At 32.9% G+C, this 72,089-nt stretch overlaps 1 protein-coding gene and 4 pseudogenes across 1 annotated transcript; 2 read left to right on the top strand and 3 right to left on the bottom strand.

Moving 5' to 3' along the window:
- Positions 1-13,445: 13,445 nt before the first annotated feature.
- LOC120176979 lies at positions 13,446-14,286 on the bottom strand (annotated as a pseudogene).
- Positions 14,287-18,491: 4,205 nt separating this feature from the next.
- On the bottom strand, positions 18,492-29,080 carry LOC120176982 (annotated as a pseudogene).
- On the top strand, positions 23,236-39,319 carry LOC120176981 (annotated as a pseudogene).
- A 15,357-nt stretch (positions 39,320-54,676) lies between these two features.
- On the top strand, positions 54,677-56,441 carry LOC120176966 (annotated as a pseudogene).
- A 377-nt stretch (positions 56,442-56,818) lies between these two features.
- On the bottom strand, positions 56,819-57,993 carry LOC120176971 (putative clathrin assembly protein At1g25240). Its single transcript, XM_039183247.1, has one exon. It carries the CDS (start codon positions 57,939-57,941, stop codon positions 56,838-56,840), a length of 1,104 nt encoding a protein of 367 aa, XP_039039178.1. The 5' UTR covers positions 57,942-57,993; the 3' UTR covers positions 56,819-56,837.
- Positions 57,994-72,089: the final 14,096 nt, after the last annotated feature.

Here is a 72,089-nt window from a genome sequence, read left to right as displayed (position 1 = left end):
CGTGCACCTAGATGTCATGCCACTTCAATGGACAACAACTTTCATGAAAAGTCACAATGGTTGAAAGGTAACCCTTCATGATTGAGCTAGTTATAAGGTGAATGAGTTGGAGGTAAGCTGGTCATAGGTGAGTTGTATGATGAGTAGTGTTTTTGCAACTCCTTGTGAATAGTCATCTCCGGGAAAGGCACCTCTTCGCGAAAAGGTATGATTTATGAAAATTTGACTTGACTCATATTTTAAGTATTATGAATGGTGATGTTGATGGTGCAGCTCCTCGGTTGAAATGAATTCAGCTATGAGCTCACTTGTCACATGGCAAATTTTCATCAATTGTTCTTTATGCTCTCTTGAATGTTCCTATATGAATCTCCTTACTTTAGCCTTCATTATTTAGCTCAAATCAGCTCCCTTATGTGTGGCTGAAATTACCTTCATTCAAGGAAAAAGAATTTAAGTTAAGTATATGAAATATTATAAAATAACAATGTGTATAATATAAAGATGTAGACTATAGTTATAATAATAACTTCATTCATCACATAAAAATGAGAGAAATTATTATCAGCTATATATGTAGATAATATATAAGATATCAATGTATAACAAAAAAATATAAGTTATATATCATGATCATAATGTAAAGTAGAAATGAGTTATAGAAAATTCCCCTTTTAATCTTGTGAAAGGTTGGAGATGCAAGTATGAATATGGTGTTGAATTGGATCACATCACATAAGCTACCACCCTACCATCTTGCATCAACACGCACCTAAGACTGGTAGTAGACGTATCACTATACACCATAAAATATTTCCCTGACATCGGTTAAACCAATATTGGCGCCTCTGTCAGAGCTTACTTCAACCTTTCAAAGCTACTCTGCATTTCCTTTGTAACATCACATAACATCCTTTTGCAACAATTTGGTCAACAGAGTAGCTATGCAGGAGAAATCCTCGACAAACCGTCGATAATAACCAGCTAACCCAAGAAAACTACGAACCTCAGTAACACTTCTAGCCGGCTTCCATTCAACTATTGCTTTAATCTTATTCGGATCAACCTGAATACCTCAACAGAAAAGATGTGACTAAGAAACGCCACCTCGCTCAAAAAAACTCACACTTAGAAAACTCGCATACAACTTCTTCTCCCTCAACACTTGCAAAACAATCCTAAGATACGAATCATGATCGTCCTCCGAAGCTAAAAACACTAGAATATCATCGATGAACACTACCACAAAGTGATCAAGATACAAGTGAACCACACAGTTCATCATATCCATGAAAGTGGCAGGCGCATTCATTAAACCAAACGGCATCACCAGAAACTTGTAATGAACATAACACGTCTTAAAAGCTATCTTCAACGCATATGGCTCACTAACCTTTACTTGATAATATCTCGAATACAGGTCAATCTTTGAGAACACCTTAGCACCTTGGATCTGATCAAACAAGTTATTGATCCTCGTAATGGATATTGATTCTTGATCGTCAATTTGTTTAACTGACGTAATCGATGTACATACACATCGTATTTTCCTCTTCACAAAAAAATTAAAGCACCCTACTGAGATATACTTAGATGGATCCAACCTCGATCCAACAACTCTTGTAATTACACCTTCAACTCTTTTAACTCCTTAGGCACCATGCGATAAGCCACAATAGACACAGGTGGTGAATCGGTATAAGTCTCTATACGAAACTCAACCTCACGATCTAACGGTAAACCAGGAAGCTCTTTCGAAAAATGTTAGGAAAGTCTTGAACCATCCAGATATCCTACACTGACAACTCCCTACCACCCGGATTAAGAACATAAGCTAAGTACACCTCACATCCATGATCTATCATCTTACTCGCATCTAACGCTAACACAACATTAGAAAGAAAATCTAGCCTTTTACACCATCTGCTATCTTTATAATCTCTCGAGATAGCTCGAAATCCAAATGCACATAATGCTCACAAAGCCAATCCATACCCAGAATGATATTGAAACCATGGAATGGTAACTCCATCAGATCGGATGAAAACACCTCACCTCAAATAACCAAAGGACATCGATACACTCGATTCACAAGTACACTCTCTCTTAAAGCCTAGGTTACTACTAAACCCACATTGTTAGTATAACACGTAATTGACTCACCAAATGACTAAGGATATATGAATGCGTAGAACTAGAATCTATCAAGTCAAGCAAAAAAAGACTCTAGTAGAAATGTACATATGATCACATCCGTCGGGACATGATCTTGAGGCTCACGAACCACATACACTCTGCCAGGTCCATCAGTCTCAGTTGAACCAACACGGCCATGACCCCTACCACGAACCTGACCCATCATATCACCATTTCTAACTGCCTGTAACACTCATCTCCCATATACTTTTTCGTACACGAGATACATATGTCACATCACTTTTTAAAACATTTTGTCATTTAAAAAACCATAAAATTTTATTTCAATTTTAACAACCACGAAGTATAATATTCATAAAAGAAAAATACTAAAACTATCACTTTAAATACATTACAAAATATTTACTTAAGTTCAATTACATGCCAGCTAATTTTTCAAAATGAATAAGATTGTCCCAATGTTACTGACGAGTCAACCTTTAATTGATGAAAGTTGCTACTGTTGCACTCCTTGCTCGGCAAAACTTTGATTGTTCCCTACACATGAAATCAACAAACGTTAAGTATTTACTTAGTGAGACATAATATTGTAAAGATGCCACCATTTATACATAAGTATCTTATGAATATTTAATGACGAAATAAATCACATAATCCATAAGACCAAATAAGCCCTTCTTAGTTAAACCATAATTCTTTCATACGATCATCGAAATTATTCTTAGTAGGCTCAGCATACTTATCCTTCTTTATATTTTCCCCATTATTCTTTATTTTCCCTATGTACTTTAATTGAAAAAATAATATACATGTATTGCACCAAAGTGCCAATTGGTCATGTATCTTTTATAATTATCATGAGTGGCACCTTATATATTGTTAATACATTGTTTTGTATTTTCATTTGGGCATTCTTTAATACCAATTATGCACTGTTTAAATTTTCATTTATGGCATCCATTCATACCAATTATGCACCGTTTATATCAAAATGCATTATAAAGCCTTTAGTCTTTTACCCAAAGGCATTTAGCCTTTCATCTAACTTGCATGATTGACACATTTCTGCCAATTGCACGGCTAGGATATTAATCTTTTACTCAAAGATATTTAACCTTTCATCTAACTGGCATAATTGACACATTTATGTCAAATGCATAGCTAGGCTATTAATCTTTTACTCAAAGGTATTTATCCTTTCATCTAACTAGCATAATTGACACCTTTCTGTCAAATACACAGCTAGGCTATTAATATTTTACTCAAAGGTATTTAACCTTTCATCTAACAGGCATAATTGACACATTTATGTCAAATGCACAGCTAGGCTATTAATCTTTTACTCAAAGGTATTTAACCTTTCATCTAACTGGCATAATTGACACTTTTCTATCAAATGCACAGCTAGGCTATTAATCTCTTACTCAAAGGTATTTAACCTTTCATCTACCTAGCATAATTGTCACCTTTCTATCAAATGCACAGCTAAACTATTAATCTTTTACTTTAAAATAGTTTATACGCTAAAGATTATCCATAGTGTCAATTCCACACACATTATAAACATATATCATATAAAGTAAAACATACATTAATTCAAACATTTGAGATGAATTGATTGTGATTCTCCCTCAATTAATATAATTATCATATATGTACTCACCTGGTAATCCCCGCTAATAAGATGTAGAGATGTCTGTCTAATCAACAACTTTATCTTTCCCTTTTTTCTTGCTAGATTCAGGAGCTTGGTTATGATCTACACAGGAATCCATTAAAGAGATATATCATACCAAATGTTAGTATATTCCCTAACATTTATACTTTAATAATACTCAAACGTACCATTATTTTAATTTCTATAACAGTTTCAATCTATCTTATAGTTTCAGGCTTAATAGTATCAATACCCTTACCATGGTATCGATACTTCTATACTATGGTATCGATACCTTTCTCTCAGTCTCGATACCTTTCTCTTAGTATCGATACTACTACACTATGGTATTGATACTCCCTTTCAGTATCGATGCTCCATTTCGGTACCGATACCATATTGGCATTTTGTTATCCATGGTATCAATACTTTCCCTTTTAGTATTGATACCCTATCAGTATCAATATTGTTCGTCATTTTTTACCCATTTAAACCTATAGTATCGGTACTGTTCTATCAGTACCGATACCCTTACCCAGATTTATCATTTTTCAGCTCGATTCTTACCTAAATTTGGTCAAATTTCCATAGGTTTACACCCAACGATACTATTAAACTCTTCTTTACTTATCCTTACTAACTTTCCTTCATTTAGCTTCTTAAAACATCTAAAACCTCCCAAGAACATTTCAATTTAAGAATCACACCACTTTTTCTAACATGTTTTTACTAATATCTAAAACTTCTAATCTCTTATTTACTTCTTTTACAAGTCAAATATACTAATAAACATCAGTAAAAACTCATATTCCAACATATCCTTCAAAAACCCATTTTCTCAAATCTCTAATATTTCATCCATCTCTTAGTTTTGATCCTATTTAATCTTTCATTAAGCTTCTATTATACTCAACGCTTCAAAACCCAACCAAAAACGAAAGAAGAAACTAGCCAATTGAAATCTTACCTTTGGCTATGGAGGAGAGTTATTCCACGTGAAAGAGGAGGAAAAGATAAGGCTCTTAGTTAACTTACTTTTCCCCTGTTTCCTTGCTTTAATACCTTATTAAGAATGAATTTTAAATTCATTTTATTCCAAATGACCAAACTACCCCTTTTAATCATCTATTGTTACAATTTAGTCTAAACCACTATTCCAAATCATTTATTATCTTTTATCAAATAATCAAATAAATCCTCACATTTTAAATCTTTTCAATAAAGTCTCTAACCTGATATTTGGGGTATTACACTACCCACATCCTCTGGCATGAACATGTGCACCATCTCTCAACTCAGCCCTTCTCGGACAATCTCACAACTGATGACCCTTTTCATCACATTAGAAACAACCCCCAGAGGTATGCCAACACTCGTATGGATGTCTCTTACCACAAGATGAATAGAGTTGAGACTGTTGCCAACCACCAGATGAGGCAGTCACCCTACCAGACTGACCCTGATGAGAATCACACTGATCAAGTCCTCTACCTCTCTTTTTTGAACAACTCTAAGAACTAGCATATGTGTATCTCTTCCCAGAGAACTCTTAACATCCCTTTCCTAATCCACCAGAATATCGAACACCTCTGAAGATTCGATATCCAAATATACATGAATCTCTCTCCTCAAACCATCCTTAAACCTCTTGCACCTCTTAAGCTCTGTTGAAACAATCTCTCTAGCATACTTGCTCAACTGGACAAACTCAGCCTCATACTCAGATACTGACATGTACCCTGAACCAAGTCGAGAAACTCTTTTTCTTTACATCAGTGTACTATAAACCCAGAAACTTATGCTAAAACACCTCTAGAAAATATGGTCAATTCAATCTATCCTCAGTAACATTTCTCCAAATCGTAGTCCACCAACGACGTACAAGGACATGATACACCCTAACCTCTCAAAATCAGTGCAACCCATCTGATCCAAAATCTACACAACACTCTCAAGGCACTCCTCTACAACAGTTTGATCAGTTCGATGAACCTCATTAAATTCTTTGGCCCCCAAAACCCTCAAATGATCTAACGGTAAACCTCTACCTACCGATACTAGCACATGAGTGGGAGCCACGTTAGTAATGACTCAACGTAATGTACCCAGAATTGCCTCAGTCAAAACATCTACAAGAGGATTCGATTGTGGAGCTATTGGCAGAGGTCCAATAGCACTGCTTCCAATCTCAGTCATATTAGCCCCACTGGTAAGACAGCTAACCCAGGAACACCCAAAATAGAACGACACGGAATCATCCCAACTAGGCTAATCATTACAAAAATCAACAAAATAGGATTAGAAATGCACCAGTGATCAAGGCAAGACCTGCAAAAATATTTCGAAACAGTGTGGTAATGTGGTTCCTGTTTTCTACCCGACAAACAATCACATAACATCATCAATCTTTGCAAACCTGGCTCTGATACCAAAAAATATAACACCCTATACCCGATCTAGATGACCGACTCGATTACCTGAGTGTATTTTCGATTCTAATCATGTTGGACAAAATAAATCCCTAAATCATGCGAACTATATGAAAACGTACAAATTTAAAACAAATCAGCATATGACACAAGATAACGAAACATATTAAGTAGCATGAAGTCACATAATGAAAGATATGAAACATAAATATCTTAACAGACAATCAAGGGTAAAGTAGTCATTTTGTCACACAATGAAATTTTAGGGCAATCAATCAATTTGAATTATCCTTCCTTATTGTTAACCTTCGATTAACAACATGCAAATTTTCAATTCAATTGGATCACAAACGAGTACTTAATTAGGTATGCGGTCTAGGGACTAAAACGTAAACAATTTAGAAGTTACGTAAAGTCAGCAAGCATGCAATTTGAGTTTCCATTATGAAATTCAACATATTTAAAGAGTAATAAAACAAGTCCCAACAAATTTTGAATTATCGTCTAAAATTAATTAGCATTTCATTTTTTGGATCATTTTGAACTCACACAACATTCAAGGAACATATTAGCACTAAATAACACTTCAGTCTTTTAATGAATGCAATTCCACCTTTTTCTATCGGGCTCAACAGCGAAGGGATCGATCATTTTTCACGGGGGATCGATCCTATGTTGGACATTATGTTTGGAATCGATCTTTCAAGCCAAGGGATCGATCCTTTCCATAAGAGATCGATCTTTTTGCTGGAAAAGTGCAGAATTCTCAAGAACATGCATTCTCAAGTTGCTAAACATTCACATAAAAGTTACAAGAAGCTATGATCATGCTTGAATACTATCAAACCACCTCATATATGCCAAGATGTATGTGTAACATAGTTCACAACATGAGTCAACACATCATACAAGAATTTAGCATCAAAAGTCAAATGTTGCATAAATGTTCATCTTAAACACAAGTCACCTACTCAAATTCTGCATTATAAGTGGTTTCATGCTACCTAAGAGTCTAACTAGTTTAGTTTACTTAATTACACTTGTCTAAACACTTCAAACACTTATTTAAGGTTCAATTCAACATTCAAGCATTAACATGCAACATTTAACCAAGATTATGCATAACAATCTCCAAAACAAAATAAATCAAGTCATTAACAAATCTCCAAGCACAAAACCAACCACCACAACATAAGTGTAATTATTACAAATCAACATAATAGCAGATGTAAGTCCTGAAATGTCTCCATATTGCCACCATTTATTTCAAAACCACATATACTTCACTTAAGCCTTTGCCTTGCTTGATCACTTTCGGTGCTATCCCCTCTCCTTGACTCGATTCTAATCCTCTGAAAAATATTAAACAAAGAGTGTGAACTGAAAAACCCAGTAAATAACAATCATTCTGAGATAATTCACATAGCCAAGATGAAGCAAATCCCTATATGCACACACCTCACTTATTTTTACCTCAACATATGCGAAATCATAACATGCTCGATGATAATCTATCGTACACTAAATACACATAATTTCCATATTATTCAGATGACATTGATTCATATAATTAAACAGCAACAACTATCTGAAACCTCCAATATAATTTGCATCACTTATCCTCAACAAAATCTTATTAAAAACAACTAAAATCAACATCTAATCCAACTAAAACCGCACAATTGAACCTCTACAACTCTTAATTCCCGAAAAATGTTAAAATCAAGCTTGTTTTCAATAAATTGATATCCACATCAAAAGCAATTGAAAAACTATTTAAATGTGACAATAATAATATCAATTTCATTAACAAAACCTCATAAACACCTTAGGAAAATTAGATCAATAATTAACTTCGAAAATAAAATCTCAACTGATAAAATCATTTTCAATAGATTGATTAATCAAAAAAATCGTTAGCAACAACTCACTTGTCCTAGAAGCATGAAAGAAAACCAAGGAAATGAACATTATCTTGTTGTTTTTTATTGAAAAGACAAGAAAGAGATCAACAATGGCACTCCATCATGATCAAGAATAAAAATCGGCTAAGAGGAAAGAAGAGGAACTTTTGAGAATTGAAATCAAGCTTGAAGAAAAGAAAATTAGAAATCAAGTTTGAAGAAAAGAAAATTAGAAATCAAAGAGAAGAAAAGAGCTCAACAAAAAGAAAGAAGTTACAAAGTGGTTGAAGAAAAGAAAATGAAAGCCACGTGAAATGAAAATCAAGAGAAAATGAGTTTTAATTAAAAGATGAATCTAGATGGAATTTTAGTAAAAAGGGAAGATTAAAATTTAGTTAATTTAGGAGGGAAAACTCTAAATACAAGCTTTGGTAAAATAAGCTTCATAGACTTTGGATTTTTGATAATTTGCAAATTAGCCACTCAAATCATAATTTCCAATTAATTCAACTTAATCGATAAATCAAAACTCTAATTAAATTCCAACATAAAATTTATTAACCGAAAATTACTCAAAACCTTTCAAAAATATTTTCTAAATCAAAATAATAATTTTTAATATTATTTTCATTTATCTAAAATTCATAAACTAACCCAAACAACTGACCCATACTTTGGGATATTACATAACATGTTAGGGTTTTATGAATTGATGATGGATTTTGAGGTTATTGGTGTTGTCGAATCATTTCCAAGCTTGTTTGATGATTAGAACGACCTAGAAATGCATCATGTGTATTTGGCCTAAAGCCTAACTTTGCAAAATTTGTGATTCGATGAAATTAGGTTAGGGTTTAATTATAGAGGCTTTGAAATGATGATTAGATGTTGATTTCATGCTTGAATCAAATAGGAAACTAGAGAAACACTACTTCATGGTTTTTGACCTAAACATTTGAAGGTGTGCAAAATCATGGAAAAATACTTTTAGGGTTGGAAATGATGTAGGAAGGATTCTACAAGCCTTATAAAAAATTTGGACCATTTTTAATTTTGTAAAAGTTGGGGGACCTATTTAGAAATTATGAAAAGTTATGGGTTTATTGTGTAATTATCTAATAGTTGTTGTACTATACTGGAAATTAATGTTTGAGTGTTGAAATTGATGTTAGAATGTGAAATTGGATCATTTTGAAAGCTTGGTAGTTTGGTGGCTATTATGGAAAGTTTGGAAAGTTTGGAGGGTTTAAAGATAATTATGAAATTGTAAATGTATTATATTGATTATATTGTTTCAAGGATGGAAATTTTAGTATTGAATTTGAATTGAGTAAATTTTAAAAGACCAATTTGAATGAAATTGAAAAGTTGAGATAAATTCTAAAAGAATTCATAAATTTGTGGTTAAAATGCAAAGTTAAAAATGTTATGTGGAGTTTTGATGAAATTGAATAAAAAGGTGACTTGAGTGGTCAAATTGAAGTGTTAAGGTCAACAAATATGTTGTGACATGAAATTAGTATCGAATAAGCATCGAAAGATTTTTAGGAATTTATTTTCTATTACATGTCTATATTAGTAAGATTGTAACTTGTGGTTAAATTGTATATGTGTTATAAATGGTGTTCATTTAGATTATGATTGAAGTCAATATCAAGCAATATTAAAGTAAGGAGAAGCTTAAGGATGAATGTGAATTTCTAAGGAAAGTTTGCAAGCTAAGGACACTAGTGAGTGCATATTTAATTTGTACTTATGTTATCGAAAAAATATTGGCTCGCGATGAGCCAGTGACGGAGTTACTATAGTAAGAAGTGACTCCTAAATGTTATATGATTTTTTATTCATGCATATATGCTCATTTGGTAAGCTAATAGAATTATTGAATAAGCTAAGGATGCAAATTAGTGAAATATGCCTAATTTGTGATCTAAATAGTAAGTTTAGAAAATCAACATAAATTCTAAAAAAATGATTAGAGGATGATTTTTATACCGTCGAATTTGTATATCAGTATAGTTGTTTAAATCAAATGGCTACTGATTTTGAGGAGTATACAAAAGAGATATGAATTTTTAATCGAAAATAGGTCAGAAAACAGGACAGAAAATTTTGTTCAAAAATGGATTCTATAAGTCAGCTTTGAAAATTCATTATAAATTGTACAAGTTGAACTAGAAGAATTTCCTTATATGGTTAGATTCGTATTCGAGTCTAGTTTCCAGTGGTATAAACATAATAATTTTTAAGTGCGTATATTAACACATAATAATATTTATTTGAAGATAGTGCAAACTACCATAATATGAAAGTGTGATAATTTCATTATAGAAGCAAATCGAGATTAACGGATCAAGTTAGTGAGGTCTATATTTTGACTTGTACATAAAGTGTCAATGTGAGTGCAATGCATGCATGACATTATACATTGATGTTTTATACATCTTTAGGAAGACTTGTGGTGAGCCTACCTTGTTTATATTGGCATGATATTTATGTTATTTATCATTTATTTAAAATGTTTTAAATATGTTAAAAGTTGAATATAAAATGCATTGGTCACTAAGCTTATATATGATGTATTGGCATGGATGTTATTTCGGGTATGAACTGCCCAAATGCTAAATTTTATTGATATACATTGTCATGGATTGAATAAAAAAATAGACTATATGTCCAAGTAAGTCATTGAGGGACAGTGGTATAGTTGGCATGCCATAGAGTCCAGCATCAGGCTGCATATCTGGTTTAGCACAAGAGTGTAAATACAAGACACTTAGTGCAGGTGGTGGACACTACTTTATGTGTCATATTCGGTTTAGCACTAGACTGTATGTAAAACAAACTTAGTGTGTATGGTGGACACAACCTTATGTGTCATATTCGGTTTAGCACTTTGGTGCATATTTGACTCGTGTACCCAGGGTCCTCATAGGTCTATATTTGAGCTATGGTTTATTGGTTAATAAATGATAAAGAGGTGAATAAGCTTATGAGCTTTCGGAATGAATGGCAAGTATATCAGTAATAAATTTTATATGTAGTTTATATCATGTTAATATTTGGTAACATGGTTGAAATGCAGGTAAAGTGAACATAATGCATTGAATAATATTATTTATTTATATTTATGTGTTGTAATACATTGACTGCTACTAAAATTGACTCATTAAATGTATACTTAGTGTGTTATAATTTTCATGCGTAGGTAAAAAGCAAGTATCGGAGTAAGAAGTATTGAGCAACCCCAAGCATTAAGGAGTATATTTACAGTATCAGTAAGACATCATTCGATGTGATTTTGACTTAATTAGTGGCATGTACTTTATAAATGTCCTAGTTGCCCTGTTAGACTATTTATAGAACTGGATTTGTAATAGTTAAATTAAGATTGTTTTATTATGGTCAATATTATCTAGTATTGACAGCATAAATGAACGTTTTTATATTAAATTATGTATTAAATATTATGTTTTTATTTCCTTTGATTAATAATTTATATTAATAGTTATAATCTGCAAATGTTTGAAAGAAACAAATTTTTACCCATTTTGGGTTAACAAATGTTTTAAAAGATTAGTGAGACATCTTTAGCTCGTATTAGTACACGTATACGGGTTATGGGTGTTATAACAATTTTATGTTTCAAATTAATGAAGTATAAATTAAAATATACTAATTTCAAATTTTCAATGAACACTAACTAAAATTCTATCGATTTATGATGAAATTAAACAATAATTAGGAGTTAAACCCTAAATCAATAACATGATTCTCAGTTTTTACGCATGCAAAAGCAACGTAAAATAAAAATATATGGAGAAGAAGTATTTATCTTACAGAAAAGTGAGGCTTTGTAACTGTTGAGTCTTTAGTTTTGTTGTTGCCGAGGAAGAAAAATTGAAAACCAAAGAAGAAGGACCAAGATTCAAGATACTTGATAGATGAGGATATATCAAAACTGGGAAGAGTGAATTGTGGTTAATTAGTGCTCAACATTCCAGGTTTCCAGGAATCTTCATTCATGAATCCTGAGAATTGTGACTCATAAGTTTTAAAAGAGGAAGGACAGTAGAAAACTAAAAAGTAAAATTAGTTTATTTACTTTTAAGTGTCGGGTCGGGTTGGATAGGATTATTTTAACCTTAATCTGAATTCGATCCGACGAATCTTTTACACATATCACTCGACCTAATCTGACCCGAACCCAATTTTTAAAAAAAATCCGATCCTATCATGTTGAATCAGGTCATAACCCATCGAATCTGAGTCTCATGCTCATCCCTAGGGACGAACGTGACTAAGGAAATGTCCAAACTACTCTTCTTTAATGCAAGCATTAGGCTTGTAAACGAACCGAACGCACATGAACGGAGGTATGTTCATGTTCGTTCATTTAATAAATAAACGAACACGAACATAAACGAACAAAAATTTTTTTGTTCATGTTCGTTCATTTAAATAATAAACGAACATAAACGAACACGAACGAACGAACATAAACGAACACAATAAACAAACATAAACGAACAACACAAACACACAAAAAAACTTATTCGAACACAACAAACGAATGTAAAAAAAATTAAACAACAAAAATAATAACTTAAAATTCATTAATACAACCTACAACTTTAGAGTTAATTTGTTCGAATATGACAAAAACATACATAAATCATAAATAAATTATATGAACATAATAAAGTCTTAAAGTTAATTTGTTCAACAAAACAATCTTCTTGAAATCCAAACAACTTCAATAATCTTCGTCACATATTCAACTTGCCCTCTGTTCGAACATAAACGAACGAACATATAATCGAACGTTCACAAACGTAAATGAAGAAACTAGCCCTTTGTTCATGTTCGTTCATTTAATTAAACGAACGCAAAATTTTGTTCATGTTCGTTCATTTAATAAATAAACGAACATAAACAAACTTCCCGCTGCACGATTTATGAACGGTTCACTAAACGTTCAGTTCATTTACAGGTCTAACAAGCATAAAACCACGCGTGATGAACCGGCTCCAAGCCCGTGACTAGGTTAGTTTAATATGGGCAGTCTTAATGGTATTCTTGGAATTTCGAAAATTAATACGCCCATGGTAGTTTCAAATTTATGCACCACCAATTCTATCATCCATTGTTAATTAATTAATTCACTTTCGAATAAATTCATTTATAAATAGTTTTTTTTTTAAAGTAACCAACTATACTAAAAATAGTTTACTTTTACCAATTATGAAGTTAAATATTTGAATTTTACCGTGTGAATTAAGAAAATTAAGTTGGAATTTACAAATAATATATAGGTAATGGCAAATTCAAATGTGTTGGCCAACGCTTTTTAGCTTTCCTACGTCTAGACTGTGTCTTCTGCCATTTCTTTTTCGGAACCACCTTGCTCTTTTGTTTCAACTTCAACTCAACTTATAGTTTGGATCCCTCATTCGTGCTTGAATATCCTTGAAAAACTCCACGTTCAATTTCTTAGGTCCTCCTTTCCGAAGCTCCTCATATGCCGGCCCCGAAACTATGTTCTCGAATGCTCCTATTAATATGTCGATGTCGCTCATCACTTCCCAAACATTTGTATATCGCCCATCCGGTCCTTTCCTGAGCTTCTTCAACGCATTCTCTACTGCTAGCTTCCTTGCTTTCTTACCTGGCGATAGCTCCTCGGGTTCTTTTTCGGATTTCAGTAGCTCTGAGATCGTCCTGTACTTTGGTTTTTCCTCAAACTCGAAAAGTTTGTCTATGTACTTACGCTAGCTTCATTAGGGTAAGGTTCTGTAGGAATGTCATCGTCGTCATCGCCTTCACTACCAGTCCATAACGTCTTTTCCTCATCACTTCTGGACCATACACTTCTCAACTCATCACTGTCATCAGCATCAATTAGCTCCGAATGATCTTTGGCTGCTGTCTGGCTTTTCGTATCTCTCTTTCCATACGGTTTTGGTTGGTTTTGGAATCGTTTTCGGGATCACTTTCATCTTCACTGCCAGTCCATAGGGTCTCATCTTCATCCATCTCTTTCTGCCAGGCCTTCCTAAAATCTTCATCACCTGGCGTTTTGCTCCCAAAGAGATCATAATGTTTTCGCCCTTCACGATCATACCATCGCAACACTGCCAAACATTCAACAATGCAGTGATGAGCACTCAATCCGTTAGGTTTGTTTAATTTCAAAGTTTTGAACAATTATACCAGCTTAGGCGATCAATTTTGGGGAAAAAAAACGGTAACCAACTAATGGAATAAATCAATTTTCAAAACCAACTAAACCGAACCAAAATAACCACAACTTAAGTCGTTTTAAACAATGAATCCATGCAGAAGTTGTTGATTAAGCGTCAGAGACCATAATAAATATATCTAAAAATCAATTAAAAACCCAACAAAAACCATGTAATTCAAACCTATCATATTTCAACATCACAAGAGAAACACAATATGAACGTCTAAAACGGGTCAACTGAAAAAATCCTCAACCTTCTTTTTTCTGTAAGTACTTTTTACAAACACGTTGACTCCATTCCATATTCGCACCTAATTCAAAAAAAATAACCAACTAAACCAAAGACTAATGGCTTCTTCACATGCATTCAATATATAAATGCAAGAAATGGGTATCAGAAAAAAAATGATATTTTACACGCAAATGAATCGAAATACTTTCACTTAGTACTTTTGCAAACACATTGACTACATTCCATATCCGCACCTATTTCATCGTTCCATCATATATATTCTTCACATACATTCAATAGATAAAAATGAGTATCAGGAAAATGCATTTTAGACGTAAGAGAGCAGGAATCTTACCTTGAAATTCTGATAAAATCCGCCGTTAAAATGACTTCTACAGGAGCCTAGCAGCGGGATTAGAAGAGATTCTTCTGACCTGCAAATGAAATGGGTTTTTCCCTTTTTATTTTTCATTTAAATTTCAGAGAAAGATTGTATATAGAAAGAGGGCGTATTTACCGAAAATCATTGAATTTTTTTTATTTACGTATCGTACATTGTTTAAAAAAATATTACGGATTTAACATTTTTTTCCGAAAGAAGCGACGTTGACGTGGCGTCACGTGTAGGCCTGTAAATGAACTGAACATTCAGCGAATCGTTCATGAACCGTGCGGCGGGAAGTTCGTTTATGTGTGTTTATTTATTAAATGAACGAACATGAACAAGATTTTGTGTTTGTTTAATTAAATGAGCGAACACAAACATAGGTCTTGTTCGTTCATTTACGTTCGTGAACGTTCGGTTATGTTCGTTTATGTTCGTTCGATTATGTTCGTTTATGTTCATTTATTTATGTTTAACCTAATTTTCTTAAATCAATTTTGGTGATAAATTTGTAAATATCTTAAAAATATTAATTAATATAATATTCTGATGACCAACTCCATAATTAACCCAATTTTATTTGGAGATTAAATCCAATATGTTAACCTGTGAGACACCTCGCACCTATATTTATTTTCTCCTTTTTTCCCAAACCCTAATATTCAATGGAGAGTGGAGACGATCGGTGAAAGCTTCAAAATAAGTTATATTTTAGTGCAATCTGAAGTTTTATAGGTATGTTTTCATCTCTTTCTCTGTTTTATTTGGCTTAATAGTTGATATGTAAAGTTATTGTTGGTATCTTCACATCTAAAACTCAAGAAAACATCATACTTCTTTCTAGAAATAAATGGGAAGATAAAGGTAACAACTAGAATTATATGAGCATCAGTAAAGAGAAAAATATATAGAATTTGTCATAAAACAAAACAAATGTTTCTATGTAATTTCTGAAAAAGAGTATAATAGCAGAAGTAATGGGTTTTCTAGGAAGAACCCATTAATAAGTAGAAAATACACTTTGACAATGAACTTTTGTTTTCATAGTTCTTGTGTGACCTTTAGTTATAGAGTAGACTTTAGGTACGTTAAAATTTTGAATGGTAGTTTAGTAATAATATCAATTAGATATGCAGCATCGGAGGGATTTCGAATCTATGTTGTTGCCTTGTAGTCCAATTTGTACCGTTCAAAATCTTCATGCTGTTAAATTTTCTACTCTGCCAATGGAAAGGACCATTATTAACAAATCTCATTAAAGTCTAACATTGATGTCACAAAATTTTTAGTCGGCGAATTTATTATAATAACGTAGTGAAAAATGATTGTTCATATGTAATCATGACCATTAAGATAAATGTTATAGTGTTAAATTAAAGTCGTGTGAATCATTTAATATCTTTAAAAGATCGATCGAAATATCTGATATCTTCAAACTTTTCATCACTGCTACGTTATTTATCAATGTAGATTTGGTTGATTTGCATTGTGGACTATTTTTCATGAAAGAACAATGGAAGGTAGGGTCTCCAACGTTTATGTTCGTTTATGTTCGTGTTCATTTATGTTTGTTTTCGATTATGTTCGTGTTCGTTTATGTTCGTTTATTTATTAAATGAACGAACATGAACAAGTTATATTTCTTAATGAACAAACATGAACAAAAAAATTATTCGTTTATGTTCGTGTTCGTTTATGTTCGTTTATTTATTAAATGAACGAACATGAACATACCTCCATTCGTGTTCGTTCGATTCGTTTACAGGCCTAGTCACGTGGAATGGTCTTCGCCTTCTGGGATGGGTGTTAAATTCGTAAAATGTTTTGAAATATAACATGTAATTAATTTTTGTTAGGATAATGTGTAAAAACGTCAACTTCTTTATATTTTTTTTTGCAAAAAAACCTTCTGCATTAAAATCTTTAAATATTTTTTCAAATTATTTTATAACTCAATAAATTTGAGTTTTTCCATGAAATTACACAATACAGTTATGTCTACCAATTATCACTTAGCACTTTCTAATGTCTTTTTGACCATTTCAAAATCATATACGTATAATCTAGTATAGGAAAATTTTGAGGGTAAGAAATTTAAAATATGAATAATTTTATAAAAGTTTTATAACTAGTATTTTTTTCAAAATGATGATGATGATAATAAATATTTTATAAATTAAAAAATTATAAATTTCATATATTTTTGAAAAAAATTTAACTTTTAAAATTAATTATTTAAAAATATTAAAATAAAAATTTAATTACAATTGAGGGATCAAATGAATTATTATTCATTAATTATTATTTTTAACAACAGTTAACAATATGTATTGATTTTTAAAATTAAGTATTATGACCATAAATTATCAAAATTATTAAATGTTGTTAAAAATAATAACTAATGAATAATAATTTATTCGATCCCTTAATTGTAATTAAAATTTTATTTTAATATTTTTTTTATATTTTTAAACAATTAATTTTAAAAGTTAAAAAATTTCAAAAATATATGAGATTTATAATTTTTTAAATTATAAAATATTTCTTATTATTATTATTATTATTATCATCATTATCATTTTAAAAAAGAAATACTAATTATAATACTTTTATATAATTATTCATATTTTAAATTACTTACCCTCAAAATTTTCCTATATTAGATAATATGTATAGGATTTTGAAGGATACTATAAAGCATTAGAAAGTGTCAAGTGATAATTGGTAAACATAATTGTATTGTGTAATTTCATGCAAAAACCTAAAAATATCGAGTTATAAAATAATTTGCAAAAACATATCTAAAGATTTTAATACAGAAAGTTTTTTCACACAAAAAATATGAAAGAAAGTTGACATTTTTACATAAATATCACCTTAAAAAAATTAATTAAATATTAAACACCATTTCAAAAATATTTACAGATCTAGAAATAGATATCAATTTTGACCTTGAAAATGGATGTGGTGGCAGCCAACAGGGTTTCGGCGTTCTGAGTAACAAAAGGCGGGGACAAAGCCTGCCAGCCATTGTTCTCAATAAGGCGTACAGCTAAAGCCAACCAAGACATAATACAATAAATTGTGGTGTTAAAAAGTACAGTTCACTAAATTATGGTTAAATAATTATTTTAATCATTAAATATTTAAAAAATATATATATAAAATAATTACTGAAATGTTATTTTAAATAATAAAAAAATATTAAACTTAATGATTATTTTATAACATTTTAATAAAATTTAATAATAACTATATAGTAATGCAATTAACTTAATATCATTTTATAATCATTCAAAAACAATTAAGGACCATCTTGTAACTTTAAAAAATTCAATTATCAAAACAATAAAATCAACATAATTCAATGGACTCTGGTGAATAAACTTCAATGTCAGATTTCTTCCGTTGTTTTCTAAAATATCAAGTAAATAGATCAGTTGTAACGTAAGTTTAAGTCAAATAGTTTTGTAAATTATCTCACATTCCTAAAAAATTTAAACATACTCGTAGACGGATACATATATCTGATACTCGCACCCAAACCCACTTTGACAAAAGAACAACTTCAAGTCGTTTGTAAGGTAGCATCTTTCATGATTGAAATGATTTTCCATGCAAGTTTTTCATCAGCCACTGACCAAGAGCAACAAAAGAAAACCGATTACAAATCGTTCTGAAAACTACTGGATAATCTATGAAGGCAGCTGTCCGACGAACAAACAGATGCACGGAATGATTCTACTTGAAGTTGTTCCCCCAAATCTAGGATATTACCTTTGGAAAGTTCGTTTGAGAGTATCGTTGATAATCGAGTAATCAAAGTGCATTTGCCAAGATCGCAAAGCAAATCCGAAGCAGGTGGGATGTCTTCGGTTCCGGTCGCATGCATAGGGAAACAATAAGCAAACTGAATCTCAAGCTTTTTTTCTCCGAATGTATTCAGAAGCTCATCCTGGTGTATAACCTTTGCCTCTTGCCTTTTCCTACTACTAGGATACCTTCGGAAACTCTATCATCACTTATGGAAAGCCTTGAAACGACCTTCGATTCGTTTGAATCCAAATAAGATTTATCTACTGAGCTACATGTCGAGAACTTGAAGTTTGGATTCAAGCAACTCTGGATAAAGGTACTTGATGCATCTGCTTTAACATAAAGCGTTGAAGGAATGGTCACCGTTTCATTGTTTGACGGACAATAACACGGGATCGCCAATTCAGATTGAATCCTTTCTTTAAGAGTGGCCATTTTTGGTTTCTCACCATGTACAAGAATAGCGTGTTTCGGCGAGAGAAATTTGACAAGATCCATAATCCCTTTGGCATCGGTGTGAGGACTGAAAGATAGCTGATGAATCTGCAATACAAATTATAATATGAATTAAAATGCATATAAATGATGACCGTTTTCAATTGCAGAAATGGAAAAAAAATGAAAAAAGAAGAAAAGTTGGAGCGTGGGATAATTTTAAGTTTTAGGAAAGGGGCATCAACCTGGCATCGCACGTCGATTCGGGTGTCCTTGTCCAAATCAATTTTGGTTGGTTTACCGGACATTAACTTATGGCCTATCGTTCCGGCCACACAATTCCTACAAAAGGAGAAAAATTAGAGCAATAGAAATTCACACAACATAATTGACATGAGATTATTGTTCTCTATAAATGAGTTTCTGTGCTTGAATGTAATATCCAAACTTTTTATAATGGAGATAAGATAGTTTTTTCGCCTTTTTTCCCTTATGTTTCATGTTATGGAAGTACCAGGCAATGCCACGAGATTGTTTTCCAAAGGCACCCATTGCATAAAAACCTCGAGTGAATACCCGCCAACAATCATACCAGTTGTAGCAAAGAGAACGCAAGGTCCAGGAGCATTTATCAAAGAACGGTCAAAATTCCGAACCGCGACAAAAGAATAGTAGATGAAATACTGTTATAAAAAAGATTTTTTTTTCCTTCCTAAATGTTAACCCTATTATATTCCTGCAACTCGTTGTACCACTTCATTTTTCGTGATAATTTATAACCTTAAAACAACAGCGAAATGAAAAATGTGTTGCAAAGATAGCTCATGCAACTTTTGATTTCCCTGCTTTATGCAATTCTTCTATACCAAAGGGAACTAATTTTTAACACCTCCTCACATTCTGCCTCTTCAATTCAAGAGCTTATATACATGCATGAACACATACATACATGTATATAAGAAATTTTAGGTTTTTTTAGTTTTAGGACATTAAAACGCATATAAAGCGTTTGGTGTTTATGTTAGGGTCTGGCTGTAGTTTCCTACTAGTACTTTCTATTTCAACATCATTAACTTCTCAAAAGAAGAAACCTAGCAATGGCAGGAAAAAGGAAATAAGTAAACTGGTAGGACTCATTAATCGTCATCTCAGTAAGATCTGTACCATTTTTAAAATCAAATGCATTATGTGTGGCATATGTCTTCTGGCTCGTCCAGTTAACAAGCATTTTTATAATACATATTGGCTTGGATGGTCAAACCTGAAACACGATAAATCGACTCATCAGTGGAAATTTGTTATCTATCAGTTAACATAAATACAGCTATGAATGAAGACATTGACAAGAACATATAGATTCCACTTTCAATGATAAGACAATAAAAAAGAAGAAAAAGAAAAAACAATGAGGCAAAAAGTTAAACACAAAAGACCGATCAAACCTGCTGAGAAGTAGATAGGAACTTTTAGATTCATGCGTTCCCCGTAATCTTCCAATAGTATAAATAGTTCCTATGTGATAATCATACGAACTTGATATTAATCCAAAGTTATACAGTATCAAAATATTCAACATGAAGGCGTCTACGACTAGTCAACAACATAATTGTTAAAGGTGACAAAATGGCCATTAACTGTAAGCAGCTTGAATTTGGAATACTATTTTAAAATATGCAGATTGGTTAAAGATTTATTGGCTACTTTATAAATCAACAAAAGTGTTAAAAAAATTGATTCAATTCAATGGAGTGAATTTTTTTAACCTGTTTCCCTCATGCTCAGTGGAACTTTGAACAACTATTGGTTAACATGCCCTCAATGTTCCACACTAGTTAGAACTTTTGCTACCATCTAAATCATTTTAATAGCCAAAAAAATCATAGCTACCCGATATATATATAAGATCGACATATATACCTGAGCTCTTCCTAGTGCAAATGTTGGAATAAGCACCTTTCCTCCAGCAGCAACACAATTATGAACCTGAAAAGCATCACCACCACCCCACCCCCAAAATAAATAAAACAAAAAGGAAGAAAACCAATGCCGTAGGGTGTAACTTTAAAATAAAAAGTTCAAACCTGAACCAAATATATTAATCCATGAAAGTTTGAAGTACTAAAATAAGGACCGTCCGAAGAGTACATGCTCAGGTCAAATGAAATTGTCAGACTTCAACATCTCTCTCTAGTCGATCACAAATGAAGTTTCTAGAATAAAGTTAACCATGAACTTCGGAGACCAACTACTAACCTCCAGTTTACCAATTCTTCAGTTAAGCTCTTTCTTCAAGTGAAGTAATTATGCATCTAAGATCATTCAGTTATCTAGTTATTGTCCTCTGTACTTAAGAGACTAATACCACTGTATTCACAACTGATTAAAGCTTCCTTTCCCCACCCGATGTTCCCTCAAAAAGGAACAATTAAAATAAAATAAGAAAATACTATCAAAATAACATAGAGGATGGTGCAAGATAGCACAGAGAAACCAACTGCATGTGGAACAGATATTCTAACTTCAGTGATCTAAAGAGCAAGTAAACAGTCACAATGTGCAAGAGCAAATTATGAAAGTAGTATATACATACAGCTTTAAGGAACTCCCTCTCTCGACCATATCTTGAATCACGTATGGTAGTTGCATAATTTGACCTGTTATGGGGAATATTATTAGGAAATTTTTCATCAAGCACTACTAACCAAACTTTACTTATTAATGAAACCAAATATAAATATTATATTTGTATACTCTGTTATAAGAAGGTCCAATTGTAGTCTACCAATCTGAGCTGCCCCAAGATGTCTATCAGGCTTCATATTATAATCTCATGTGTACACCATAGCACCATCTCCCACCTTTGCATAAAGCATTGCTGCCCCAATTACCTTGCGACAAACAAAGAAAATTACCGAAAAGAACTATTACTGCCGTGAAATTCATAATTCATCCTAACAGGCTACAATATAGCTAGATCACTCAACGATTTAAGCTCAAACAGTGGTCCAACATTATTCAATCAATTCCTCAATAGCCCTCTTAAGACCTAAGAGTTTGGTAGCTCTATAAAAACAGATTAAATTTAGCAGACATACTCAGCAAATCTGCAATGATAAATGTGCGTCTTTCATATAACAATGGATCAAACGTATAGGCACTACAAATATGGAAAATGTAGAAATCAGAGTAATTCTCTGTATTTTCATATTATTTTCAATAGGACAGATTACATCTTTATATACAAATTATCTCTCTAAAGTAGGAAACATTTAATAAAGGAAAAATACTAATCCTAGGATGTGATCCCTTAAAATAAGGGATTGAATAAATATATGTACAGAATCCCTTAACTAAAGGAATGATATCAAATCATAACAAATCATATCTCTATAATTCCTACACTCCCCCTCAAGCTGGAGAATATACATTGTATAATCCCAGCTTGAATAGGAATTTATTGAAAACAGGCTTTGGCAAAGCCTTAGTAAGAATGTCTGCAACTTGTTCTTCTGAAGGAGTGTATGAAAGTGTGACTGTCGTTTTGTTAACTTGATTAGCTATAAAATGCCTATCAATCTCAACATGCTTTGTCCGATCATGATGAACTGGGTTCTTGACAATTTGAATAGCAGATTGATTATCACATAAGACTTCAAAGTGATCATCTTGATTAGTGTCAAGTTCTTTTAGTAGTTTAAGTAGCCAAATTCCTTCGCATATTCCCAATGCTAGTGCTCTGAATTCAGCTTCAGCACTGCTTCTTGAAACGACAGATTGTTTCTTGCTTCTCCAAGTTGTAAGGTTACCCCAAACAAATGTGCAGTAGCCACTAGTGGATCTCCTTTCAGTAAGGTCTCCAGCCCAACTAGAGTGTAAAAATTTTAACAGTTTTGTCTTGTGTCTTCTTAAACATTAAGCTGTGTCCTGGAGTTTTCTTCAAGTACTTGAGAATTCTATTTGCTGCTGCCATATGCTCTTCAGTAGATTAGTCATGTGTTGACTTATCACATTTACGGAAAATGCTATATTTGGCCTTGTCAAGGATAAATAAATTAGTTTCCCAACTAATCTTTGAAATTTCTCTTTGTCTACTAAGGACCCATCTTCTTTGCTAAATTTCAAGCTTGCCTCCATTGGTGTATCAATCGGCTTACAACCAAGAAAACCAGTTTCTTTGAGTAAATCAAGTACATATTTTCTTTGGTTAATTACAAGTCCTTCTTTTGACCTTGCCACCTCTATTCCTAGGAAATACCTTAGCTTTTCCCAAGTCCTTGGTTTCGAATTCCTCATTTAACAACTTCTTCAAATTGCAAATCTCTTCTTCATCATCTCCGGTAAGAATTATGTCGTCGACTTACACAATAAGGATAGCTTTCTTATTTGTAGATCTTACCTTGATGAAAAGAGTATGATCGACGAGGGACTGCTTGCAGCCGTTTTTCATAATGACTTTAGTGAACCTCTCGAACCAAGCTCTAGGTGATTGTTTTAATCCGTATAGAGACTTGTTGAGCTTGAACACCTTGTTACTTCCTTCAACTGACTTTAAGCCAGGTGGCAACTTCATATAGACTTCTTCTTCTAGCTTGCCATTAAGAAAAGCGTTTTTTACATCAAGTTGGTGTAATTTCAAATCGCATTTTACAGCCAAACTTAGGAGTACTCAAATAGTATTCAGCTTCGCCACAAGTGCAAAAATTTCTGTGAAATCTATCCCATATGTTTGCGTAAAGCCTCTGGCCACTAGTCTAGCTTTGTATCATTGAATACTACCATTGGTGTTATACTTTACAGCAAAGATCCATTTACAGCCAACAGCCTTTTTTCCTTGAGGAAGGTCTATACTGGTCCAACTAGCATTTTTCTCTAGTGCACAAATTTCATCTTCAACAGCCCTTCTCCATTTTGAATCTTTTAGAGCTTCAACTATGCTCTTGGGAACCTGTTCTTTATCCAAGTTTGTTGTAAATGCTTGAAAAGACGGCATCAATGAATTATAACCAGCAAATTTTTCAATAGGATGCTTGGTGCACAATCTAACATCTTTTCTAATAGCAATAGGAAAGTCATCTAGAGTAGGGGAAGTGGACTTACTGATTACTTCTTCTATTTCGGCAACTGGACCCAAATTCGATTCTCGGCAAGCATCAGATTGCAAAGCAGTCTCCAGAATATGTTTTCTTTTCCTTGTATAGACACGAAGTTGTTGGATTGGTGATGTTTGTGGAAGATTTTAAATGGGAGTAGTGTGTTTTCAGTAAGGGTGTTTAAAATAGGTATGAGTAAAGTAGTTATAGGTACTACAAATAAATCAATAGGAGTAGTTACAGGTGACAAATCTGTAGGTAAAGACAAAATTGGTGGCAATTCTTAAGGTTGAGAATGAAGAGTAAGAGGAGATACCTGATGTGGCTGAAAATCCTTCCATGTCTCCCTGAATTTCAGCCTAAGTGAAATAGGAATCCTGCTCATAAAATGTTATATCCATAGTGGTAAAATATCGTTTAGAAGGAGGATGATAACATTTATAACCCTTCTTAAGTGAAGAATACCCAACCAGTATACACTTTAATGATTTAAGATCTAACTTGAATTTATTAGGACAATGTTTTGGATAAAAACAGTACAACCAAATATTTTAAGTGAAAAAATGGAGGAGATAGGTTTAAAATGGGGAAAGTATTGCAAAAATATAGATTGAGGTGTTTGAAATTGTAAAACCTTACTAGGCATTCGATTGATTAAATATGTGGCAGTTAATAAGGCTTCCCTAAGGTTGGTAATTATCCATGGGTGAGTGGATTATCCACCCACCCGCCTCGAATAAATGGATGAAAACTCGCTGTGAAACGGATGATTGGTGGGTGATGGGTCGGGTCGGATATGGATGAAATTTTTTTGACCCATCAACCGCAGCATTCATCCACCCATTAATATATCCATCCATCCATATATATATATATATATTATATTATATTATATTATATATATACTAAAAAATTAAACGGATGATTGTAAATATTTTTATTCTCTTAATTCTGACTTTTATCCCATTGAAAATATGTCTAATTTTTTAATATCGGTTTATTCCTATTGATACTAGGATGGAGAGGACTTTTGAAAAGTGATAGTTTGTTGATGAAGATTTGAAGATTATATTTTGTGTACAAGACTATACATGATGCATCTATTCACTTGAAAAATGTATCACAAACATAGTGCACAAGACTATATAAACTGTGTTCCATTTTGTTTTTGTTTGAATTTGATGAAAATTTACTGTTCATGTTTTGGTTTCTATGAATGTTTGAGTATCAATGTTTGGTTTTTATGAATGTTAGAAGAATTTGAGCTTAGGATGTAAAAATAGGTTTTGTTCATAGTATCATCCATTTCTCATCCGCTCCACCAGCTGATATGGATGGAGCAGATATGGATGGAGCGGATATGGATGAAATTTTTGGTGGGTGATGGATGGTGTGGATGGAGATTTGGACCGCGAGTGATGGGGCGGATGAAGCTCCACCCGGCCCATCTCCGATCCATTGCCAGCCCTAGGCTTCCCCTCACAAATATTTTGGAACATTAGTGGTAAATAGAAGAGAACGAATAACTTCAAGGAGGTGTCTATTTTTTCTTTCGGCAATGTCGTTTTGTTGTGGGGTGTCAACACAAGAACTAATCTGAACTATGTTTTTTTCCCTGAAAAACGCACCCAGAGACTTAGCAAAAAATTCACTGCCATTATCAGATTTAAAGAGCTGGATTTTAGACCCAAATTGAGTGAGAACCATGTTATAAAATTGGGTAAAAACACCAGCAGTTTCAGATTTATCTTTTGGCAAATAAGTCCAAGTTATCCTATTGTGGTCATCAATAAAAGTGATAAACCACTTACAATTACCAACATTCTTCACCAGAGAAGGGCCCCAAATATCACTGTGGATCATAGCAAAAGGGTGAGAAGGCTTATATATAGAAGGAGAATAAGTTGATTTAGAATGTTTGGCAAGAGAACAAACTTTACAAGAAAAAGAATTTAGCCTTTTATGAATGAATAGAGTAGGAAAGACTTTTGCAAGATAGTGGAAACTAGGATGACCTAAACGATAGTGTCATAACATAATATTATCAACTTTTTCTAAAGCGGTAAAGATTTTGAGATTTCGAGATTTCGAGATTTCGGTTTTAGTAGAGGCAGGAAGAATATAGAGACCATTCTGCAAGCTGACCTTACCAATCATCTTCTTTGAGTTCAGTGCTTGCAAAGTACAATCAATATCATTAAAAATTGCAGAGCAGTGCAAGTCGGTGGAAAGTTTACTAATGGAAACGATATTGCAAGCCATATTTGGTACGAAGAGACATTTTTAAGTACAATCTGGTCATTGAGAATAACAGTGCTATGTTCTTCTATTTTGCACAAGGAACCATCAGCCGTTTTGACAGCTTTACCATAGTTTGAAAAAAATTGCAAAACAAATCCTTATTACCAGTCATATAATCTGTAGTAACAGAATCAATGATCTAATTAGGGGTCGACTGGGAAGAGAAAAAATTGTAGCATGAGATTTACCTTCTGGTTCTTTCATGACCAAATTACTTTCTGATTGAGCAGTAAAACCAAAAAAAAATTTGAATCGAAGTGATCTCCGGAGTAGGAAAAAAGGTTGTGAACATTGTCTAGGTTGGAAAGAACCCATAACCTGGCTCTGATACCATGTAGAAATCAGAGTAGTTCTCTGTATTTTCATATTATTTTCAATATGACAGATTACATCTTTATATACAAATTATCTCTCTAAAGTAGGAAACATTTAAGAAAGGAAAAATATTAATCCTAGGATGTGATCCCTTAAAATAAAGGATTGAATAAATATATGTACAGAATCCCTTAACTAAAGGAATGATATCAAATCATAACAAATCATATCTCTATAATTTCTACAGGAAAAGGCTAATAAAAATCATGCTTTAAAACTGAATTTAAAATGCTTACATGTCATGCATAGTAGGCACGGATTTGAAGATCTTTATCAACCGGCACGGTCTGCTTCAAATCCACAGATATAACTGAAATAAGGAGTGAAGTCAGAATAAAAAATAAAAATGACAACTTCAGGCAGTACAATTCAAGCAAGTAATTAAAACCAGGAGGTTGGTCTTGCATAAAAATATACTTGTGAACATGTAAGAAAACTAGATTATATATATTAAGGAAATCTTTTCAATTCTATTCCACTAGCTAGTCAATAGAAGTTTCATGATTTAAATTTTAAATAGTGAAACTTAAAGTTTGTTTCAAATCAAATGATACATTTGATAAGGTTCAAGTTGACCACTTACCAATTCTACTACTTGGAGCATGTAAATACAGGAAGCTAATAATGATCAGAGATCACTGATGCAATACTACTCAAGGTGATGTCCCAATGTCCAAAAAATAAACTGATCTCATTCTTGAGAGTGAAACTTAAAGTTTGTTTCAAATCAAATGATACATTTGATAAGGTTCAAGTTGACCACTTACCAATTCTACTACTTGGAGCATGTAAATACAGGAAGCTAATAATGATCAGAGATCACTGATGCAATACTACTCAAGGTGATGTCCCAATGTCCAAAAAATAAACTGATCTCATTCTTGAGTGCATTTTCTGTATAGTTAATCTTTAGTTGAAGCTTGAAACCAGGTACAGCATGCAATATCATCTTGATATATCCTCGGTAAATTGGTTACCAGGAAGATTAAAGAACATAAAATTGTGAATGGGGTTCCATGTCTAATTTAGATCATAAAAAATATTTAGCCAGAACCATACTCCAAAAATAGCAGGATTGTGCAAATAATTATTTTCACAGCTAATGATACAAGTTTGAAATATTGGAAGGAAAGTGGCACTCCTAGACAATTAGGACAATTTCTGATTTGTTACCTGATGAACCAGAAAGAGAAGCCAACCCATCATATCATGTGCACATAAACTACTCCTGATAACAATTTTTTTTAAGCACTGAAGCATCTGAATAAAATGTGCAAAAGAAAAGGAGATCCAAATACCCTTTTTCATGCATTCTGCAATATGGTCCAGCAGTAAATTTTTCGTCCTCTCCTCACCCCTTCTGTCCATATTCTTTCTGTAGTCCTCCAACATCAAAGGGGCCAATGCTTTTGTCGGATACTTCCAATACCAGAAACGACATCAAAAAAGTAAAACCAAAACAATAACAACAGTAATACCCAAGTGGGACATTTTATCAAATACATAGAGGAAGAGAAGTTACAATCGTGTAAATTGGACCCTTATGGCCGCAAACTTCAGTGAAAAAAGGAAGCACTCCAATATGATCCAAGTGACTGCAAAAAAAAAACAGTTTATCAAAATCCAAGCCAATAAATTATTTCGACTGAAAAAACCAGAAGAAAAGAGTAAATCAACTGTGTTAATGAAAGAATACAAGTGAGTAACAATGATACAAGTGAGAGCATTATCAAAGTCTCCAGTCTTTGAAATGAGAGAGAAATCTGGATAGCGACGAGAATCAGTGCATCCCACAGTCGAACATGATTCTCTTGCCATTTATCGACACCACCACACAACTTTTCCCAACTTCCTGGCATGTCCCTGAAAATTAAAATCGTCGATTTGTTTGTGAAAAGAGCAAAAAGAAAATATTTGGAATTCATGAATTGGGGGAATAAATTGTGGGTAGCGTTTAGAAATTACCAAGGACGAGGCAGTCGATCGACATGATCGGAGCTAATCGAGTTCAAAGAATTGAGAACTACTTGGTTGCACACTTCCCTGTGATTATCTATGCATTTATTTAAGATCTAACTATGGTTTTAGTCCCTCTACTATGTTTAAATTAGGATTAAATCTTTTTGTGTGTTTTCTTTTTTTATTTTTCTCTTATTGTTAACTATATGATTTTAGTTGAGTTGAATTTATAGTATTTGTTGGCTGTCATTTTTACATTGGATTTTTGGGTTATGGATGTTGGGTTCCAGTGGTTAAGGAATCAATTATGTGGAATGAATTCATGGTTTGTTGATGGTATTTGGATAAAAATTTATTATTAGGTCTAAATTTAAATTTTAGAATTTTAAAAATTTTAAAACCAAAATAATTTAGTTGTTACATAAATTTATGTTAAATGGGGTAACTAAGTCGAGTGGTGATAGGATTATGTCAAATCTCAATTAAGTGATGATTTTACCTAAAAATTAAAAAAAATATCGATTTGGCACCTTTTTTCCGAATATGTACCCAAGTAGCTCCCTTTCTGACAGTCAAAGGCAAAGACGTGTTGTGTGAAACGCGCTACGTGCAAAGACGCGATGTAGGAAACGCGTTTTTACCCAGATTTTGCTGAGCTGATGCCACATGGGAAGGCATATTGCAAGGGGCTCACTTTAGTTGAGTTTCTATTGGGCTGGCGCCACGTGGGAAGGTGTGTTTCATGGGTGCATTTCCCTCTTTTCCTTCTTACTTCTCCTGCCCAAAAATCCTCTCATCCCCCTATATAAACCCCTCTCCACACTTCAACAAATCACACCATTTTTTTTTCTCTTATCTAACACATAATTTCTTTTAAGTTAGTATCGAAAATATTTTTAGGGTATAATTTTTTTATAATAATTTTTTTATCAAATATTTTATTATTTTATTAATTAATTATAAATACTAATAATATTTTTGTTATTTTTTGCATATATAAAATGGAAGGTGAGATGTTGTGATTAGATGCAAATCATATTTCAAGGCATTTTGTCGATATGATATGTTCCATAAGTACTTACCCTAGGCCCATTGTTGTAGGAGCCAACCTAACGGGTACCTTGGGGACTTAAACCCTACCCAAGGGAGTATCGTGGGGCCTAAGAGCCTACCCAAGGGTCACTTGAGGTCTGTAAGGAATTACTAACTTAATCAGAGTTGAACCTCATAACTCTAGAAACCTACCCAGACAGTACCTAAAAAAATCAAATCATACAGTAACCAATAATAACATAGATCATAAGCCATATACGGAACTGCATCCATAAGGACTTACCCTAGGCCCATTATTTTCAATCAAAACGGTAACTAGAGAGCATATATCAGGAAAAAAAATAGTTCATAAACAGTAATTCAGAAAATTAAGATATCGATAAGATAAAATATTCATAAATTAGTTGAGATGTCAAATCATATTTCAAAATAGATAAAACAGTCATATAGCACACAAGGAACACACTAGGGATCCAAACATTTTTCGAAGGTACTAGGTAATTATCAGGAAGTGAAATGTGAACTTCTGCAAGTTGATAATATTTAAGAAACGAGATTTCCTACAAAAATGGTTCGGTTGCTAAGTGATTTAATTAGACTTTTAGATAATGATGTTTCAGAACCATTTAGGATTTTAGGTGCATTAGGAAGGTATTCTAAAACCTTACATCAGACTAAATTCTTAAGGTTAAAGAGTAAAGATAGATGGTAAGTAAGTTGTTTGTTAAAATCTTAAAGGAAGATGATTTCATGGGGTTATATATAGATTTTCATTAGTCAAGTGAGAAGATATTAGAAGATGAGTTTGTATTAACTTTGATTGATTTGAGTTTTACGTATTCTTATGTTAGTACGAGATTAGTTAGAGAAAAAGGTATTCCGTTATAACTCTTGATAGTGATGATAACGAAAAATTTGCTAGATCATAGTACCGGAGTAAAGTGGAATAGTAGAAATTACCCGATAAAGATTTAAAGAGATAATGTTCTTGGTAAATTTTATGAAATTGCCATTCAATGAGTTCAATATTATAATTGAGCAGATTGTCGCATGAAACGACTATTTTTGAAAGATACGAAAAGTTCTGAAATACTAGTAATCGAATGAAAGTTAAATTATTTAGATTATTGCCAATGTGATAATAATAGCAACAACAAAGATTGATGTTTAAAGATTGTTATGTTTATTTGACTAATATGTTAGATACTCAAATGTCTAAATTTAGATTAGAGGATATTATATGTATGTTTTAATGAATTACCCAGATTACTTTCGATCAAGAAGTGGAGTTTAAGTTTGATATTTTTCCAGGTAATGTGTCTATGTGGATAGTTTTGTATCGAATGGTTTCAATAGAACTTAGAGAGTTAAAGACACAATTACAGGAGTTATTGAATCGATGTTTTATCAGACCGAGTGTGTCTTTGTGGATTGCAGCAGTATTAATTGTTGAAAAGAAAGATGGATCTAGGCAGTTATGTATAGATTATCAATAGTGAACAAAGTGATAATAAAGAATAAATACCCTCCTCTGAGGATCGATAATTTATTTAATCAACTTAAAGATACTTCAGTATTTTCAAAGATTGATCTTTAATCATGATATTATCAGCTAAAGATTAAAGAAGAAAATATTCTGAAGACAACTTTCAGAACCTGATATAGTTACTATGAGATTATAAGGATGCCAATGGGATTGATTAATGCCCTACATAATTTATTGAAGATATTTTATCATATAAATATTATTAATGATTTTATATATTTTATTTTCTTTAGGGTTTATTTTATGATTTAGGTATATACTATGTTTTATAAATTACGATTTTCATTTTAGTGTTAAATGATTACACTTTACAGTTAAAATTTGTATGTTAATTTAATGTTTTTACAAGCTTTAACGTCTACGATTATGGTTTTACAATTTATGTTTATGGTTTGATTTTTGGTTTATGATTCATTTTGTGTTTTAGAAACCTTAACTCTAAACCACTCTCCTTTCAAAAAACCCTAATCATTTTTTCTAAAACCTAACCTTAAAATTGGATGGTTTTATTAAAAGAAGACTCCCATGTGAAACGCGCCATCCACGTAACGCCACATAAGCTAGATCTCCTGAAAAGCGCTCTTCAGGGGCACACATTTTCCAAATCAGCAAGGAGCGTTACACTAGACACATCTTTACCTTCGGGTGTAAGAAAATATGTTACTTCGGTACATATTCAAAAAAAAAGGTGCCAAATTAGTGTTTTTTTAATTCTCTTGGGTTGATTTTTTGATAAAATTTTGTGATGCATAATTTAGGTGTTGTGTTGTTGAGAGATAAATTTGATGACACTCCTTCAGTTCTATTTAAAATGTCTGTTATTGATTGCTTTTGGGTAAAAATTTTCATTTTCAATTCATTATTATTTAAAATTTATTATTGATAAAAATACAAAAAAATATTTTAGAAATCTTTAATCAAGTAGTTTCGAAATATATATTTAATAATTTTTTTAAAAAAATATTTAAAATAATCGTAGTTAAAGTTTAAAAATTTTGATCTTTGAAAAGTTAATAATGAATATTTTTTAGTGGGAAGAGGTATAGTAGTTTATTTTGAGATTGATAATGATTATTGAAACTTAATTTTATAACGATATATTTATATCAAATTAATATAATTTATAACTATAAATAATTATATTTGTTCTGATTGTATAAAGTTAGGATGGAACGAATAAAAAGTATAAATATTAAGAATTAAATTTATTATTCTACCAATTTAAAATTATATAAAATTTTCAAAGTTTTAAGACTTCTATTTATACATTTGATCTACATTAATCATTACATTTAACAATTTTTATTAGTCGTCGTCGTATGTAATACCACGATGTTCTCAAATTTAATTTTAAATATTTTTTAGAATTTTAAATGTTTTCTTTAATAACATATAAATCACACTTGTCAAAAACGTAATGTGCCACGTGATATTATTATCTCAAAAAATATTACTAAAATTTAACGTCTAAATTGATAAAGATAACTTATTAGTTCAATGGGTAAAATAAATTCAAAATTTTAATTATTCTTTTGAAAAATTGAAAAACTTACACATCCTGAGTGTATAAATTAAAATTGAGTAAACTACTTATTTAATCACTTATTCTTATAATTTTGTTTTTATTATCCAATTATTTTTAATTATATTTAATGTTATGCTTTGCTTTTATTTTGATCATCCATCTTTAAAAATTAACCTTCATTGGTAATTTTTTAACGGCGGATGATCAAAATAAAAAATTAAAATAACATTAAGTATAATTTTTCGAATATTCATGTAACCAAAACAGAAACAAAAAATATATTGTGAGTAAATACGAAATTTACCCTTTAAATTTCTATAATTCAATAATTAAAATAACAAGATAATTAGTTGAGTAACTTATTGAAAATTTTAATTCAAATTTAGATATTTTTTTGATTAAGCTAAAGTGATTACAAAATAATATATGTTCTAAATATTTTCAACCATTTGACAATGTACGCTCAATCACCCTACTGCAGTAGTTGGTGCTCAAACCCGTAAACTTTAGAAATAATAACGATTCTTTTAATCATTAAGGTAAGTTTATTAGTTTATTTAAATATAAATTTAAATCTGATTCAAAATAATATCCAACATATTAGGATAAAAGCATTTATTTGAAAAAGACGCTTATACATAACATAATTATTTAATTTGAATTATTCAAAAGAATATTTAATTAAAAAAATTAAGATTTTTAAATAATTAGCACTCTTTTTTTTCCCTCACACTTTCACCGTAACCAGATTTAAATCCACAATTTAGAGAGAGAAAGCTAATGCAAAATTATTATTTTCTCTCTCCCTCAAAGCTCAATCTTTCTATACATATCTCAAAACCTGTTCAAACAGCTGGATTTCAACTGATTTGGAACCCTAACATTTGGATCCAACTTCAAGTTATAGACTTGAAGCAAACTTATCCCCCTGAATAGATTCTTCCTTTTTTGGTTGCATATTTTGCTTGCACTGCTGAGAGGAAGTGTTCGGATCGGAGATGGAAGAGATTTCCGGCGAAGCGGCGGAGATAAGAAGCAATGCGAGGAGTGAGTCGCCGATGAGGACGACATCGACAACCCCGATGGATATACCTCCGCCGTTGACGGTCTCTGCGTCGTTTAGGGAGAGTGGAGGGAAAAGTTCGTCGAGGAGGAGAGCTATTAGACCTAGCTTCGACGCCGATAATGATTTCATCCCGTTTCTTCACGGGTCTGATCCGGTGAAGCTGGAGCTTACCCGATTGGAGAATGAAGTTAGAGGTGATGAATGTGGATCGATCTAGTTGTTTTTCGCCTTGATATGGTTCAATTCAACTGATCTTAAAATTAAGTTTGCTATTTGATTTTGATGTAATTTCTCTGCCTTTTGGATTGGATTGCAGATAAAGATAGAGAATTGGGAGAAGCACAAGCGGAAATTAAGGCATTAAGGATGTCTGAAAGGCTAAGAGAAAAGGCTGTCGAAGAGGTTTATTATTTTTTTAAATTTTTGGAAAAATATTTCTGGATTTTAATTTATGTAAGAAACTAAACTGATTGGTGGAACTCTTTAGCAATAGTCGCAATTAAAGTAGAAAATATTTAGAAAATTTTTGGAATTTTCTAACTTTGAGGATTGAAGTCTGATCTTAGTAGAAGGTCCATTTACTTTCTTTTTAAGTGATGGATGTTTGAGTTTTGGGGCAAATTTAAGATCTCCTTGAAGTTTATAGATTATAATACTGTTATAAAAATAAGAAATTGATGGAAGATGGTCTTTGAGTTAGGGCCTCAGGGGAGATCAAAACTCATTCAAAATCAACTTAATCGATCTAACTAACAATATTTGGTTTAGTCGATATGTTTAATTTTATTTTGATTTATATAGGTTATGCGAATTCAGTTGCAGTTGGTTTACATAATATAAATTGAGCAGACTAAATTACTGTTTTAGTATAAAAATATAGTAATAATAGTTAGTATATGAATTAGAAAAATGCAGTATTCTTATTTTACTGAAGAAAAGTAGATTTTGTAGATTTTTGTGTCTTCATTGCTGATATCAAATCTATGCTTTTACTGATGGTTGGAAGTTGGTTTCTTGGTCTTTTAGGATATAACTTGTTGAAATACATTATACATAATGTATGATAGTTGGACTCAGCTGTGAGTGTCAAACATGGTTATATTTATTTATTTTCCAAGATTTCCAGATATTTGGAGAGTCCTTAGAGGATCGTGTACTCATACCTATGTTCAATTATGTGTTGGATATGAATGTTAGCTATGATTACTTGAAGAAGATGAGAACTCGGAGCAACTTAATACAAAACTGTTCTCTCAGTTTCGTTGGGTGGAATGAAATTGTGATAATCATTATGTGTTGCTTAGTAATTTTAGAAAATCAGTGATGAACTGTCTTATCTAACAGCATGAACCCTCTTTCAATGCTTTACCCGATTTCATTGTCCGGTTGCCTTTGTTGTATGTGTTTTTCAATTTTAAAATTATAGCTTACTGAAAATTGGTTTCAGCGTGCTGCATTTGTTTGGTTGCTTTGGTCATATCTGTTAATTTGTTGGCTTGTAATTGTTGAACCTGTTACAAGATTTCATGTGTACCTGTAATCTAGAACTTATATCATAGTTTTCCTATTAGATTTAAACGCCCTTCATGTTTCATTTGCATTTTCTTCCTATATTTAATTATCCAGTGGAGGTTTAGGGTTTGATCACATGGTCAAATGGATTTTTATGACACACTATTTCTGCTTGATTCCTAGTCTTATTCCGGAACGACTCTTCTATGTGGACCAGTGCTCTTGCATCAAAGACTATCTATTCAGCTTTTGTAGTAGTTCTGTAAATATAACCGTACGACTGTTTGCAGTGTTTAACTGATCTGAAATGTGGTTTTATGTGGTCATCTGACTCGGAATTCTAGTAACATGTTTTGTGATTAAGATGGAGCTGATTGTTTTTATTTTTCTTTGTACCATAGCTCACTGATGAGCTCTCGAAAATGGCAGAGAAACTTAAATTGACAGAATCTCTTCTTGAAAGCAAGGTATTAGTTTCAAATCCTTCTCAATCCTTTCTAATTTTTATGTCATTGTATTTAGAAAGAAATTTAGTTCGTAAACATGTTTTACAGAACCTTGAAATCAAGAAAATAAATGACGAGAAGAAAGCATCCATGGCTGCTCAGTTTGCAGCTGAGGCGACTTTGCGGAGGGTTCATGCTGCTCAAAAGGATGATGATATGCCTCCGATTGAAGCAATTCTTGCACCCTTGGAGGCTGAGCTGAAGCTTGCTCGGCAAGAGGTATTTCATATGTCATTTGAACTTTTGCTTCCCTCTCGCAAAGAAAATATAGAATGCTTTTTAGACTTATATGTGGGTGATTATTTTCTTACAGTTATTGTTCGTATTTTTTGCAGATTGCAAAGCTTCAAGATGATAACAAAGCCCTTGACCGTCTAACTAAATCAAAAGAAGCAGCTTTACTTGAAGCTGAAAGGACTGTCCAGGTTGCATTTGCCAAAGCGTCCACGGTGGATGATCTCCAAAATAAGAACCAGGAGTTGCTGAAGCAAATAGAAATTTGCCAGGTATTCCAATCATCCTTGCTGTTTCTTTTTCCCAGGTCCATATATTTTTGGCTTAGTCTGTTAACTATATAGTGAAGAAAGTCACATGTTTACTATTTGTCTGTGGTAGGAAGAAAACAAAATTTTGGACAAAATGCATCGCCAAAAGGTTGCAGAGGTCGAAAAGCTTACACAAACAGTAAGGGAGCTGGAAGAGGCTGTTCTTGCTGGTGGTGCTGCTGCAAATGCAGTTCGGGATTACCAACGGAAAGTTCAGGAGATGAATGTAATGCCTAGATTTTACCTGTTCTAGTTTGCCTGATTCTTTTTTATTGATAAAATCCTAAATTTTTTCTCAAAATGAATTATTGTGTTGTGTTCCTAAGGAGGAACGAAAAACACTTGATCGAGAGCTGGCACGTGCGAAAGTAACTGCTAATAGAGTCGCCACAGTTGTAGCAAATGAGTGGAAAGATGCAAATGACAAAGTGATGCCTGTAAAACAATGGCTTGAAGAGCGAAGATTCTTGCAGGTTTTTGTGGAATGTTTCTCCCATTGAATAAAACTACGGGCATTTGCTTTAATAGTTTCTATTCATTGTGGACTTTATTTTTCCAGGGAGAAATGCAGCAACTTTGTGACAAGCTTGCTATAACCGAGCGAGCTGCAAAATCTGAAGCACAGTTGAAAGTAATAATCTGATTGTGATAATTACCATTCTGTTATCCATTTTGATGATGTTTGTTTCAAAATAAGAGCTTTTCTCTGATTTTCCAGGATAAATATCAATTGCGGCTTAAAGTTCTAGAAGAAAACTTGAGAGGATATTCTAACAATGTTAGTCGCAATACCTCAGATGGAAGAAGCAATGGGCGATCTAGGCGTCAGTCTCTTGGTGAAGCTGATAACTACTCAAAGCTTACATCCAATGGATCTTTACCCAGGAGATCACCAAGCTTTCAATTGAGATCCTCTTTGTTTTCTAGTACAGTGTTGAAGCATGCTAAAGGAACATCCAAGTCATTTGATGGAGGCACGAGATCGCTAGATAGGGCAAAAATGCTTTTAAATGGAACCAACTCAAATGCATCATTAAACCAGTCTTCTGAGGGAATAAAGGAGGGCGAGGGCCCGAATGATGAAAAAACAAACGATTCCAGCCAGTTGACACCGAGGATAATGTTCCAGGAGTATTGTATGATTTGTTGCGGAAAGAGGTCATAGCTTTGAGGAAAGCTGGCCACGAGAAAGATCAAAGCCTAAAAGATAAGGATGATGCGATTGAGGTAGATAGATGTAGACTCTCAAGTCAATACCATTTTAATTTATTGTTCCGGATAAATGCTCCAGTAATGCTTGTATTTTGCAGATGCTTGCTCAGAAGGTGGAAACATTGACTAAGGCAATGGAAGTTGAGGCTAAAAAGATGAGAAGAGAGGTTGCTGCTATGGAGAAAGAGGTTGCTGCCATGCGGGTGGAGAAAGAACACAAGACCAGGGCCAAGCAGTTTGGTAACTCCAAGGGATCGGCTGCTCAGCTGCTTACTGGAAGGTACTTCTCTCTTTTATATAGTTGTTTCTATTTAATATTCTTTATTTTCATCAAATTCTTAAAGTTAAAAATTAGTCTCCTTAGTTTGTTGCATTTCTCCTTTATAAATTACGAAATTATCAGCCATGGTATCATTTTATGTTACTCCAGCAGTCCAGCTCTTCATTCTTGAAGCACTCATGCCCAACATTCATGTCTAGCACATATCCGGACATATGTTCGAGGATATGACCCTCCAAGGGTACAAATCCTGTCCTAGTAAAGATACAGGACTCAGAACCTACTTGGCCCTTACCCGTTCTGTTGTTTAGGACCAAATGTTCATGTTGATAAATAATTTGTACTTCGAAAAAAAGACGAGCATCTATACATTCAGTTTAGAGCTAACTCGATCGTGCGCTGCAAGACATTATATAGATTTATTGGAAATTCTTATACTCTTCTGGATAGGGTACTTCAAGACCACCGATGAACTTCCGAATCAGTTACATGTTGTTCAGATTCTTTTTTTTTTACTCAAGTCTTTACTCATTCGTGTAGTTGAGTGTGAGTGTTGGTCTATGCAGATATATCTAACACATGTCCACACGGATATTTCAAGCAAAATGAAGAGTCGGGACAACATAGCTTCAAGCTGTAGTGACCAATTCTAATGGATCCACTTTTTATTCCTTTTCGATTTTCAGCTAATCGATCTTCAATGACTTGCTGAGTCCTATAATACATAAATGTCGACATGCTAGTTCAGCATTCATTAATTACACAAGTAGTATATTCTGAATTTTGATAATATAACTAACCAAATTCTCTTATTTATGTAGAAATGTGTCTCGAAGTGGGTTAATACGTAGCACTCAGTAACGACAAATTTTACTCGAAGCATCAACGGCGAGTGCATTTGCAAACTTGCATAAGTTTCATTTTTCCTTTTTATAATCTTGTTCCTCTATAACTTGCATGCCATTGAACCTATGTTCTTAGAAATCGACAAAACGAGGAAATCCGAAAAGAGAGGGTAAAATTAGGAGGAAGAAATCAAATCGGTTTGCTTCTAACATAGACTGCTTGTTCCTCTGTTTAGAGATTAGCCGAAAACAAGAACAGATAGAAGTATTGACAATGGGGCTAACATTATGATAGGTTTTCATGGGTGGCCAGTGATTGTGTGGCTGTATAGGTAGATTTTCTTTTCTTTCGGATATTTCATCGGGCTTCTTTTTCGCAGTTGATATTTGTAATATGCCATTAGTGTGTGTTAATATTTTTGTATTGAGATATGTTGGTTGTGTTATTTGAATGATACGATAAATCAAGTCGAGTTTAATAAAAAAAAAAACAACGAACCATAATCCTAGTGAAACTTCAATCTCTCTCTACCTGCTATACCTGACCTTACAAGATTGTCATTGGAGAGCTTTTTCAATGTATTGAATGTTGGAAGGATCCATTAATTCTATCAGTGGAGTTTATCACCGCTCTTCTTGGAATCACACAATGAATACTTTTAGGAAATTCAACTGTAAATGAAGATTGTCAGTATCGTACAATGAATTGGAGTCCAATGAGCTGAACCTGAACATAGGCCAACTTGAGCTCAATTCAAGACAGGTCTCGAAACTCAATTTTTAGGCTCAATTGAGTTATTGAACTTGACTAAATTCGATTTTTGTTTTAAAGCTTGAACTTAAGGTCGATTCTATTGAAATAAGTATCGATACTTTTGGAATTTAAAAGAGAAGCAATAATGGTGCTTATAAAATATCGATACAAATAAAAATGTATCGATCCATAACAATATAACAGGTGAAAATATGATCAAACTGGTTTCGTTATGACAAAACCGGTAAAGTGCTACCAGATATGCTGAAAGTGTCGATACTTGAATATAAGTATCGACACTTTTAGAATTTAAAAGAGAATCAATAATAGCGTCTATAATGTGTCAATACTTTATAAAAAATTTATCGATACATAACAATATAACAGATAAAAATATGACAAAATCGATCTCAAAATAATAAAACCGGTAAATCGCTACTGGATATGTTGAAAGTGTTGATACTTTAATATAAGTATCGACACTTTTGGAATTTAAAAAGAGAAGCAGTAATAGTGTCTATAAAGTGTCGATGCTTTATAAAAATGTATCGATACATAACAATATAACATGTAAAAATATGACAAAACCGGTCTCGAAATGACAAAACCAATAAAGCGCTACCGGATATGTTGAAAGTATTGATACTTTAATAAGTACCCGTAAAATATTATCGATATATTTTAAAGAAATAGGTAAATATCCTATCGAAAGTATCAACACCTTACATAAAAGTATCAACACTTTGGTAGTTGTATCGATTAAATATAAATAACATATCCGGTTAAAATATAAAGGGCATAGCTAAATTTCCTCTGAAAATAGATAGAACACGACCGAGTTTTTGAGAAATCGAAGCATAATTGTTGCTGCATTTCGGAAGACGTTTTCAAAATGAAGTTTGTTTGTTATTGCAGTCGAATCGAAAAGTACGTTATTAAAACCCTAATTTTTTATTATTACAGTAATAAAAAATAGGGTAATAAAAAATAGGGGTATTATATGTTGTTTAGGGTTTTAGAAGTAAAGAAGTATTTGTGACCGATTATAAGTAGAAAGTGATATTCTAGGTAGATGATAAATATCTATACTTTTTATTAAATATTATAGGTAGAAAATGATATTTTAGGTTGTATAAATGTGACGATACTTGGAGTATTGAGTGTTCCCATTCGTTTGAAGGAAATAGGGATTAGGATTTTTGGGTTTGGTTTGGGGATTTCGAATCGAAGCCAAGAAGGATTTGGGACCGATTATATAATATTATAGGTAGAAAGTAAATATGGATACCTGTATATAATATTATAGGTAGAAAATAATATTGTAGGTCGTATGAATGTGTCGATACTTATAGTAGTGGCCATTCAAATTCTTTTGAAGGAAACCGTTTTACTATAAGAGTAGTTATCGATATTTGCATATTGAATAAAGTGTATTGATTTTGATTTGTGTAAACTGATATATGAAGGAAAAATGAAGTTAACGGATCTTGAAATTGTTGGTGGCGAAGATATCTTTGGAATTGAGGCCGAGAGTCGAAAGCAATCAAAGGGTGGATATATGTATTTTTAGTAAGTATCAATGTATTTTTGTTATTATTGTTGAAATGATAATTGGATTAAAGTATTTAAAAACTTTAAATTGAAAACAAATTTTAAATGTTGACAGTATGACCGAATGCCAAAGGATGAAGGAAGTTGTAAATCACATCGGTTCGATATGTAAAATGAAATTGACATTGAGTATTATTTAGCGTTAATGTATTGATTAAGAAACATTTATGCTTAATTTTAGGTGAGAGATGATGTGTTGGAGAAATGGAAGTCGATGAGTGATGCTGAGAAAGAACCTTACATCACACAGTCAAAGATGGATAGTGAAGAATACAAAGCATGAAGGAAAGCACATGAAAAAAAAGTATTCATTAAAATTGTAAATACTTTGATACAAGACATATAAGAACAATAACATTATATATTATTAAAAAATATAGGAAGTGTTAACAAGGTGCAGCTTAAAAATAGTGAATTCATTAATTGAACACCTTAAGGAGAATGAGCAATTGAATGTGTTGAAAGAAATAGGGTTTGGATCCTTGATAGGAGTGAGGGATCGACCAATTCAGAGGGAATTGTGTCAATCCTTGATGGAGCAATTTGATATCCAATAATGTATGGTTAAATATGGTGATTATTCATTTCTTCTGGGGGTCCCATGTGCTACATCCGTATTGGGGGTTTCAAATAAAGGCAAAAGTGTTATAGAAGTCGGTAAGAATAAGAGCTGGAAATCACTTGCCTCCAAATATGATCTGAAGCACAAGGTGACACATGATGAACTTGAAGAGGAAATCAAAAGTAGATCTTACGAGGGGGATGACCTGAAGGCCCGAGTTCTATTGTACCTTGTCAGGATCTTTCTTTGTCCAACGGGTGATACATCAACGAGCAAGGATAATATGAAGTTGATTTGCGATGAAGGCTTGAGAGGTGAATTCAATTGGGCTGAATATGTCCATTCGAGATTGATTGAATCAATAATCAGCTTTTAAAAGGGCTCTCAGAGATACCTCAAAGGGTGCATGGCAATCTTAGAGGTAAATGAGTTAAAGAACAATTTTGTTATATATATAAAATGATAGTATAGTTATTATATAAAATGATAAATTTAATTATAAATGCAGGTTGCACTGTTCTATTTTTGGTCGGACCTTAATAGTGTGCTGACATATGAAAGAACCGGAGTGGCACGCATCCGTGCATGGGGGAAGGAAGAGGTGGTTAGAGTGATAGCGAAGTTGAAGTTGGATAGACCGAGGAAGAAAAAAAGGTAATAAATGTAATTAAATAATATTAAGAATATAATCAATGTCTTAATATTGTATTTTAATTTTGAAGGTTATTGGCAAGGAGGTAGAGGAGGCAGTGGAGGCATAAGAGAAGGAATAAGAGATGGTTGTAGGGGGATGACAGTGAGCGAAAATAGAGTAAATTAGGCATTTTGATGTCTAAATTGGCGGATGTAAAAAAATTCATTTTTGATATTCTGCAAAGACAATCAAGAGTCGAAGAGACACTTGAGAGGCTTAAGGGGGAAGTGGGAGGAAAAATAGATGGAGTGGTGAAAGAAGTTGAGGTGTTAAGGGGTGAACTTAAGATGGTGACGGGTGGAAAAATTGATGGAGTGGTCAAGGAAGTTGTGGAATTAAGGAGTGAACTTAAGGGGGTGAAGGGGTGGTTGAGAAAAACTTGGATGAAGGGGAAACAATGAAGGGTGAAATAAAAGAGATGAAGAGTTATGTAGAGCAAAAATACGATGAATTGAAAAATATGAAGAAGAAAAGATGGAGGAAGTGAGGAGAAAGGGTGTGGATGTGATTTATACACCGGAGGGTGTTATAGATGCAGATTTGGATTCAGAATGTCCTGCACCAATGAAGAAGAAGCAGAAGGTAAGCTGAATAAAAGAAAACTTAATTTGATTTTTATTATGTTGTTGTGACAAAAATGTGTATGCAAAATTGTAGGTTGAAAAAGCGGAAATTCCAAATGGAATTGGTGGTTTAGAAGCTGCAATGTGTGATTATTTATGGAATAGTGGGTTAGATTCGTCGTAAGTGCAATATATTGCTTTTTGAGTGATATTTAAATATTTCATGACAAAATAGTAATCCTAATGTTTCATATAGACATGTTATAATCGCAATGGGAAATCAATACGCTACTATAAACGACGTTGAAACGTTGAAGCCTAAGGAATGGGTTAGTGGTGCGATAAGTATAAAGTAAAAAATGTTAAAACCTAGTGAATATGTCCTGATTGTGTAATTAATTTTGTTAGGTTATTGATTTGCTCGGCTGAACATTTTGTTACGACTCGAAAACGTTATGCGGGAAGATTGGGTACCTTCCATACCACTTAGCGGTGAGTTACAATAATAAATGTTGAAAAGTAGCGCTATAGACGATAAATTAATAATGATTGTCGCGTAAATGCAGTAACAGGCGTTGGATAGCAAATAAACTGTTGATGGTATTGCGAGCTTTTGGGTGTCGATATTGGATAACTATGTGAAATTCACCGAGTGTGACAAGGTAAGACACCATACGAATTGCAAATGATGTTTTAGGATATATAATGTTGAATTTTGTCAAATTGGGTGTGAAATTTATCGTGGATCCTGATCACAATAAACTACAACAACTCTCATTGGTATCTGTTGGTGTTGGATATGGTTGAACGTATTGCAACAGTATATGATAGTCTATTTTCATCTCCAACGGCCAAAGAGAGAGTGAAGGATACTAAGAGATTTGTATGTATGAAAGGAAATTAAGTAAATTATAATGCATAATTTGTTTGGATCATAACTTGATATTTTTTAATACATATGACACTATTAGATAGGTATAATAAGGAACACATTTTTGTAGAAGCATTTGGCCGTCTAAAGGTCTTATTGAAACAATTAAAAGTTGTGCAGGATAAGATGAATGATCAATTGAATGAGTATGAGATGTTATCATAAATAGAAAACACAATTTATGCAGGTTTCATAATTGACATGTGTGGTATTCAAATTTTGTAACATATATGATTGCGGCATTTACGTGATTATGCGGATTAAATCGATCGGTTTTAGAGGGGCAACTAGTGATTTTGTAAGTGGAATGAAAAAATAGTTTGTGGTTCAATTGTTAAAAGTCGTAGATTGAATGTTGTGGTTTACAATACTTAAGGTACTGACAATTTGAATATAGGTTGTTGGAGAATGGGATCGTATGCGAATATTAAACGATCTCGTAAGCCACAATCAAAATAAACTAAGAGAGAATATGCCACAAGCTTCCATCACACACATGAATAACAAAAGGGCGCGATGACGTCAATGTAAGGGAAGTTTTGTATTCGATTTATAATTTTGTATCTAAATGTAATTATGTTTGAGGTGAGAAAAGTTAGTAATAGGTTGTTGTATATGTTTCTTATACATGTTGATGTAATTATGTATGAAATGAGAAAAGTTAGCAATAGATCGTTGTACATGTTTCTTATACATGTTGATGTAATTATGTATGAGATGAGAAAATTTAGCAATAGATTGTTGTACATGTTTCTTATACATGTTGATGTAATTATGTATGAGATGAGAAAATTTAGCAATAGGTTGTTGTACATGTTTCTTATACATGTTGATGTAATTATGTATGAGATGAGAAAAGTTAGCAATAGATTGTTGTATCTGAATGTAATTATATATGAGATAAGAAAAGTTAGCAATAGATTGTTGTACATGTTTCTTATACATGTTGATGTAATTATGTATGAGATGAGAAAAGTTAACAATAAATTGTTGTACATGTTTCTTATACATGTTGATGTAATTATGTATGAGATGAGAAAAGTTAGCAATAGATTGTTGTGTCTGAATGTAATTATGTGTGAGATGAGAAAAAGTTAGCAATAGGGTGTTCTACACGTTTCTTATACATAGTAGGAGTAATTATGTATGAGATGAGAAAAAATAGCAATAGGTTGTTGTACATGTTTCTTATATTTAGGTATGTACAATAGCTACAAAGCTCAATATTTATTAATTTAAAGTAATAGGTAAATTTACATTGTAAGTGGTAAAAAAGACTTTTTTTTAATGACAAAATTAGTAAACACAAAGTTTCCAACAAATTTGTCCACTATGGTTCCCAAACTTAAGGTATCGATACATTTAGCATAAGTATAGACACATTATAAAGTAATAGGTAAATTTACAATGAACCGGTAAAAATATATCGGTTTTATGAGAAAATAAGTCAACATAATGTATCGATATTTTTATAAATTGTGTCGATACTTTTTGTCTAGAATGAATGCCAAATGAAATGCAGCATAAAGTGTCGATACATTTATTGTAAGTATCGATCCTCAAAACATTGAAACCGATTATTATAAAGTAATAGGTAAAATATACATGTTTAATGAGAAAATAGGTCAACATAATGTATCGACACTTTTTAAATTTGTATCGATACATTTTGTCCAGAATGAATGCCAAACTAGGTGCACGCATAAAGTGTCGATACATTTAAAATTGTATCGATCCCAAAAACATTGAAACTGATAATTACAATGTAATAGGTAAATTTACAATGTAACCGGTAAATATATACTGGTTTTATGGGAGAATAGGTCTACATAACGTATCGACACTTTTGAAATTTGTGTCGATACTTGTTGTCCAAAATGAATGCCCAAACGAGGTGCACGCATAAAGTGTCGATACATTTATAAAAAGTATCGTTCCTAAAAACATCGAAACTCATAATTATAATGTAGTAGGTAATTTTGCAATGTAACCGGTATAAATATACCGGTTTAATCAGAAAACAGATTAACATAATGTATCAACACATTTTAAATTTTTATCGATACTTTTTGTCCAGAATGAATGCCCAAACGAGGTGTACGCATAAAGTGTCGATACATTTATAAAAAGTATCGATCCCAAAAACATTAAAACCCATAGTTATAATATAATAGGTAATTTTACAATGTAACTGGTATAAATACACCGGTTTTATGAGAAAATAGGTCTACATAATGTATCAATACTTTTTAATTTTGTGTCGATACTTTTTGTCCAGAATAAATGACAAACTAAGTGCACGCATAAAGTGTCGATACATTTAAAATTGTATCGATCCCAAAAACATCGAAATCGATAATTACAATGTAATAGGTAAATTAACAGTATAACCGGTAGAAATATACTGATTTTATGAGAAAATAGGTCTACATAAAGTATCGACACAAATTTAGAAAGTCTCGATACTTTTTGTCCAGAATGAATGACACTAGGTGCACGCATAAAGTGTCGATACATTTAAAATTGTATCGATCCCAAAAACATTGAAACCGATAATTACAATGTAATAGGTAAATTTAAAATGTAACCAGTATAAATATACCAGTTTTTTTGAGAAAGTAGGTCTAAATAAAGTATCGACACAAATTTAGAAAGTGTCGATACTTTTTGCCCAGAATGAATGCCCAACAAGGTGCACGAATAAAGTGTCAATACATTTATTAAAAGTATCGATCCTAAAACTTTAAAACTGATAATTACAATGTAATAGGTAACTTTACAATGTATCCGGTAGAAATATACCAGTTTTATGAGAAAATAGGTCTACATAAAGTATCGACACTTTCTAAATTTGTGTCGATACTTTTTTTAAATTACGCTTGTTTTTTTCCTTCATTATTTATATATTAAAAGAATCGATACAAACTCCAAATCAAAAAACCCTAAACCTAAAGGCAGAAGAAAACTCAAAGACTCCGACGAATACCAGTATTCATAACAGTTACGATCAGATATTCAGGTAAATTTATAGATATTTTGCCATAAGTTAGTTAGGGTTTGATTGATTTCCAGATTGGACTCTTTCTTTTTCTTAATGTGTTTGTGTTCCAATGTAACATCATCCAAACCCAAATGGCTCCAAAACGTCAGAGGTGCGGTGATGTTCAAACTTTTTCTCAAACAAGCTCTTCTCAATGATAACCTCATTCTCAACCAATCGTTTTTTTTGAGTAAATCAGGTCGTTCGAAACTCTAAACTTTAGAACTGATGAGGAGAAAGAAATATAGCAGAGGAGTTTCAAAGTAAGGAAGATTCGTCCCAAACGTGTCATTGACCTGAGTTTCTTGTTCGATGATAAATATGATTTTAGTTTTAAATCCATATTTACATCTTGGGGCTGGCTTGAATTCCTTGGTGTAGAACCAAAATATTACCCCAACTTAATTAGAGTCTTCTACAATAAGAGTTCCTTCCAGCGTGAGCCTAATAAGACTAATATAATAGGAATTAATGCCCATGTCATGAGGAAATATATATATATATATATATATATATCTCGGGATACTATTGTGGAGGGCATATGTGTCGAGAATAAAGGGGATTCAGATGAAAATGCTTTAGATACTACAATACAATAGGTTGCTAGAAATATCCCAATTCACCTAGATGTAGAGTCGAGAGTGTTTCACAAAATGCTCACTTGGTTTATTCGGCCTATTGGGGGAAAATATTCAACGATTCGAGACAGCTATTATTGGTGGATAGCAAAGTATAGATCCAAAACGGCTCCAAACATTGCTAAACTCATATTTAAGACAATTGTATATATGGTCACAAAGGGAACATCAATTTCAACTTCACTACCATATAGATGTGTCATCACCCATCTGTTGAATAAGAAAGAAGTTGATTTTTTGCTTGAATCCCCTGTTCGATTAACCCGCAAGATTAACATGTTATTTATTACCAGAGCGGGATATGATTTTATTGAAAATGTTGGTTGGAAACATGTCAAGAATGTTAGATTAGATTAAGAGAGGGAGGAAATAGACCCCATTGGCCATGAAGACGACCAACCAATGGGAGACGCAATGATGGAAGAAGCTCCAAGTGGAGATGATGTTACAATTAAGACAGTGATGGAATACATGGTCAATTTTCGAGAGCATATTGATTCCCTTGTGAGCGGAATGCAAGCCGATATTGCATCATTGCGCGATGAAGTCTCCATCTTGCATGACGAATTATGTCAACGACATCAAACAAGTTAGGTAAATAATTATTTATGTTTCTAAACATTTACACATTGTAAAATGTATTTTATTTTCTTTTAACAGATGTGGACAACCAAACGCTCAATGAATATGACGATGAAGATGATGATGATGATGATGATGATCCAAACAAGTATATCATGTTTACAATGCCGCCTGCAAGAAAACTTGTAATTTTTGATGTCAATGGTATCCTTGTATACATCCCAAGACATCCAAAAGGTTTTAATTTTGTTAATTTGTATCCATTATTTTAACATATAAGCATACAACTTTAATATCATTTTCTTCATGTTGTAGATGTTATCCTCAAAACAAGATTATATGAATTTATGCATTTTTGTGTATAGAATTTTGTTGTTTCCATTTGATCTTCCAAGATGAGGTTAAAACTATTGAGCAATTGAATTACTATAGCCAAAATCGTTAATATACAATTAAATATTAACATTCAAACTTGATTACAATCTCAGAATAATATCGACCGTGTACTTGAGAAACTACCTTTGTTGTCTGACCAGTTTGTATTCGTTTGGGTAAGATGAATGTCATTACACTTTGCTGACTTTTATTTGTCTATGATTCCTACATATTTATGTTCGTCTGTTTGTAAATATGAACAAGGAAAGTACAAAAACGAAGATAATGTTACATACTGTAAAGATCTCAATGATGTTTGGAATGAGTATCCTGATTTTAACACCCTAAATACACTGTTGGTCGATGATTCAACGCGAAAAATGATTTATAATCCGGTAAGTTACATTTATTCCATTTTTCCCAATTAAACAGGTGTTCATACATTGATTGATTAACAATTTCTATTTTTATATAGAAAAACAATTACATATGTCCACATCCCTTCGATGCTGCTTCCCATTCGGAAGACAATGCTCTAGGTATGACACAAATTTATTCCTGATTATGCTAATTTAGTTTCTTGTTAGTAAAATTGAACCTGATTAGTTTGATAATTTAAATTATTTATATATGTCATCAGAAAAAGGCGGTAACATACAAGAGTATTTGGAAAATTTGTTGAAGGCGCCTAATGTTCCGGACTTCGTTAGCAATAACCCTTTTTCATCGAATTAATTTCGTTGTGGGTACATTATTTGAACATTGTTATGTATAAATTTGTTGTGTATGTATGTTTTGGTTTGATTATATTGTGTGTGTATTTTCATTCGATTCAAAAATACTAAAACATATAACACAATAACTGTGTCTTTTAATATTGCACAGTATAACATGTGACTTATACAATAAATATTCCATTCGGGGCTGTGCATAACAAAACAATCTATCTATCTCTTCCATGTGAGTACTTTATTCCCATGTGACAAGTGTGACAACCCCATCAACTCACAACTCAACTTTGAACTGAATCAATATTGTCTTTTACCCGCTTGATGGTTCATAACGCATGTTACTTGAACAATATGAATCAATTATGCAATTTACATGTTCAATTTAACACTGCATTTCATGTTCATTTCATATTTAACCAAAGGCTGAATTTAATTTTCAATTTGAGTTTGAATTTCAATATAAATTTTGGCTCCACTATAAATATTAGCCCGAGCCTTTATTCCATCCAAACAACAACTTACTCAATGGAAGCATCGGGAGGTAACATCATTTCTAAGGTAACAACTTACCTTTTTTCAAAACTTATTAACTTAGACAATATGCATGTTACCATTGATTATTCCTAATTTCCATTTTTTTTTTCCAACTTTAAATGCGAGGGAAATCCCGACCATCATAATTTTTGGTTAACAAGCAGGAAGATTGGATATCCAAAGAATGTATTTCTCTTCAGCATGATAGGTATAATTGCAAAGTTGATTCTAGGTTCTTCATTCAGAGCAAAAACTATCGCTCTTGGTAAATCTTTAAGTGCCAGATTTCTTGTGCTCTGCCTCGAGGATATAGGGTATTACATGCATCTAACTAATTGGTCTGGAAACGTGAACGTATATCATTACAACTATCCTTATATAAAATTAAGAACAATTCTTCAACAACTAAATATAACTATTATATGTAATGTTCAATCATGCACTCCTTACTTTGGAGGGCTCTAAACCCTAAACCCTCAAAGGAAGCTTGCCTTACCAATTCCTAGTTTACCATTTGGACCCCCAGTTTTATTGGCTATGAAGTCAACATGATTAACCTGGATAATCCAGTTACAGAACTGATTCCGACCATGATTTGCAGGAGACTCTAGTCTATAGATTGTTTGACATTTATGTGATGATGCAGATGGAATATTAAACGATCTCGTAAGCCACAATCAAAATAGACTAAGAGAGGAAATTTTGTAAATGTAGGGGAAATTTTGTATACGATTCATAGTTTTGTATACGATTTATAATTTTGTATGTGAATGTAATTATGTATGAGATGAGAAAAGTTAGCAATAGGTTGTTGTACATGTTTCTTATACACAATAAGAGTCATGTTGATACTTACGATATATGGAGATCGTTGTCATCATGTGCGGGACTGAATGGCCATTCCATTCCGTCTTCGAAAAAATCAGTTGATGTAGGCTATGTGCTTGTATTCAAACTGAGCTTGACTTGAGGACATGTTAGTTTGTTATGTCCCTCACCGTTGCAGAACCCACATTGCCTAATTTTCTTCTCGACCTTGTTCTTTGGTACTTCTTTTTGTTTGCGCTGTTTTTGTTGAGGGTCGTGAACGTTGTTTACTACACTGCTCCGGTGTACTGAATCATTCAAACCAAATGAGTTTTCAAATTCTTCTGTTAGTCTTTTCATCTCATCTCTTGTGGTTTTAAAAGACGCATCTGTCTTTGATGCAATGTAGCATAACCTACTTGACGTTACACGTAGAGCAGTGAACCTTGCCATTTGCATTACTTCTGGAGCCACATTCAAGTCAACAAAACTGGGTGCAGAAGCCTTCACATCCTTAGTCCACCTACTTTGAATCAAAGACCGGGCAAATATGTGTAATCCAGTGCTTCAAAATGTGAAATTGATGGCGACATGGAAGTCTGACGGTCTTGAATTTTATGCAGGAGTAATTTAGGTTTCCGTACGATAATCAAAACTAATTTCAAATGTCATATTTTTTTCTTTGTACTTTGTCAAAATATAATTTTGACATTCTTCTGATAAGGACTGAATCTCTTCCTGAATCCGGTACAATGTCTCCCGTTGAAGTTCTTCTTGGAACGCACGAAAAGATTCACGCGTATAAATCTCAACAGCATGGCTTTCAAGGTCAACTAGTTTTGTGAACTGGAAGGGCTTCGTCTGGGAACTTAAGTAATCTGCTTTCAACTCGTTCATACGCATTCTACTAATTCAATCTTCACTTGCACGAACAACATCTAAATATGTCTTCTTGTGTTTCAGTGCAATCACGAGTGAAGCATTCATAGACTTGCACCTTTGTATTGAGCGAATATTGGCAAAGAAATGACCAGTTAGATATGCTTGTGCCCATAAGTGCCAAGTATTTCCTTTCTCAATCACCCATGGATGCTTTTCGACGTTGAATTCTGAAACAATTGAACGCCATTGAATATCAAATTTGTCGGTTGTCCACCAGGGAAGCCATGTATTTTAAGAATACTGATGTAAATTTTGGTTTACCAATGTTAGCTTGTGCATTGCGAGAAAGATGCCAAGAACATAATCTGTGCTTAGCATAAGGGATAACAGATTTGATAGTCCTCTGCATTGCCCTATCCCTATCGGTGACAACTGAAATAGGCGATTTATTCATCACGGCTTCTAAAAAATTATGTAGCACCCACTCGAAAGATTGGGACATCTCGTCAGCGATTATGACAGTAGCAAACACAATTGTGTTAGGGTGATGATGGCACCGACAATAGGCATAATTGGTCGACCATACAAATTATCTTTGTACGTTGTGTCGAACGCAATTACATCACCGAAGCATATATAATCTGATCTCGATGTAGAATCTGACCAAATAAGATTATGCAATGCCCCTGATTTGTCTCCGAACATGTCATAAAAAACTTAGGAACATCATGTTTCTTATAATCAAAGTAAGCAATAAGCGCATTCACATCCCCATCGACGATTTCCTTTGCTTTACCTCTTTGAAGTGCAATGTAGATGTCTTTATGTGTAAATCCAACATTATGATAGCCCCCTGCCTGCTGTGTTAAATAGTTCATTACTTGTGATGTGTCAACACTGACCTTTTTCAATGTTGTCGCCTCATCGATATCAACTTACTTACAGTTATATTAGAACGCATAAATTGTGTCATAGCAGGTGTGCACAATGCATGATTATGTTTCTGATAAGACTTACTTATAACCCAATGATCGTTTGTATTTGTTGATGTAACTACGAGTCTAGCCTTGCATCATGTTTTTGTGACTGACGTATGAGCACGTTAATGATCAACAATATTGGCTTTTGATACTCGAAACCCTTTTTTGGAACAACAAAATTCTTGTGTCTTCACATTCCCTTCCATGTCAAGCCGTGTTGTTCCCCGACATGCACTAAACCCATGTTCCCGTGTGAATCCCTTGTAAAAGTACCAAGCTTGATCACGTGAAGAGAAGAACTGACCAACCAATCTGTCAGATTCATCAACATTATGTACTTCATGGCATTCATCGGTTGGCTTAACATTGTCTGCATCAGTATGATCCATGACAAAAATTTTATTGTGCAAGTTTAGTGATCCCAACAGGAGTTGATGGAGATGTAAGTAAAGGTTCATTGAACAACATGTTTCAGTCGTGCTTTCAATAGGATGTGGTATTGGTAGTGGTAGTTGAAGGGTGGGTAAAACATTAAATTCTCATGACATATTTAAGTATGTACAATAACTACAAAATTCAATAACTTTAAAGTAATAGGTAAATTTACAACGTATGTGGTAAAAATAGACTTTTTTAATGATAAAATTCGTAAACAAAAAGATTTGTTTCCAACATTTTGTCTAGTATGGTTCTCAAACATAAAGTTTCCAAAACAGTGTCGATACATTTATTGTAAGTATCGATCCTCAAAACATCGAAGCCAATTATTATAAAGTAATATGTAAAATATACTGGTTTAATGAGAGAATAGGTAAACATATGTGTCGATATATTTTCTAAAAGTATCGACCCCAAAAATATCGAAACCAATAATTATAATGTAATAGGTAAATTAACAATGTAATCGGTATAAATATACCTGTTAATTAGAAAATATGTTAACATAATGTATCGACACTTGTGGAATTTATATCGATACTTATTGTCATGAATGAATGCCCAAACGAGGTGCACGCATAAAGTGTCGATACATTTATTAAAAGTATCGATCTCAAAAACATCAAAACAAATAATTATAATGTAATAGGTAAATTTACAATTTAACTGGTATAAATATACCAGTTTTATGAGAGAATAGGTCAACATAATGTATCGACACTTTTTAAATTTGTGTCGATACATTTTGTCCATAATGAATTCCAAACGAGGTACACACATAAAGTGTCGATACATTTATTAAAAGTTTCGATCCCAAAAACATCGAAATCGAGAATTACAATGTAATAGGTAAATTTACAATATACCCGGTATAAATATACCGATTTTATGAGAAGATTGGTCTACATAATGTATCGACATTTTTTAAGTTTGTGTCGATACTTTTTTCCAGAATGAATGCCCAACGAGGTGCACACATAAAGTGTCGATACATTTAAAATTGTATCGATTCCAAAAACATCGAAACCGATAATTATAATGTAATAGGTAAATTTATAACGTTACCGATATAAATAAACCAGTTCAGTTAGAAAATAAGTCATATAAACATTACCTATTACATTATATAAGCGCTACATAATGTGTTATTGTACTTGATAATATTTCCGGTTAAATGCCTATTTTATTATATAAACGCTATCTATTACATTATATAAGCGTTACATAATATATTATTATACTTAATAATATTTCGTTTAAATATATAACATACAATTTAAATTTTAACCAATAACGCTATTTTTTAATCATTTTTAATCATCGCACAACATAATTTATCTTTTTTTCAAAGACTTTTCCTCTCCAAAAAGGGCAAAACTCTAAAGATGCATTTACACCCCAAAATAAGTATTTATCTTTCCTCTCTCTTCAATCTCCCTTTTATTTATTTCATCTATTTCATTTTTTTTGCCTTTTTATCTCTCATTGCTTTCTCTTCTCTAACTAATTTTTGGATTCATGGTTCCCTAACTCATTTGTTATGCTATTCATATATTTTATTTGTTTGTTTGTTGCTTGATTTGAGCTTTGAAGGTGGAATTGTGGATTAGGTCTAGGGTTCTTATGAAGTATCCAATTTGAAATTCCAAAACAGCATTAAAGATCCACATTTTATGGGTTTTTTAAGCTTTATTTAATATATCTGATTATGGGTTTTGATAAATGGAAAGCTTGGATATTTGGAAAATGTGGGCAATTAGAACTTATTTTCAATCTGAAAGTATCCATTTTTTATTGGCATCATTAGATTTCCATTTTTCTGCTTTGGAATCTTAGATTTTTCCCCATTTCTGCTATATATTTATATACTGGATCTGCTAAATCTGAACAATGCCTCTTGAAATTTAGCTCATTGGAGGCAGATTTTTCTGTTTTGGAGTTAGAAATCTGACTTATTTTCTTTCCATTTGTTTTCTCGGAAACCAAACAGATCATTTATCGTTCTTTGAATTTTGATTGTTGTTTCTTTTTGATCTTATCAAACTTTGTATGTCATTGGATCTGACTTTTACGTTCCTTCCTGTAACTGCAACGCATTTCTTAGTGGAAGCCTTAGATTTCGTTTCTATGCTTCTTTTCTCGATTTTGTTTCCATTTCATGGTATTTGGTGGTATTTGAATGGCATTGATGGAATAATCTGAATCATGATAAAAGATTAATAATTCTGTTAGATGTGGTTTCAATGTTTCTTTTCTCGATTCTGTTTCATTTCATGGTATTGGAATGGCATTGATGGAGTACTCTGAATCATGATAAAAGATTAATAATTCTGTTGTGTTGTTGGCTTCATGGATGATGATGTGTTGAATATGCGTAATTGGGTTATTATGAACCCTCCTTCAAAGGGCATCTCGGTCTGCAGCTAATGTCGAGCATGGTTGAACGGTACACAAGCGTGATCCCAATCTCATGTACAGCCTTTCAGCCACGGGACTGTATTGTTTCTGAGGCACATGTACCCATGAATTATGTTCGGGATAGTTGGATTGGCCAAAGAGAGAAGTTTTTGAACATGTTACCGGTCACCGCCCCTAATTACGTCATTCTTCCGGAAACCTCGTTAGCTCATTCACTGTCAAATTTGCAGCCACCACCTGATTCTTCAACAAGAGTTGAGATGGTGGCGAGTAGAGTCGAAAAGGCACCAGCTAATAAGGACGGTGTTTAGCCTAAGAAAAGGCAGGATGGGGATTCACCTAAGATGCCGAAGGCCAAAAAGCCTAGGAAGCCAAAGGAAAATGTCGATTCTACAGTGAAGCCAGCAAAGAAGAGCATTGACATTCAAATAAATGGGTTCGACATGGATATTTCAGGCATTCCGATTCCATTTTGCTCGTGCACTGGAACCCCTCAGTAATGCTATCGATGGGGCTGTAGCGGTTGGCAATCCACATGCTGTACCACAATCGTATCCATGTATCATTTGCCAATGATCTCCAAAAGGCGTGGTGCGATAATAGCTGGACTGAAAATGAGTCGGGGTATTCAAGAATTTCCTCGAGAAACTCGCGCCCGAAAACTATAGTAATCCAATTGATTTGAGGAGTCATTGGGCGAGACACGGTACAAACAAGTTTGTCACAGTTGTATATATAGATATATTCCTGTGGCCATCTTGCTTCTTTTGAACTTTGTAGTTTTTCATTTATGCTCCTGCTTTAAGAACATCCGTTTATTCAGGTCACAGTTGTGGATGAGTTTTTATTTGTCGGATCTTGTTCGGACAATCCCCTTTCGTCCCAGACCGGCAGCCAAATGCTGCTTTCCGTCGTTATCTTTAAACTGACATGCATGAATTTTTTTATAATCATCGGTAAATCATTGATCTGGATTGAGTGTTGCAAAGGCTTGCTTAATATGAAAGGTGATATATCTAGCTCAGTTTGATTCAAGCAGATGAACAAATCAATACATTTAAAAGTTTAGACTATAAAAGCAATTGGAAAATATATGGCGAAATTGTGCAGAGTAAACTCTTCGAGTTCGATTTTTAAAAATTATAAACTCAGTTATGTGGTAGTTATATAACGTAATACAATATATATAGTCACAAACATTATAATTTCTCCAAATTAAGCTGCTAGAAACAAATGAAATCTGGGATTTCACGATGATTATAAGCTGGAACATGATCAATGAGTGCAGCTGATTCTTGGGCAGATGAAATCTTGTCATTATTTTCTTCGTTGATCTTTGTATTTTCATCAAAAACCACCCATTCCTCTGTTATTACCGTCTTAAAACGTTCCTTTACTTCTTTGTATTCAACAACGGCGGGATCTTCGTGGCCCTTGCACACTGTGATCATATGCGAAGCCCCATTGATGATTCTTTTGAGTTCTTCCACTTCTTCCTCTGGAATCTGACTAATCATCGGAATTTCGCTGGCATTTAAGACTCCGAACTCCTTGCAAAACTCCAAAAACGACGAAAGTTGTTCACCCTGTACCGTCGCCTTTTGAAGTATCTTCAGTGCCGATGCAGCTTCTGATTTCTCGGCCGAATATACACTTAATAAAACATTTGTAATTTCAGTGCAAATTCGGCTATAAACATCGTATATCTCGATGATGATGCAATCCATGGCTTCGAGAATCAAGCCAAGTTTCATATTTTGGGCCCGAGGCCTGACTTGAAGCAACATATCGAGCAAAGATTGCCATTTATCAAGTCTCGTAAGCTGCTGCGACATCAATGAACCTTGGTCGCCTTTTCGATAATCTTTTTCGGACCAAATTGTAGCTCTCTGATCTAAAAACGCATAGTATTCACGTATAAAAGCATTGAAACCCCACGTTCGGCTCGGCCCCGAATACTCGTCGCTAAAGCTCGACAGATCGAAGGGCAAACGCCCCATCTTTTGAACGGCCGGGACATTACAGTGAAACACTCCATGCATCAGCATCAAACCTTTAATAGCGACCACCCAACTCCGAGTCTTGTCCATCCTTGTCGACAATGCCCAAAGGAGAGGCCGTATACTAATCGGCGACGCCCGGATCCAAGAGAAGACGATTTGAGCACTCCTCTTGTCAATGCGACCTTCATCATGACTCGTGGCGTTGATGATGGCGGTCTCCAGAACGGCACTCCGGTAGGAACTTTTCCCCGGAAAATTAGCTAAGACAACGCTCTTCTTGTCTTTAATAACACCGGTGATCCTATTCCATAACCCCATCACCATTCTTTTTCTCCTTTTCTTCGCTAAATACTTTCCCAAAAGAGGGAAAGGTGAAAGAAACAGCCACGGATGGAGGTTTTCGAAGCTGTTTTCCTCTTTATTTTATATTACGAGCTGGTCCCAGCTTGTAAATGGTCAACAAATTAGTAAACCGAAAGCTAATCTTTGGAACGTGCGAACAAAATTTGTTAACCTGGCCGGCTAAATGTATTAGTGACAGATGATTTTGGTGAGTCCATCATCCGCCACTTGTCCCCTTGATTAATCTAGATCGATCTGGGTCGTACATTTGATTTTGGTGGGTTAATCTTCTAGCGAGGATTTTCTGCATACACAATTACTCAAACCTGAGACATTGCTTAAGCGATATCAAGTTACTTACCACTTGAACCTATCATGTTGGTATCCCCTATATATTTGGAGATCATGTCTAATATTATATTTTAATACCGGGTTAATTCTACCAAACGTCCTCAATCTATCACGTAAATTCTAAATTAATCTCTAAAATGTTAGTATTGATCAGGGCAGGTTATTCTGTTAGCTTAGCCTCAAAGCGAGTGCTAAATTCAGTCTCCAAAATATTAAGACACGTCACCTGGATTAAACTCATTTACGGGAAAATATTGTCAATAATGTATTGAAATAATTATTTATAAAATTATTAGCATGTATATATATACCTATTGGCTATTGTATGTACATCTTAAATTTGATGTGTTAAAAGAACCTACAATGTTTTTTTTAATTAAAAAGGTCTTTCAGCACATCAGATCAAAGTTGTTCATATAATATAATATACACATACATTTATAATTTTATCTAATTTAATTCATGTTATAAAAGATACTCGACATTATATTTGAGTTGTAATTTAACTTCGAAATTAATAAATAACAAGATAAAATAACTTGATTGATAATTAAGATAGTATTATTCTTTGAAAAGTAAATTAGATAATTTTCAATTTTAAAGATGAATTTAGAATTTGAAGCATTTTGAAGAAGTACGTCGTAATTATCCCCTAAAAATTATTTGCATGCATGTTTTTGGACTGATGCTCCATGTTTGTCACGTATGTTTCATGCTTATCGTTTTGTTGCGTTGTGGATGTGGTGTCTCTTTACCATGGTTTTCAGAATCGGATCGGTTAGCGAACGGCCATGTTATTGTTTACTGGTTTAACCGGTCGAATCGGTTCGACCTGTCGGAAGAACTGGACGACGTCATAATTATTTAAAAAATTAAATATAAATACAAAAAATATTTAATAAAAAATAAATTTTTATATCACAAGTCATATCCAAAGCAAGTCATAACATATATAAGTTAAAAACCATAAAATCAAGTGAAACCAAATGTTTCAAAATAACTACAACATAATATTTAAGGTAAAACATATTAAATAATAAATATAATTATATAACTATAATTAAAAAATAAATTTGGGGCTAAAAAATCATAACAAAATGATATTGTTTGGTTTAAATTTTTTTTAAAACAATCCCACATGGCTAAGAAACATAGAAGATCATCCCAAAAGTATAAAGAGTAAAAATATGAGAACAAAACAATATCACATGGTTAAGAAACATAGAAGAGCATCCCAACTAACTTCTATAAATAATAGAGGTAATTTGGCATTCAAAATCATGAGACTTTTGGTGTGAACTATTCTTTCACTTCAATCAAGCTCGAATTTTAAGCTTCAATCGAGCTTCTATTTTTTTTGAGTTCAAGCATTTTCGAGTTCAAGTTTCAATATTATAATTCGAGTTCGAGTTGAACTTGATAATTTTTAGCTCGTGAGTTTGAGTCGAGTTGAGCTTACTTTTAAAGTTTTCAAGTTCGAGTCGAACTCAGCAATACTCGAGTTCGACTTGGCTCGTTTAACAAACGACGTCATTTGGTTTAATTTTAAAAAAAATGCGGGTTTTCCCAGTTTTTTCTGGTTTTCAGTCGGTCTAGTTCGAACGGTTCAACGGTTCCGATCAGTTCACTAGTAGCGGTTCAACCGGTATAAATGAATCGGACTAGGCAACGATTCCCGGTTGAACTGACCGGTTAAGTTTTCAAAGCACTGCTCTTTACGCTCTTTTGGTTTGTTCTTTGTAACAAATGAGAAAAAGGTTTAATTGAAAATAAGGGTTAATTGCACCGTTGCTCATCCAATTATTTGTAGTTTTTTATTTTAGTCACCCTAATTGTAATATAATATTGGCATACACATCAAAGCTATAGGACAAACTTTTACATGGGGACGGCCTTTGTCTTCGCCTGGATGTGTAAGGTGGAAGCCGGAAGGTATACCGCTTTCTCCATAATTTTAGGTCTAATTGTTTTTAGGGTTAACTGCATAGTTGATTACTTTTGTTTATGTATTGTCTATTTTTTTAAATATTGATTTTAAAAAAATATAATATGCGGTCATTTAGATTTATTGTTTTATTAAGTTTTGGTCACTGAAACGTTAATTGACATTAGGGGTGTGCAAATCTGGGTACCCAAAACATCCGAGTCGGTGATTTCTTGGCCCGTGTCCCGACCCAGATTTTACGGGTACCCGTATGTCGAGTACCCGGATACCCAGATTTTTTTTCCAAAATTTTTTTGATAGATAAATAATTTATATTTGTACATTTACAGAAAATACATGAGATTCACAACATTTAGATAGATCCTCATAAAACAATACATAATCCAACAGAAAGTGAATAGATGAATCATATTATTGTTAATTCTTTGGTTCACTCACAGAACATATGAAATGGATACTCTAGGATAACCAATGCTTGGACCAACTAGCCTCGACTGATCGGTGATTAGTATTACCAACAACTTCCGTTTCCATTAACTGTTCTCATGCAGGGAGCAGGGCCGACTCTGGGCAGGGGCAAAAGGGGCACCCGCCCAGGGCCCATAATTTTAATGTATATTAATTTATCATATTTTAATAAATTAAAAATAGGGCCCATAAATATTAATATACTATTTTCTTAATTAATACAAGAGGGCCCATAAACTAATTTCTTATTGACTTATTGTTCTCATAGTTATCATAACGTTAAAAACTATATTAATACACTAAATTAAAATCAGAGCCCATAAATATTAATAAACTAAATTAAAAGCAGGGCCCCTAAACTTATTTCTTATTGACTTATTATTCTCATAGTCATTATAACGTTAAAAACTATATTAATATACTAAATTAAAAGCAGGGCCATAAATATTAATAAATTAAATTAAAAGTAGGGCCCATAAACTTATTTCTTATTGACTTATTGTTCTCATCCTAACGTGTATGTATGGGCTAATCATAATGTTTATAACGATTACTTTTATTTCCTATATAAATGATAGGAGAACATTGAAGTAAAATTAACTTATTTCTTATTGTTCTCAATTTTCAATTTCCCATATTTCTCACGATTCACAAACACAAAATCATAATTACTTATCATCGATTGTGGTCATTGAAGATATTTTTAAAATCCTAAGTAAGTTCGTGTTTCCAAATTCTTTTTCATTTTATTTTTATATATTTTTAAATTATAGATAAACTTATTCTCTTTTTTTGTTTCATAAATTTTGGATATGAAATGTCAAACGTAGATATGCATGTACTTCATATTCCTTCTAAGTTCAATCATTACGATGTTACGAATTTGGCGTATAAATACTTCGATCGAGGATCTTCCCATTTACAGGTGTTATTGTTCTTTTCTACATTAGTTGCATTATTATATAATTTTGCCTAAAAAACATTTGTCTGGTAGTGAAAAAAGAAAAAAAAAGAAAACAAATAGATGATTTAATAGAATCACAAAAGGGAGCTCTTGATAAATTCTTTAAAAGTGGAGTAGGAGAGCCTTCTAATGAAAATTTAAATGATATTGCTGGGAATTTAAATAATCTTAATAGTTCTTCAAATTGTACCAATCTAGGTGTTAGTGATACAAATTACCATGATATTCTAAATCATATAGATGGTGACATTTCTAATTTAAATGTCCATAATCATGCACAAAATGAGTCTAATTTTGACGATGTTGAGATTGATCAACACTTAGTCCCTGCTGTGGACATTTATGATCCTAGAAATTGGGGTAATCTTGATAATAAATCTATAGATATTTTAGTTGAAAAAGGGCCTATAAGAGAATTGATTTTGAAATTTCCCTTAGCCAATAATTCTAGGCATTTTTCATATGCTTTTTCTAGAAAGTTGAGTAATGGAGTGATTAACGATAGAAAATGGTTGGTCTATTCTAAACATGTGGACAAAGTTTATTATTTTTGTTGTAAATTGTTTACAAAGCAAAACAATAAGAGTTATTTAGCAAATGATGGATTAAATGATTGAAGCATCTTAGTGAGAGACTCGAACAACATGAAAATAGTATTGAGCATATGACTAACATGAATATTTGGAGTGAATTAAGAGTGAGATTAAAAACTAATCAAACACTTGATAAAGATTTACAACAAGGAATTTCAAAAGAGAAAGAACGTGGAAATTTTTTGAAAGGTGGAAAATTTTATGTGATAATGTTCCGGAAATTGTGAAATATTTATCTGATACTCGATGGGAAAGTGGAATTAAAAGTATCAAAGTTATTAAATGTCATGCTCCTAAAATAAGGTTAGCTTTGTTACAATTATATGAATATTGTGGTAATGATGCAAAGGCATAAAGTTGAGCTAGTGCCCTTAAAAGTTTTGAATTCTTACTTGGAATTGTTATCTGGTATGATATTTTATTTGCTATCAACACGGTAAGTAAGAAATTAAAATCTAAATCAATGTGCATTGATACTACCATAAAGGATTGGAAGGTCTAATGTCATATTTTGAAAACTATAGAAATAAGGGTTCGAAGCTAGTATAGATATTGCTAAAAGTCTTGCATTAGATATGAACATAGAGCCAATTTTTTCGACTAAGCGCCGTATTTTTAGAAAAAGACAATTTGATGAGAATGACCATGATGAAGAAATGCAATCAGAGATGAGTCTTTTAAAGTTAATTATTTTGTTGTTGTTGTTGATATGACGGTCACTTCTTTGAATGATAGATTTGAGCAGTTAAAGTTTTTTTAAAATTATTTTGGATTTTTAATTGATTCTACAAGGTTGAAGTCATTGGATGACATTAAATTAAAAGAATGTTGTAATAATTTTAAGATTATTTTTTCTCATAATAATTTGTCGGATGTTGATGCAGATGATTTTTTTTTCCTGAAATGAAAGTGTAGCAATTGACTTTGTCAAATGTATTCATGTCAGCGTTTGAAGTTCTTGAGTTTGTTAAAGCTAGAGATTGTTATCCTAAAGTTTCAATTGTTTATCGAATCTTATTAACAATGCCGGTAACGGTAGCATTTGCGGAAAGAAGTTTTTCAAAGCTGAAATTATCGAAGAGTTACTTGAGGTCAACAATGTCACAAAAAAGATTGAATGGGCTAGCTATGTTATATATTGAGAAAAATATGTTAGAAAACATTGATGTTGACACTATCATCAATTATTTTGCATCAAGAAATGCTCGAAGGCAATGTTTTTTATAAGTATTTATATGCTTAAATATGTTTTTGACATTTTTGATATTGTAATGAATTAATATTTATTTAATTTAATAAAAAATTAATTAAAATTTTATATTACATATTTTTTAATATTATTTTAAATTAAGGCCCATTTTTAATTTTGCACCAGGCCAAGAAAAAGTCAAAACCGACCCTGACAGGGAGTACCTTTGCGCGTGGGTGCTCCACAAATGGATGTATATGAACCACCATAGTTTGAGTGCCGAGTAAATATTTAATTTGGTTTAGGGATTTTAATTTTATAAATTAAATATTTAGTTAATATATTAAAAAAAAACTTAACCGGGTACTCGGGTAATCGGGTACCCAGAAATATCAATTTTTGTGAACCAGGCCTGACTCGGAAAGTGTCGGGTCGGGTAATTATTTTTTAGAAAATTACCCGGTTTTTATTATCCGGGTCGACAGGTAGGCGTGTCGGGTCAACCGAGTCGGGTAATTTTGCGCACCCCTAATTGGCATTAGGTTAATGACTTGGAACATTAGTAAAATGGTTTAGTTTTTTATTTTAATCCCTGAAGTTTATATAAAATAATAATTATGAACTTATTTTATAAACTCAAAGTAGTTTATAGATAAAATTTTAATTTTCCTTTTTTATTTAATATGCTTTTCTTCCCAATATCTTCCCCACTTGTACTACTGTTCATCTCCTACTTCGCGACATCGATCATGGAGTTAGAACATTGAGCAATAACATTCTATAATGACTTGAGCAAACTTACCTCTGTTCCTTTCAAAACAGCTTCACCTTATTGGATTTCATGACAAGATTTGTCTTGGCAATGGCATCTCGTCCGACACCCTTGAAATCAAAGAAGCATTATGTCTTTCCGGGTAACGGTGCTCTCCGTGCATAAAGCACTCCCACATCTACACTTAAACCCAATCAATCCAAACTGTTGCTGATGTAAGGTGAATCTACACGCTTTGATGGAAGAGAGTAGATAGCCTTATTGTGTCCCGATCTAGGATTGACAAGTACTGATGTCCTTGAATTTATAAGTTTGGATGCAAAATAAGATAAGAAAATAATGATTAATAATGGAATTTAATAAAGGGGATAATAATATAAGTAATGAAAATAAATAATAAGAATGAAATGAAATAAATAAAGGATAGAGATGGTTGCAGAATTGATGGAAGCGATGGATGATGTTGATGATGAAATGGCAATGGTGGTGATGTTGTATCTCAAACACGCCAAAGAGGAAACTATGCTATGAAGCACAATCCCGATCTTCACAAACTTGCTTGAGGGGTGGCGATAGTGTCTTCAACCCACTAGATATCAATCAAGGAATTTTGGAATCAAAATGGAAGGAATGACGCCACAAGTATAGAAACTATACTTGTTTAATCGATAAAGTTCACAAAGAACTTTGAAGAGAAATAACTCACAAGAGTATATTTTATATAAGAGATGAGATGAGTTACAATGAAATGCCAAAGCCTATTTATAGTTTTCAAAGGGTTTAGGCCGAATAGATACATGATGGTTCGGCCATGGATGAAACCCTTTGAAAATACATGATTTTTAAATGAAAATACATGATTTTAAATGAAAATACATGATTTTAAATGAAAATACATGATTTTAATGAAGATACATGCTCTTGGCTGAATGGTAAGGTGTTGGTTCGGCCTATGGATGTTTTAAATGCTTTTGGAAGTCATTTGGGCGTCAAAATGGAGAGGAAGGTGTCTTTGGCCGAATAGGAAGCATCCCTTGGTGTTTTGGTGCCTATTTGATGTCACATGGAGTGCACATGCTTGAATGATGCACATGGAAGCCTACATGAATGCACATGGGTCTTCTTGCAATGCTTTGGTGAGGTTGCAACCATAGGATGATGTCTTGAAGTCCATGGGCAGCCTAGAGATGAACTAGCTTCAAGGTAAGCTAGGTGAGTGTCTTGGTAGCTAACTAGGTGAGTTATAGCTTGATGAACTCAAGCTAGTTAGCTTTGGTCTTCTCAGCTCCTCAACTACTCTCCCAGCTACTTTCAGCTACCTTTAGTCCACATTTTAGTAATTTGGTCCAAAGCTCTCCTCCAGTTAAGTTCAGCTACATGCTAGCTCCTCTAGCTAAGTTGAAGCTCCTTAAATGATGAAATGAGCTACCATAACATTCATGAGCTAGTGTGAGCTGCTATGCTTGTCCTTTTAGCTAACCAAGCTACCATAATATGCCTTGCTTTGTGTTTCACCTATATGAATCAACAAACAAATCAAGTAAGCAACGTGTGAGCTCATGTAAGGTAAAATGTATGATGCCGTGAGGTGTTTGAATGATATGAGCTATGAATGATCATCTAGAAGCTAAGATAACATGTATATAAGCTAGATAGAAGGCATAGGACGTTCATGAGCTTAAGAAAACATGTATGAGCTAGAAAAGAGATGCATACATGCAAATGAGCTAAAGAAACATGGATTTAAAGCTAGTGAGCTAATGTAAACATATCATGAGCTAATAAATGAATGAAAACATGTTGCCATGATATGAAAACATAATAAATGAATCTAAAACATATGTAAACATAATATAAAGCTAAGTAAAGATGTGGAAACATATGTTATTCATGAAAATCATATAGTATGCAAGTGAATGATAACATATGATTATTCAAGCATAGTTTAGGATACAAATGTAGGCTCATAGTAATATATAATGCATAAATGAGTAAAATATAATATAAAGTAAGGTATAACTCCCTTAGATTGAGCTTGATGAATCTTTAATGATGTGAGTGTGTCATAAAGAAAGTTGGTGCTAGACATGATCACATCATCCTCCCCTTCTTTTAGGCGATTTGTCCTCAAATCGTAAGGTGACTTCTCCTTAGTGTCTTTCCATTCAAATGTTGCTAATTTGACTTCAAAATGTATCCATTCAATATTAAATTGTTCAAGACATTTCCTTTTGAAAAGATCTATGAAAGGATCCTTGTGAAAAGTCATGAACCTTGAATAAGTACTTTGAATCTCCTTGTTCTGAAAAGAAAGAAGACTTTCATAAGTAAGGAATTATTAATCACTGTTAAGTTAAAAATATACTCCCTGTTCAAATCTTTTGGGTGGCCAAAAGTGATGTCTTTTGAATCACAAGATATGTTTTTTTGAACGATCATGTCCCCAAAAGTCATATTCCTTGGTCCTCCAATAGGTGTATTCATTGAATCATGAAAGGTTATAACTCTTGGAATGGAAATGTCCTTAGAATCCTCGTAAGACACATCCTTTGGATGATAAAATGTCTCCCTTTGCCTCGCATCTCTTTTCTCTTTGAAGGTCACGTCCCCTAGCCTCCCAATTTGACAAGTTGCGTCGCTTGGAACATTCAAAAAATCAAAGAAAAAATCTGTAATTACATGTTTAGAATAATCATCCTTGATCTTTCGTTTCATCCTTAGGCATTCTCGAATGACCTTTCCATCACCAAGTGATAAGATAATACCATAGATATGAATCGAATTGCTGCAAAATAAATCAAAACATGTAAAGGAAAAACTATTGACAAGATGAAAGGAAATATCAAACCAGGGTGGATGTTTAATGGGAGTTGGTTGCTGAATTCTTTTCTGGATTGGCAATGTACTTGGAATATCAACGAACACAACTCTTGGCATTTCAAGTGATGCTTATTTTGGAACTTCAAATGGCATAACCTTTGAAATATCAAGAGACATGTTTTGTGAATCACCAAAAGTCATGCCTATTGGTTCTTCAAAAGTCACATCTTTTGGTTTTCCAAAAGCAATGATTTTTGAATCATCTCCTTGAAAAGATATGTCTCTTGAATTATCCTGCAAAACAAAAGAGAGAATAGGAGAAGATGTAAGGTTAGATAAAAATTGTTCTTCATTCTCCTCTTTATCTCCAAATTCATCACTTTCAATTCTCTCATTTTCAACTATAACGTCTTCTTCATCCACTCTTTGATTCTCATCATTTTCAACGTTTTTGAATGATTCCATTCTTTTCTTCAAATGGTGCTGATCTTCATTCACTTGACTAGGAGATAATGGAGTCAAAATGAATTTTCTTTCATTGTGGATGATTGAGTACCGATTTGTGAATCCATCATGGACAACCCATTTGTCAAATTGCCATGGCCTCCCCCAAAGTAAATGACTTGTACTCATAGGCACCACATCACATAGAATCTCGTCTTTGTATCTTCCGATTGAGAATGGCACAAGTACTTGTTCAGTGACCTTTATCTCTTCCTCGTTGTTCAACCATTGCAATTCATATGGGTTGGAATGTTTAATCGTTGCAAGCCCCAATTTGTTCACCATGTATGTACTTGCAATGTTTGTACAACTTCCTCCGTCAATAGCTACAAGACACACTTTACCATCTACATGGCAACGAGTGTGAAAGGTGTTTGCCCTTTGTTGTTCATCCTCCAATGTTTGGAAAGATGGAAGATCACAAGACATTGTTAGTATAAAATAAAGAAAATTAAAACCTTACCAGCACACTCACAAAGCCTCACAATCTTCACTCCAAAGAAAAGATCAGATCACTCCACTCAACACTCATGTTTACTCTCGGGAATATGACTTGGCTTTTGACAATTCCCCTTCTGATCTCACTCTCTCAATAGCCCTTTTCCACTCAAATTTATCTTGCTAAGTCCTTTGAGGAACTTACCTAAGATTATAACAAGTTAATTCCTTCCTTGTGTGTGTCGGTTGCAAATAGGTTAGGGTAGGAAAAAAATAGAAGATATGGATAGATAAAGAAAGGATTTAAAGGTATTAAAAGATAAAAATGGTTGAAGACAAAGAAAAGAATGAAAGGATTGAAAAGGAAGAGGTGACTTACAATTCAAGAAACAACACTTACTGCAACCTTTCTCAAGAAATAATAAGGTTATCTTCTCTTAGTGTAGATGGCCTCTTTGATGTACTTTGCAATGGTAGAGCACTTTCCTTGGCTTGCTCTCTCTTCTTTTTTTGAATTCTTTTTCTTTTCTATTCTTCTTTTCTGATTTTTCTCTAGTTTTTGTCTTTTTCTTTTTGCACTCCAATTCTGATGAAGGAGTCTTTTCTTCTGTTTTTCTTTTGCTTTGCACGCCAATGACACTTTTGTTGTCAATCCAACTATGCTCTGATTACCGCTTGATGTAAGGTGAATCTACACACTTTGATGGAAGAGAGTAGATAGCCTTATTGTGTCCCGATCTAGGATTGACAAGTACTGATGTCCTTGAATTTATAAGTTTGGGCTACAAAATAAGATAAGAAAATAATGATTAATAATGGAATTTAATAAAGGGGATAATAATATAAGTAATGAAAATAAATAATAAGAATGAAATGAAATAAATAAAGGATAGAGATGGCTGCGGAATTGATGGAAGCGATGGATGATGAAATGGAAATGGTGGTGATGTTGTATCTCAAATACGCCAAAGAGGAAACTATGCTATGAAGCACAATCCCGATCTTCACAAACTTGCTTGAGGGGTGGTGATAGTGTCTTCAACCCACTAGATATCAATCAAGGAATTTTGGAATCAAATGGAAGGAATGACGCCACAAGTATAGAAACTATACTTGTTTAATCGATAAAGTTCACAAAGAACTTTGAAGAGAAATAACTCACAAGAGTATATATTTTATATAAGAGATGAGATGAGTTACAAATGAAATGCCAAAGCCTATTTATAGTTTTCAAAGGGTTTAGGCCGAATAGATACATGATGGTTCGGCCATGGATGAAACCCCTTTGAAAATACATGATTTTTAAATGAAAATACATGATTTTAAATGAAAATACATGATTTTAATGAAGATACATGCTCTTGGCCGAATGGTAAGGTGTTGGTTCGGCCTATGGATGTTTTAAATGCTTTTGGAAGTCATTTGGACACCAAAATGGAGAGGAAGGTGTCTTTGGCCGAATAGGAAGCATCCCTTGGTGTTTTGGCGCCTATTTGATGTCACATGGAGTGCACATGCTTGAATGATGCACATGGAAGCCTACATGAATGCGCATGGGTCTTCTTGCAATGCTTTGATGAGGTTGCAACCATAGGATGATGTCTTGAAGTCCATGGGCAGCCTAGAGATGAACTAGCTTCAAGGTAAGCTAGTTGAGTGTCTTGGTAGCTAACTAGGTGAGTTATAGCTTGATGAACTCATGCTAGTTAGCTTTTCTCCCAGCTACTTCCAGCTACCTTTAGTCCACATTTTAGTAATTTGGTCCAAAGCTCTCCTCCAGTTAAGTTCAGCTACATGCTAGCTCCTCTAGCTAAGTTGAAGCTCCTTAAATGATGAAATGAGCTACCATAACATTTATGAGCTAGTGTGAGCTGCTATGCTTGTCCTTTTAGCTAACCAAGCTACCATAATATGCCTTGCTTTGTGTTTCACCTATATGAATCAACAAACAAATAAGTAAGCAACGTGTGAGCTCATGTAAGGTAAAATGTATGCTGCCGTGAGGTGTTTGAATGATATGAGCTATGAATGATCATCTAGAAGCTAAGATAACATTTATATAAGCTAGATAGAAGGCATAGGACGTTCATGAGCTTAAGAAAACATGTATGAGCTAGAAAAGAGATGCATATATGCAAATGAGCTAAAGAAACATGGATTTAAAGCTAGTGAGCTAATGTAAACATATCATGAGCTAATAAATGAATGAAAACATGTTGCCATGATATCTAAATGATATGTAAACATAATAAATGAATCTAAAGCATATGTAAACATAATATAGGGCTAAGTAAAGATGTGGAAACATATGTTATGCATGAAAATCATATAGTATGCAAGTGAATGATAACATATGATTATTCAAGCATAGTTTAGGATGCAAATGTAGGCTCATAGTAATATATAATGCATAAATGAGTAAATATAATATAAAGTAAGGTAGAACTCCCTTAGATTGAGCTTGATGAATCTTTAATGATGTGAGTGTGTCATAAAGAAAGTTGGTGCTAGACATGATCACATCAGTTGCTCAATAGTTGTCGATAAGGAGGCCATATGAGATGGCTCCCCGAGACACTTAAATGCCTCCGCAACCACTTCGTCCATCTTTGCTTCAACATCGAGAAACCCACAGTTGTTGACACAAAGCTTGGGCTCAGATGGTGGGAAGCTGGTTCATTCAATTTGCTCAAAACCCATGGCTCTTTTCTTCTCTTCTCTATTCTTTTTCCCATTCTTTTGTTCATGTTTGCTTTAGTTTAAACTAATTTTAATTTAAATGAAAACCCCATCAATAATTTGAGATTTTCTGAAGAAAAATCTAGAAACAAATTCAACCGAGAAAGAGCTCAAGAATGTATATCTTGCTTAAGTAGCCTAACCGATTTTATTAACGTGTCACATTATTATCTAAAGTCATTTAACATTTTAGTGACAAAAACTTAATAAAATGATAACGTAAATGATTACATATCATGTTTTTTAAAATCAGTAAGAAAAACAGACAAAACATAAACAAAAGTGACCAACCATATAGTTAACCCTTATTTTCACGGACTTTTAGTTTTGAAGCTAGACAAATTGAGTATTGATTCTTCTAAATTTTTGGAGTCAATAATTTTTAAAATCTTAATAATTTAAATATTGCTAATTTGAGAAATAAACAAATTAGATCATAACTCCACTGTTTTTAAATTTTAAATTGATAATTTGACAATTAGACTTTGTTTATCATTTTTGTAATTATTTATATTTACGTTTCTTGGAATATCAAAATCTCTATGCAGTGGCGAAACTCAACATTATATGTTGAGGGATCGTTTTAATTTTTTTAATATATTAACTAAAATATTTTAATATAATTTTCAATGTAAATTATATATCAAAGTATCATCTTAATAAAAAAATTTATAAATTTTAAAAACTCATTTGTTCACATAAAATTTTTAAAAAATTAAATATATCAATAATAATGTTATTTAGAATTGTGTCTAAGTTTTTATTTAGATATAAAAATTTATGAACCCACGTAATAAATATAGACTTCTAATAAAACCATAATTATAAAGTGAATTGAAAATATTTTTTTAAATGAAATTACCTTATAAAGTGAATTGAAAAATATTTTTTAAATGAAAAAAATGGCTGTCCCTTTTTCCCATATGTATGGGGTAAGGGGGAGGTAAGATAGTAGGCTACCCCCAACACCAGGTTGAGAGCAGCTTCCGTAAGAGACCTCCGAATTATGAAATGCCCTCCGTGGGACTCGATCCCACGACCTCAAGGTTAAATGAAATTACCTTTAACTGAAATGAAATTAAAAGTTAAATACTTGATAACTTGATTGAGATGAACATGTTAAAGAAGATGAACAATCAAACATTAAAAAACATATAACTTTTTTGTATCTTAAATTAGAAATAATAAAGTAGAATGGAATTTCATTTATTTTAAAAAACATTAATAAAAAAAGTGAATGTTAATTTATTCTAATAAATTATATTTAAGTGGTTTCTAAATTTTAAAATAATATGTACGTTTTTTAGATAATCAAATTTCATAATTTATTATACACGTTTTTGAAGC

Source organism: Hibiscus syriacus, unplaced genomic scaffold, assembly GCF_006381635.1.
Source record: "Hibiscus syriacus cultivar Baekdansim isolate YM2019G1 unplaced genomic scaffold, ASM638163v2 tig00112264_pilon, whole genome shotgun sequence".
Lineage (NCBI taxonomy): Eukaryota > Viridiplantae > Streptophyta > Magnoliopsida > Malvales > Malvaceae > Hibiscus > Hibiscus syriacus.
Note: the sequence above shows the minus strand (reverse complement) of the source record. Positions and strands in the feature narration are given on the sequence as shown.

Excerpts from the sequence above, each read along its gene's own strand:
- LOC120176971 (XM_039183247.1), bottom strand. The coding sequence starts at position 57,941 with ATGGTGATGGGGTTATGGAATAGGATCACCGGTGTTATTAAAGACAAG.